This window comes from Zalophus californianus, chromosome X (genome assembly GCF_009762305.2).
Source record: "Zalophus californianus isolate mZalCal1 chromosome X, mZalCal1.pri.v2, whole genome shotgun sequence".
In the NCBI taxonomy this organism is placed as follows: domain Eukaryota; kingdom Metazoa; phylum Chordata; class Mammalia; order Carnivora; family Otariidae; genus Zalophus; species Zalophus californianus.
In genome coordinates this window covers 95,249,614-95,321,702 of record NC_045612.1, presented here as the reverse complement: position 1 = coordinate 95,321,702, position 72,089 = coordinate 95,249,614, and the positions used below count along the sequence as shown (strand labels likewise).

The window sequence follows — 72,089 nt, the reverse complement described above, 5'->3', positions numbered from 1 at the left end:
GGCTTTGCTTGCATTATGTTTGCCAATATCCCATTGGCCGAAGCAAGTCAAGTGACCAAGCTTGGAATTCAGTGGGTGGATAAAAGGACTCAATTTCTTGATGGGACAAGCTACAAAAAATTTGTGGCCATTTCTCGATAACCTATAGCACTGCGGATGATGACATGGGGAGCAAGCACAGGTTTTAGAGATGGCAGACACGGTCAAATCACAGCTCATCTTAATAGCTAGGCAACCTTAGGCAATCAGCTACCTCTTCTGAATCTCAGTTTCCTCATCTGAATATGGGGGAAATAACCACACCTACCTCACCGGATGAGATGAGATCTTTTATTGACTCTTTTTTTTTTTTTTTTTTTTTTCACAATAAGCACGAGCCTGTGTGCCAGGCCCAGGGCATGCCAGGCATGGGATATGGAGTAAATGTCATGGTCTTACCCTCATCATGATGCTAATACAATGGATATTATTTCTAAAAATATCTTGAAAACTACAAGTTGTGGTATACATTGTCAGTAGAGAGTGTCACATCCTGGCGACTGGTCTTCCCTTCCCCTCCTTTTTTCCTTCGTGACATTTCCTCTGCCACCACTCCTGGTACGCTATGGAACCGGAAGGGCCCACCTTGCCTGAGCAGGCCAGAGCCTGATATCACAAGGTTGTGGACAGGGTGTGGACTGGCTCCATACTGCTTCTGGGAGTTGATTCATCCATCATCATTGCGTAGGGGAGGTGACCGGTTTGTTGAGCCTGACTGGGGAGAGCCCATAGATCATTGAAAGTTGAGAAGACATGAGAGATGATGTAGTCTGGTTTGTTCATCTTATAGGTGAGGAAACTGAGGCCTCAAGAGGTGACATGATTTACACAAGGTCACCCAGCTAGTTGGTGCTCATACCGGGATTCTTAATGACATTGATCCCGGTGGCTTTCTGTTTGTGTCTGTGTCTCCCTCTTAAACTTCTGGCTGCTTTTCTTTTCCAAATCACCACTACACACACACTCACACTCACACACATACACACACACACACACAAACACACACACAGAGGCTTTTTAAAAAATTATTTTATTTTATTTTAGAGAGAGAGAGAGAGAGTGAGGGTGAGTGGGGGAAAGGAGAGAGGGAGAGAGAGAGACAAGCAGATTCCCCACTCAGCAGGAAGCCTGACGTGGGGCTCTATCCCATGATCCTGAGATCACAACCTGAGCTGAAATCAAGAATCAGATGCTCAACCCACTGCGCCACCCAGGCGCCCCCACACAGGCTCTTAGTAGAAAGGGATAATGAATGGAATCTGTTCTCTTTATCTTCCATGGGAATGAGAAAAATAGTTTTCATTTACCTCTCCACATCTGACCAACATAAAAGAAGTAAAACAAATATTAGTCAACCAAAATTTATATATGCCTTTGGCTTAGAGCTTGTGAATTTCTTTCATCTACTCTTCACTACAGGAGGAGGGTGGTGAGGGAGTTGGGCCAACTCTCTGAATGACGATGTAAAAGCTGTGGCAACCAAGGAAGGTCCAGAGAGGTTGAGTGAGTTGTGTGATGTCACAGGGTTGCCCTGGTGGTCCAGAGAGGGTCCAGGACTGTGTTCTCTCCACATCACAGTCCAGTTGAGGATAGGTGGCCACTCGCTACACAGCGGTTGCTTCTATATATTATGAGGGAGGTTTCTGGTGGCCAAAACAAACAAAAATTTGCTTAAGAATTGTACCGATTAGGTGAAATAATTCCGGAATGTGTGTGTGTGTGTGTGTGTGTGTGTGTGTGTGTGTGTGTGTGTGTGTGTGAACTGCTGTTGAAACCTGCCCAGATAAATTTAAATGATTCTAGACACACTGGTATATATAATTATAAACAGAAAAAAGAAAAGTGTTTAGGGTCACCGAAAGCTCCCTTTTTGTTTTTATTGGCTACACACCCTGGATCTGTGTCCCTTCTTATCTAAATTTATCATTGACATGTATTTTGAGAAAAACCCTGGTATTTTACAGAATTTTCCTCAATACTATGCAAAATAACTGAAGGTGCCAACTTTATGAGTTGCCCTCTAGAAAGAACAGGATGAAACAATACAGAGGAAAACAATCAAATCGACTCTGAATCATCTGGAAGAGAGAACTGCTCCTAAGGTCTTCTTCCGAAGTGAAGATATTTGTGCTTCCGTATTTGGTGGTTCATTTATGCAACTGGTTTTCTGACCTGGGCAAAGCTGGGGTCTCTAACATCCATTGTTTTTGTAACAACTTCTAAACGAATAGTTCATTCTGTCTTGAGATTTAGGCACACATAGCACATTCCAGGGCATCCAGAACAAATTGAGTCGAGATTATAAACCTGAGCTAGAATTGTCTATGACCACCCTTCGTAACAGTCAAGTTTGACTGCACTGAGTGTTAACCATGTGTTCACGGTATTGTTTCACAGGGGTTATTTTATTTAATCCTCATGACAGCTGTACAGGCTGTTCCCATTTTATGCGCATCCCCATCTCGCACAGGAAGAAACTGAGACTAAGACCGGCTAATGACTTGTCTGACGACATGGCCATGTGGGCTATGAAGTCAAATGAGGCCAACTCATTTCGGAGTCTTGTTCTTCACCTTTGTTGCTTTAGAGCCATGGAAAAGAGAAGTAGGAACCAATCAAATCTTTGTATATACCAAATTCATAAGCTCTTCCCTTTGGGAAATAATGATTTTTTTTTTTTTTTTTTTTTTTTTTTTTACGATAGCAAATGCTGACCACCCTAACCTAACACTTTGCCTTTGGGAATGGCAGATATCACTTCTAGATCACAGAGAGGAAGAATTTAGCTCAGCAGGTGCCTGCCTAACTTCAGCACCGGGAGGCAATGGTCTCTTGAAACAAAAGGCCACTGATGATGTGGGCTGAATGAGACCTTGATGCCCCACTAATCCAGCCTTTCTCAGGCTCTAATGTGTGACTATCCCCTGGGGGGGGGTGGGTCTTATTAAAACCGGAGCTCTGATTCAATGGTCCTGGGTGGAGCCCAGAATTCTGCATTTCTAGTAAGCTCCCAGGGGAGGCCAATGCTGCTGGTCAGTGGGCCACACTGGGCATTAGTAAACCTCTACATGCTTCAGTTAAACATATCTGTGCGTCAGTTTCCTCCTCTGTAAAGCAGAGGTAATAATAACATCTGTTTCAAAGGACTGTAGTGTATTAATGCAGGTGAAGCCCTTGAAACAGGCTTGGCATATGGTAAGCACTCCATAAATGCTAGTTACCGCTATCATTATTCTTTACACTCTCCCATTTGTCTTTCTGAATTTCATGCCGGCTTATCCCCACAGGCCATATATTAACAGTAACTCAGATTTCTAACTGGAACATCAGTGAAGCCGTGAATCAAGGCAGGCCCTCTGACCCTTCACCTCACTGCTCCCTCCCCACACCATGTGTTCGTGGAACTGGTGAACCTTAGAGTCAGAGTGGGTTTAGGGTGTCAGTTACTTCCACCTAATAGGAGGGTTTTCCTGCCATTCCTGAACTTAAGTCAGAGATCTGGGCAGAGGATGGAGTCCTCCACTGAGAGAGACACAGGATGGCTCAGAGCAATCCCCTCCCTGCTCTCTGCCCATTTCTGCGCACCATGCTGGGACATCTCCGGGAAATCACTGTGCCCCGGGAGCCCTTGCTTCCAGCCCAGCAAACTGCCTCCCCTCTGGGCAGCTCTCAGAGCTACGGGGCAGGGGTCTCCAGAGTGGGGCATAACAATGCCAGGGGATGCCAAGCCAATCCACTGGGGTGAAAGCAGAAAATAATGAAACTTACCGTGGTATATATTTCTTTACCTAAAACACACACACACACACACACACACACACACACACACAAAGAAATCAAGCAAATCAAATATCTAATACATATGTTGGCTTAAGGGCATATATATAGTTTCTGTATAAACCTACACCTAGAAGTGTAAGGGCCTAAAGTGTTTTATCATCCAAACAGTTTAGAGATGGTGTCTAGAGATGAGTTCGCCCCTTCATGGGTGAGAATAAAAAATCTCTCTGTGGCAGTGACAATTCCGGTGCTGACCAGCCTTTCGTTGTCTTCCCAGGTCCCCGGAAGAGCTTTGTGCCACCTCCTTTGCATTGATGAAGGGTCATGTAACTAGTTCTGGCCAGTACAATGTGGGGGAGGTGGTCCACTTGGCTCCCAAGCTTGGCCCCTCGAATAACTCGTGAGGTCCTTCCCTTGTTCCCAGTCTTCCTTGGTCAGCTGGTAGAGTGCAGACAGTCCCCCAAGGCTCCAGGGGAGGATGGAGCCAACAGTGGAAGGTGCCTGGATCTGACCTAGGTGGGAGGAGGGCTCCCAGGAAAGCAGCCCACCTAGGAACACCTGCGATGGACTTTCTGGGGGGCAGGAAGCAAGCATTCATTGTTTTAAGGCACTGAGATGTCAGGGGGGGTTTTGCTGTCATATGTCCTAGGCCACCCTGACCAATCCCATTTTCTTCATAGCTCACTCTCCTCCCACAGCTCTGTAGCTTGGGCATCTTATTGGCCCTGGCCAAAGGCCTTCTGGATCCTGAACATTTAATATTTAACTGCTTAATGTTAAGGAGCACGGAGTCGAAGTCATGAGATCAAATTCTAAAGCTTGAACTTGAACTTGGGTTCAAATCCCAGCTCTGGCCCTTATTATCGGCGTGATCTTTTGAGAAGGCATTTTGCCTCTTTCTCACTTTATTTCCTCATTTCAGATAAGAGATAATATTAGCGATTTTTATAGGGTTCCTGGAAGAATCAAATGAGAAAATCCTTGCCAAGCGAGTTAGCACTGCACTTGACATAGAGTAAATGCTTGATAAATGTTAACTTTTGGTATTTCTATTATTGCAACTGCGAGGTTCTTTTCCTTCTGCAACCATAAAGCCTTTCTCAAATGAAAAAGATGAATATGGATGCCCTCCTCCTGCTTGTGTCACCTTTGCGCCACTGACCCCCGCCCCTCGGGCTCCAGGAGTGTGGAGAGGTAGAACTGGTCTGGCAGGGGTGTCCCCCTCAAACGTCCCTGGCCCCCGATCCTGCAAGCCAGAGATCTGTGGGACACTTTTGAAGGGCTTTTGTTACTCCGGTCTCTTGTCTCCTGGCTGGATCAACAATATCATAATCGAGGCATAAAATCCCAGCAGAGGCCTGATGGGAGGTTCCCCTGCCTTTCCGGGATCTGTGGAGCTGTTGCGAACTTATGGAGGCAGCCTCCTCCATTACTGGGTAGACTCACAGAGGAATTTTCTGTGTATTCAATGGAAAACTGCCTCCTTCTCAACCCAGAATAGGCTTACCATTAGCCCAAGGCTTCTCAAACTATAGCATGCGTTGCAGTCCCCTGGAGGGCTCTTTAAAGCAGCCCCCGAGTCCCATCCTAGAACTTCTGGTTTGGTGGGTCTGCGAGGGGACCTGAGCAGCAGCGCGTCTACCGAGTTCCCAGCTGCTGCGGATGCTGCTGGTCTGTGGACCATACTTGGAGTAGCTTTATATTAGTGCATTTGACAGCCTTTCAGATATTTAAAGACAGCGAGTGGGTCCTCTCCACTTCTTTCCCCAGTTAACTCTTCTCCAGGTTAAACATGTTAGGACCCCCCCCCCCTTTTCCTTATCCTGTGTCAGACTTTGTCCCTAGTCGGGAGTATTCAAAGATGGAAAATACCTAAACCATGTCCTCTGGGAGCTTACAGTTATGTGGAAAGTAGAAAAGGAATCCGCTATAAGGTGACCGCAGTAAGGGCGGTCTGTGCCTTCTGTGTGTTGTAATTGTTCTCGAAGGCCGGCGATTCACCAGTGAGCAGGATGGCAGAGTCCCTACCTCCTAGAGTCCTCTGGTCAGTGGGAGAGACGGAGCAGGGAACAGGACATGACAGTCCAGCGTTACTGGAGTGTGGAGAGGAAAAGCCATGGGGCTGGAGTGTAGGGGAAGGCTTCCCGGGGGAAGAGATGGCTAAAAGACACAGCGAAATAGGAATGAAGCAGGTACAGGATGGGGTGGGTGATTCAGGCAGAGGGGAGGGACGCGCTGGAGCCTGGTGCAATTCAAGATTGGTGAGAAACTCTGTGTGGCCAAAAAGAGGCTGGGTGTGGGGCCCTGTGGGGTGAGGGTGGGCTGGACCAAGGATGCTGAGAAGTGGGGTGAAGCAGGCAGAGACTGCCACTTCCCAGGGGGAGAGAAGTGGAAAGAGAGAGAAGCAGTATTCCCAGAGGCAGAGCTGAAGATCTGTCTGTGATGATTAGGCAAATGAATACTTCACCAGGGTTTGACAATGAAAACATTTTTTTACAGGAAGTGATCCAAAAGGTCGGGAGAATCTGGTAGAGGGAAAGTAGAAGAAAGGTGGACATTCAGAGGAATGATTTTTGACAGAGAAAGTATCCCCCTTTACAGAACAAAGGGCAAAAGCTAAGATTCACCAATAGGAAGACAGCATCCTAAACCCTGTACTCGGCAAGAATGTAAAAGGATTTCTACTGTTATCTTTTGTAAACTAGACCTTGAAGATTGAGTATGGTACAACACATCGCAGACTGGAAGTAATGATGGGTGCATCATTTTGCAGTTTGAAATTACCTTCACTGACATCATTTGTTCATTCAACAAACATGTATCAAGTGCCCAGGTTGTGCCGGACACTCGTCATCCTCCCAGTACTTTACATTGACTCCCTTTGGGCATCTTCCTCGCCTTCTATTGATGTGAATAATCAGAAGTGATCGTAATTTCCTTTCCACTTCTGCCAGGCCCAGGGAAATTTCCATTCACATTTCTTCCCCTTTGGTGATGCCTGAGTGGTTAGCTGGCTGTGGTTAGTTAATCTTGTTGGTTAATGAACTAAGCAAAGGGGTTGAGGTCACAATTTTGATCCCCATGGGCTGATTTACCTCTGTACCTGCATAGACCGTCCTCTCTCTTTACCCCCATGTATAGGCTTCTTCCCACCTCGAGGCCTTCGTACAATTTTTTTACTCTACCAAGAGCGATGTCACTCCAGCCCCCTAGTTGTTGAGATTCAATGTCATTTCCTCCACAAAGCCTTACTTGCCTCTGAGTTGGTCAGGTGCCTCAGCTTACCTTCCCATGGTGCCCTGTACTTCTCTAGGGTGGCATTTATTCACATTTATTTTTTATACTGATTAATGTCTGACTCCTTATGCCAGTTAGGGTCGTGTTTAGCTGCAAGTAATAGAAAACTTGGCTGATGGTAGTTTAAAAACATGAGGGTTTATTTATCTCCCCAAATAAGATAGGCTATCCAGCACCAGTCTCGTGGCTCAATAATGCCACACGGAACTCAGACTCCTTTTCTCTTCTTTCTCTGTTATCTATAGCAAATATATTTTGTCCTCATGTTTACAAGATGACTGCTGTTACTCAGACATAGTATCTGTATTCCACCCAGAAAGAAGGGAGAAAGGGAAAAGTAAGTGTCCATTGACTACTGTTTATGTCTCACGGGCAGAACTGGGTCCCATGGCAACTTCTAGCTGCAAAGGGGTCCAAAGAGTTGAGTTGTTGTTGCTGTTGAGCTTTTACAACGTACGGAATAGAGGCAAACCAGAGAGAAAGGGTAAGCCGATTAAAGTGGGCTGACCTATCGTGCCTTCCACACTCCCTTACTGAGCTTCAAGAACAAAGAGGGCGGGGACTGTTTCTTTTGTTCACCATGGTAGGTCTACCTTGTACAATATCTGTTCCATTGGAGGCACCCAGTAAGCATTTTCTTAAATGTCAGTAAATGAATTCTTGCAGAGCGAATCTCCCATTTTAGGTCTTAAGAGGGAACAGAAGAAGATAGATGGATCAATGCCATCTTGCTTCTACGGGTAAAAGAATTTAAACCAGACCCCATCAGGGACCCCGCTTGCCTCTACACTGCCTTTGCGTGAATTAGGAAGAGGCACCCACCCCTTCCTCAAGACACATTACTGCCATCTACTGGAAAATTATCTCACTAAAATGATAAATTTACCACATCTACAAGGTAAACAGTGCCTCCACAGATGGGGTGAGGGCCACGCGTGGCCCTTTGCAGGAAACGCGAGCGTGCATCCCCAGTAGGGTGGATGGGGTCAGTGAAGAAGCCATCACACCTGTCTCCCGAAGCAGAGGAGGGGAGCCTTCCTGGGGAGCAGTGCTGCAGATTTTACCAGGGCTGATGGGAGCTTGCCATATGTAAACACTTACTATTCTGAAGCCTCAGGGGTATGGTGAGAAGAAGACCAGAAGGTGTGTTTGATTTCTGCTCTTCATTTTCCGCCTCTATAATATTGTGAGGACCACTTAATCCTCCTGTATTTCAGTTTCCTCATCTCTAAATTGGGGGCAAGCACTCCTGCCTCAAGAGATTGTTTGCATATCCAGTGAGATAATGTACATGAAAGGGTCTGGGAATCTGCTCAGCATCGGAACAACGTCCGCTATTGCTCGCCTGGAGAGCTGACAGGAAGTAAATATTGAGTGACTGTTCAAATCTCATTTCTACCACTCTTCAGCCACATGACCTTGGACATGTTACTTCGTTTCTCTGGGGCTCAGTCTTCTCATCTGTAAAATAGGTGTAATGATATTAGACCCTACTGCCCAGGAAAGTTGTGAGGATTAAAATTAGTAAGAAGTGTTCAATGAACGCTAACTACTAACTTGAAGGCAGTTGTGGCTTGCTTTATGCCCTGCATTTTGCATTTAGCATTTCACTGAAATTCCTAAATAAGTCACTTTTGACTTTTTGGGGAAAAAATGAAACAAAAGGGTTCCTAGGCCTTTTTGCAAAAAGATCTTAGCCTGCGGGCATGGAATGATTCAGCACATGTCTACGACTCTGGGTCTGTTGTGATGTCTCTGATGTGTGGAAAGGAAATCTCCTGTTCACAGACCTTCTCCTCCTCCACCCCATGCCACCCCTATTGCTCTTGGCCAAATCTGGATGCTGGCCCTACTAGATCGTGGCTGGAATTTCTCACGAAGTGGTCAGGGAGACTGATTTCATGTTGGTGATTTACAAAGCACAGAAGGAACTGAAGGTAGGGAAAGGCCAGGCAGGCAGGCAGGGTGGGTCACGTCAGCCAAGCAGAATCCTGGTTCCCATATGCTCTGGTTCTTCCCTCCACACCCCTTCTCCCTGCAGCTCCTTTGGGACAAGGCCCTGTGAAGGCTGAGAAAATCCACACAGACACTAGCGCAGTGAAACAAAAGGGCAGAGGGTTTTGAAATAGAAAGCCAGCAGCAACGTTGCTAATTGGACTGCTGTCTAATGGCTGACTCTCTTATATACAGCTTCCCAGAGCCGGATTGTCCTGTCCAGTAACAGTGTATTATTCTGTGCTGTTTTCCATTTGTCTTCCCTTCACCACTGCTGATGCCCCTCCCCCCCATCTCTTGAGGGCATAGAGTTTTGGAGGAAACAAGACGTTTTCCCTTCATTTCTCACGTCACATTTCACCGGAGTAAATAGTACTTCATTTTCCTTCCTTCTGCCCCACAGAAGGAAAACTGCTGTGCACCGGGTTCCCGGGCTTGGTTCCTATGTGACCTGAAGCTGACATCTTTTGTGCGCGTCATCGTTTATAGCAGAGTGGTTAAAAATCAGCTCCCATTCTAGTGACTAAATTTTATTGACTTTTGCAGGGCCTGTGGTGGGACTGACTTGTCCCCCATTTAATTACTTCCTCCTTTTTGACAGCAGATTGAGTTAACCAGAGGGCACGCAGGTGGCTCTGGGGCCAGGCAACTCAGAGTGGCCAGGGCGAGGCAACTGAGAGGGGCCGGGGCAAGCACGGGCGGGGGATGGAACAACCTGCTCTCAGTTGTGAGCTGTAGTTTTATGGTTGCGCTGGGGGCAATAACCAAACAGTGGGGCTTTTGGACTAATTTGAAGAATGCTTTGCATAAATCCCAGCTGCTAGCCATATGTCCGACCCTTGTAGAGGGGAGGGTGTGTTTCCCTTCGCTCTTGTTTCCTTCCCCACAAGTCAAGACTAACCAAGCCTCTAAATGCCCAGCCCGGCTCTTTAGGGGAGGATCGTCGGCCACAAAAGCTTGAGCTGATTTAATCACAACCTAAATTTATATTATGCTTTACCAAATTTTCCCTTCCAATAACATTGTGTCATTTTGTCCTCATAAAACCCCAAAATATAGGCCAGGTAGGAATCCTCCATTTACAGCTAAGAAGACTCAGGCCCAGGGAGACTGTGACCGGTAAGAGAGCAAACGTGTTGAAGCTTCCTAGGTGTCAGGCACTCTTCTGAACCCTTGAGAGCTATCAATTCATTTCACGCTTGTATCAATCCTCCAAGGCAGGTGCCATTATTATCCCTGCTTCATGGAGGAGGCAACTGAGCCCAGAGACGTTGCTTAACTTGCCCATGGTCACACAGCTAGGAAGTGGTGGATCTGGGATTTAAACCCAGGCAGTCCGGCCCCAGAGTGTGTATTTATGACCACCATCCATGCTGCCAGATGGCTTGGCAGCGACAGAGCTGGAATTCTCATGCAGGTATTCACACGCCAAGTTCAGGTTTTCCCTCATGCCATACCATCTTCCGAATTTTGCTCCTTAAAGATCCTTAATTCCTGGAAGCATCAGCGGCAGCAATTTAGATTTGGACTCTTTTCATCTGGTATCGCAAAGTCTTTCACTTAAATCAGTTTAATGAGTCCCTCCTACCCACTTACCATGACGTTGGAGGCATACCCAGTCCAAAGGAGCTGTAATGCCTTAGGAAATGACTCCCAAACCAAGGCTTTGGAAAAATACAGGTATCTAGGTGTTGGGAGTTGTAAAGCCTGGCAGCCCCATGCCTGGCAAAGTAGACCGCGCGCGCGGGTTCCCGGGAAGAATGGGCGAGGCTCTCACAGCAAGGGCTGGGTTTCTGAGCAGACGCGCTTCCAAGTGTCAGACACCCCGGGGAGAGCCGGCCTCGCCCACTGGGAAAAGGTCACTCCAGCCCGGACTTCCCTGACAATTAGGGTTTCTTGGCTAAGGTGTCTCCAACAGCCTGTGGTAAGTGTGAGCAATCCAGGTGAAGGGAGGGAGCCGTTTTAATGTGATAGGATCTCCAGTTGTCCAGGCTGACTTTCTCACAGGAGAAAACTAGTAAAACCTTTGCTCTGCATTCACTGGTGTCCCAGGAAAAACCCATGGGAGCGTGCAGATTTTTATATTTTGTAGCCCAGAACAAACATAGGCCAAACCCAAATCAGAATTCGTGATAATGGCCAAAACACAGGAGTGTGACTCCCACTTTCTGTTCCCCAGGGCAATTTTTCCCCCTCATTTCCAAGCTAACTCTACAGCCAGGCATTAGGTAACCTGAAACAAGTAAACGCAACTCAACTTGGGCTGAGAAACCACAAAAGGAGATGATTAGAAAGACAGGAACAAAATGATTTGGGTTGTAGTAATCATGAGTCATATTTACATCATTTTTTTAGCAACAGTCTATTTCTCTAGGTTGGATTTCCCCAGAAGCTGGCCTTGCAACAAGGATTTGGGTGCAGGTAGTTTATTTGGGAGGTGATTCCAGGAGGTGTCTGTAGGGAGTGGAGAAGCGAGACAGGGCAGAGAGGGAAGCCAATTCAGAGTCTCAAAACAGGTTACCACTGCGGGCAACTGAGCCCCGGCTCTATGGAAGATCTCAGGGAAGTGGTGTGGAATGTGCCTCACAGTCCTACCTGGGGAGCAGGGTAGCTGGTGTATTTATCTACCATCTCCTGTTGCTCACTGGCTTAGAACTGCCCCTATATGCGTTAACTCTCCTGGCCTCTCCCACTGGTGACCTGAGAGTATCTCATTTGCCTCGAGTAAGAGCTACATGAGGACAGCAAGTGCCAAGGGGACACGAGCAGGACCCTGACATCATCTGCTGCTCTCTGGAGGAAGAGCGTGTGAGGGAAGAGAATATATTGTAATTAGGAATTCTTCTGGTTGCAAGTGACAAAATCCCAATTCAACTTAGCTTAAGCCAAAAAAAAAAAAAATAGTAATATATCTCTAGGTGCACAAACAATGCAATCAGGGCCCTGTCTTCTGTCCATCCCTTGCTCGTGCTCTCTCCTACGTTGACCTTATTGTCTGGCTGGCTACGAAGAGAGTGAAAAAGATGGCGACTCTATGCTTACAGGATTCTTATTCCTCCTGATGGCAGAGAAGCGCATTTTCCCTCATAACTCTGGTTAAAGTCTTAAGGAAGGCTTTGATTGGCCTGTTGTGGGCCGCGAGCCCATCCCTGTACCAGATGATATGGAACACATGACCAGACTCAGGGCATGTGTTGGGTTGGGGAGGATTATGTCATCCTATTGTAACATCACGGATCAAGCAGCATTTCTAGGACCTGAGGGGTAGGTGGTTCTAGAAGTATGTTGCTAAGCCAGCTTTTAAACAAATGAACAAAGGCCCTGATTTGTAGCTGATTGCCATGGTATAGATACTCCCACCATGGCTAATTTTAAGCTACCAACATGATGCCACCAAACATGGAGTTGAGAAGAGATGCACACAGTCAGCCCTTGTGAGCCAGTGTGAGCTGGCTCCAGCATGCCACTGAGTGTTTCCCATACAGAGGGACCCTGAGCACACTGTAGCCATGAGAGCTGTCAACAAGAAAGCCACGGTCTAGCTTGTGGAGCCTCAGCAGCCACGAAGGCCCAAATTTAAGACCCGACAGGATAGCTTGCTTTGCTTGGCATGTGGATTGCCTGGGATGGACGGGTATTTTCAAATAAGTGTTCTTCTTCCCCCACAGTCTTCATCTTGCAAGCACCCAACCGATAGGGTCTAGAAGAGAGCTCAGGAAAACATGTAGGCATTGAGTGAGTGGCCGGCCCGTGGAGTTAGATGCATTCTCCCACACCGCAAATGTGCCCAGCTCATGAGTAACGAGCCCTGCCCTCGAGATACCTAAGCTCTGCAGACTTCACATTATATCTCTTGGCTGCCACCACAGGCCCTCTAGAGTTTCTCATCCCAGTCCTGGGAGGGACCACAGTTGGCCACCAATGCCCTCAGTGCCCTTGCCACCCCACTTGAAGTGCATGAGGAAAGTGCCAGTTTGGCTCTCTGTCCTGTAACCATTACTGTGTTCCCCTTGATCCTCGGCTGCTCTAAGTTGGCAGTGTCCTTGTTGTTTTAGGCCAGGAGGGACAGCTCTCCCTTCCTGCCTTGGGGCTTGGCCCTTCCCTGGCAGGGGCAGAGCACCATCGCTCCTCCTCATTGGGTCACGGGAGCCCACCAGGGCTCATCTGATTAGTCTCCTTACCCACTGGCACCGAGAACTTTCTGCCTTTGCAGTTCTTTTGTTTCAGAATAAAAACCATAGCGAGGAAGCTGCAAGGTTGGAAAGTTGTTCCGCATACACACACACATACACACACATGCACACGCACACTCACACACACACACACACACACACTCACACTAAACCAGATTTGCTGAGAACAGGAGAATGGGAAGGCCTGAAGCTCAGGGAGCGTTTCAAGGTCACAGGCAAGGAGGGGCCTGCGGTGGTGGGACACAACAGTCGAATGCATTATTTAGTGTGTTCCACATCGCAAAGCCAAGAATGGCTCCTTCGCACCAGAAGATTTGATGTATCAGGCTGGCTGTCTCCTCAGAGGACAACCTCCCCCACCCCCCCCCAGTCTCCTCTTGAGTTCATGGAGACATGGTTGTCTAGGTGACAACTGTCAGGCAAGAAGCTGCAAGCTGGAGAATAAAATCGCCTTAGCTAATAGACCGGCGTGCTATTATGTACCTGAAGGTTTAACTGCTATATTACCCTGAAAGAATCATTTGGAGGGGAGGAAGGAGCTCGCTTTTCCCTGGGCTACATCAGTGAATTCAATTTCTATTGAAGAGAGACTAGCATTTTAAAAACCACGGTGTGTGGAGCTTCGAGTCCTTTTCTTCTTTCGGTGAGAAATGATTTAATAATGAACTTACAACTGCAGGGCCTCCAGTCAGCCCCCTGGAGCCCTGGGAGAGGGAAGAGGTGGTGTAGAGGGGCTGCGGGCTGGCAGGCTCCGTCCTGTTCCGTCCCTGCTTGGGCCCAGGCTCTGTGACTGGGGTTACCCCAGAGCAACTTGCTTCAGACACGTGTAGAGTCGGAGCGATAATTTTCCTCCCTCACAAGATTGCCGGGTGCCTCTAATTAACGGTTGTGAATTCCTTAGATGGGGCTGTTATCAGATGGAAAGGGGCTAATTGTACCGGTCACAATAGTTAACCTCTTCCAGAAGGAAGGGTGAGTGTGTGCATGTGTGTGTGTGTTTGTGTGTGTGTGTGTGTGTGTGAGAGAGAGAGAGAGAGAGAGAGCGAGAGAGAGAGAGAGAGTCGGCCTTGGTTCTTTCTGCAAATGAGGCAGAAAAGCTTGAGAATCATCGAAATTCTTTGGCATCAAGATACCAACAAATGAAAGATTGTATTCACTAAGACTTTTTCACCATGCGAAGAGTGGTGGACATTTCCTGAGCTCTTTCTATGTGCCTCCCAGGGCACTAAGCGCTTTCCTGGCCTGATCGTGTTTAACCCTCAGCATGCCTGAGTCTCACATGTGGCTATTGTTAGCCTCAGTCTCTGGACGGGGAAACCAAGGCTTAGTGAGTTTAGGGGACTGGTCCAAGGCACCCCCTACGCTGGCAACAAGTGAGGGCTTTTTACATTCAGAAGATCCTGCCAAAAACAGAGAGCTCAGTAGGGGAACTTGAGCTTCCTTCATTAAAAAGGAAGTAGAACCTCTCAAGGATCTGGACAACCTGGCCAGGGCTGTCCCACCCTCCACACATCTGGACAAACTCTTGCCTTGCCTTCTGCCCCAGTGCCTGGCTCTGCCCTGTTTTCTTTGGCCCTTTTCCTGGACTACAAACAATATCCCTGTTCTATGCCCTTGTGGCTCAAGTATCTGGCCTTGAATTCGCCTATACCCTCTCACAGGCCACCCCACTAAAATACACATATATTGGTCTCTACCACATCCTGAGTGGTGCCTGGTAGCTGAAGAGGCAAAGATAAATGGTACCAAGGCACTGCCTTGAGGGAACTCACAGTCTGGAGAGAGAATGAGCTGTGAAACTACACAGTCAACACAGCACGAGCAGTGGAATTATAGTAGTAATGAAAGAATAATATTAACAACAAAGATGGCTGTTTTTTGAGGGTTTTTGATGTGCCCGGCCTTGTGCAGCTGTATGTCCAGAACACTAAAGACTCAGAGCAGATGTCGGGCCCCTGTTGTTGGTCTTATTGGCCTGTATCTAAGGTTTAAGACAAATCAGCCCAAAGCTTCATGGCTTAAAAATAACAATCATTGTTTATTATTTTGCATGGTTTCTGTGGGTCAGGGATTCAAGAGTGGCTCAGCCAGGTGGTTTCTGACTCAAGATCCCTCATGAGATTGCACTTATGTGTCAGCTGGGGCTGCTGCAGCCAACCAGTATGACGCCCTCACATGGCTGGTGAGTTGGTGCTGGCTGTTGGCCAGGGACCTAGGTTCTTCTCCATATGGGTCATTCCACCGGGCTGCCCGAGTGGCCTCGGGACATGGTGGCTGCCTTTCCTAGAACAAGGACTTCAGCAGACCAAGGGAGAAGCTGTAATGCCTTCATGACCTACGCAGAAGTCACTCACTGTCACGTCTGCTTATTCTCTGGGTCATGCACACCAGGTCCAATTCTGTGTGGGAGGGGACTACAAAGGGACACAAATATCAGAAGGCAGAGATCATTGGGAACGGTATCATAGTTCAGCAATCTGAGCTCAAAGTTCCCATATACTGAATGCAAACAAAACAAAACAAAACAAAAAAAACCTTGCCTTAGGTTTGCTATTCCAACCTAGGGGCCTTTAGGACAGAGGGGCCCAGTATTTTATAAGGAGGCTGTATGTTTGATATCTTGGAAGCCTTATGGTCCTAGACAAAATGGTGGCTTTGCTGAGTAAGAAGGCAATGAATGCAAGGCTGCTAGGGAAGCTGGGGAGTGGGAGTGGAACTAGGGACAGCTGTGGGTCCTTGGGAACTAAGCCAAGGTACCAGGCACACTGGGGCTCTACTATCATTTAGATCATTGGCTGGGCCCATGTTCCAGTCCAAGCCTCCCATGGGAATGAAATCGATTCAACTAGATTTTTCTGCTTCCAGGCTGGATGGGTGCTTGTTGACCACATGCAGAAGGAAGCCACCAGCAGTGTTTTTTGGGGGAGAACGTGGATCCTGCTTTCTTCTTCTACTTTGGTACTTTGCACATTCCCGGGGAATGTATATATGGGAGTATCGAAGCCATTGATGAATAAATAGATATTCAATGGTGAACTAAAATATTTAATTGGAAATGAGCATGGATTTAACAGACTCGGTACTTTATGGCATCCTACTGTGTGCCGGGCTAGATAGCATGCTAGATGCCGGCGTAAGGAAGGGAAGATGGTAAGCTAGAAAGACATGCTCCCTGCCCTTATGGGGTTTGTGAGAGACATAAGTTAATCAAGTAACAATATAGATAAATGTATCATTGTGAACGGGAGGTAAGCACCATAAAGGAGAGGATGTGGCCTGGGGAGATGAAAAATAGGAAACACTGAGGAAGTGGTGCTTGAGCTGAGATCTGAAAGATAAATAGGTTTTTAAGATGGGAGGAAGAGTATTCAAGTGGTGAGAACAGCCTATGCAAAATATTTCTGTAGAACTGAAAGGACCCTAGTGCGGCTGAAGCAGAGGGCGTGAAGAGCGACGTGATGTGAAATGAAGGTGGAGAGATGGTCAGGGACCAGATCAGGCAGGACCTTATGGTCACGCTAAGGACATTGGTCATTATCCTAAACAGTGGGTGGCCACTGAACGATTTTAAAGGAATACGGTGACATAATCAGATGTGTGCTTTGAAAATATCACTGCCATGTGAAGCCTGGATTAGAGAAAATAAGACTGTAGGCAGGAAGACTCGTTAAGGGGCTATGTCCAGAAGAGAGATGTTGGGGATTTGGCCCAGGATGTTGGTGATGGAGATAGTGAGGAGAGGGTGGGCTTGAAATATGTTTAGGATGCAGAACTGACAGGTCATTGTGACCTGGAAGGGCAAAGCCAGCATCAAATCTCAAGGGCCAGGGAAGAGTATGGGGCCTGGGGGGGTGAGAATTCAGAATGGAGGTGCTAAGAGGTAAGAGGAAGAAGGTGATGAATGAGAGACAGGTTGGGTAGAGCGAGCTTGAGCAGTAGACTTTGTTGCTCAGAGGCACTGACCATTCCTATATAGGGTTCTGGTGTGTACCTGTGGAACCGTAGGCAGCAAGTCTGTAATGATCAATATTACTCTTCTATCAGACAGCAGCCATGTCATGTCATCAAGTGTTGCCTGGAGGCCTTCATCAAATAGAGTAATTCTTCTAGTTGTTTTTTATTGTATAGCCTGTTAAACAGGACAGGTTGTATCAAAGATGGGTTTTCAGGTGGGGGCTTTAAGAGTGGCCAGTCCTTGAGAGTGATTTTAGACTGTGCATCTGAAATTAGAACTGCACTTACTTTAAAAATATAGGTAGCTTATAAATAGGAAGACCCAAGACAATGGAATGGATTAGAAAGTCTAGAGATGGAGCCAAATATATATACAAATTTAGTTATAAAGGTGACATCTCAAACTAGTGTGGGGAATGATGGAATGATTAATAAATAGTATTGGGATGGGGCACCTGGGTGGCTCAGTCGGTTGAGCGTCTGACTCAAAATTTTGGCTCAGGTCATGATCTCAGAGTTGTGAGATGGAGCCCTGCATTGGGCTCCATGCTGGGTGTGGAACCTGCTTGGGATTCTCTCTCCCCTTTCCCTCTGCCCCTCCCCCCTCTGTCTCTGTCTCTCTCCCTCTCTAAAAAAATGAAATAAAATAAAACAAAATAATAAATGGTATTGAGACAACTGGGTAGCTATCAAGTTAAAAATAAAAATGAATTCAGTCCTCATATCATATAATGGGAAAAATTCCAAATTTGATCCAAGATCCAAATGCAGAAAGATGAAATCTTAAAGATCATTAAAGAAGAAAGGAGGAAATTCTTGTATACCCTGGGAGTAAGCAAGGCCTTTGTAAGTATGATCTGCAATCCAAAAGCCATGAAAGAAAAGGTTGACAAGTTTAGTTACCTGAAAATCAGACTGAGCTGTCTGCATGGCAAAAAGTACAATACACGAACGAAAACCAATAAATAAAGACAAACTAGCAGGAAAGTTGCCACTCATATCACAAAGTATAGATCTCCTTGAAAAGAAATCAATGAGCACAACAAGCTAATAGAAACATAGACAAAGGGTATAAGCAGACAGTTCACAGAAAAGGAAATAGAAATGGCTCTAAAAGTTAGGAAAAGATGGCTAACCGCACTCATAGTATGAGAAATATAAAATAACACTATGCTAAGATCTCATTTCTTTTGACCTATCAGATTTGGAAAAAAAAAAATAACAGCAACAAAGTACCGTCTATTGGCAAAGCTGTGGGGAACAGGCAGGCTCATACCTTAGTTATGGGAGGGCAAATTTAGCGTGACCCCCCATGGTAGATAATTTGGTAACGTTCATCAGAATTACAAATGCCTATTCTGCTTTCCCCAGCTATCCAACTTTCATACTTAAAATTTATTTATTTTTGAGAGAGAGAGAGAACGAGTGGGGGGAGAGGCAGAGGGAGAAGCAGGCTCTCCACTGAGCAGGGATCCCCGATGCAGAACTCGATCCCAGGACCTTGGGATCATGACCTGAGCCGAAGGCAGATGCTTAACCAACTGAACTACCCAGGCGCCCTCAAATTTCACACTTTGATCCTATAGCAATCCTTGCCTCTTGTGCGATGACGCACACGGAAGGCTATTCGTTACAGCGTTATTTGAAAGAGCACGAGGTTGGACACGACCCATATTTCCAACGATAGAGAACTGATTAGACGCATTATATCACATCCATTCAATAGAATAGCATGCAGCCATAAAAATGGATGAGGGTGATCTTTACATACTAATATGATCAGACCTCCGAGATGTACTTCAAAGTGAAAAAAGCAACAAGGAGTCCATTAGGTACTCCGCTATCTTTAGGATGCAGAGCTGACATCTACACTCGTACCTGCTTATATATGCATAAAGGAACTGGGAAATGTGTACAAGGAGACCACCATATTTCAGGGATTCTAAGACATACCTTTTTTTCTCATTGTGATATCTGTGAACTAGGAAGGTATCTTCCATTATGTGGCATTTTAGAATTATACTCCACCATATTATTTTCTTTCTTAATAGTGCATAAAATGATGCATCCGAAAACCGATCGTGTCTTACATTTGCTACAGTGCAGTAATAACATGCAGAAGAGGGGAGACTGGGGAAAGGAAGGAAGTGGAGTTCTTAAATAGCTTTTGTTTGGACCATGTGAGTTTGTTGTCTACTCAAATAGAAATGGAATAAATAATATTGTTAAAAATTACATATATGTATATATTATATTATATATAATATGTTTAGAATAATATTATTTCTTTTAAGATTTTATTTATTTGAGAGAAAGAGCATGAGTGGGGGGAGTGGGAGAGGGAGAAGGAGACTCCCCGCTGAGCAGGGAGCCCGAGGCAGGGCTCGATCCCGGGACCCTGGGATCATGACCCGAGCCGAAGGCCGACGCTTAACCGACTGAGCCACCCAGGCGCCCCTATGATAATATTATTAAAATTATATATGCATATACACATATACACACACATTAGGTTAATTTCTGAGGTTTCTATCCTCCTGTAGTGATGGTCTAAGTAAGACATCAGGTTCTAAGATATTAAAATGGGATACAAACTGACCCACACTTGGAACATGCCACTTGATGAGAAGACAACAGCTGTGTGCCGTGCTGACGTGCGTCCACCTGGAAAGCCCTTGACTCCTCAGCATCACACCTGGCTTGGCCAGTAGACAAGACATGTGATTTTTCTCGATGCGTCCAATACACCTTTAGTTTGGGAATCAGGAAGACATTGCCTCATCATAAAGCTTTATGAGAGGTGGAGACGCGCAGTTAAGCCTCCTACTCTGACCCAGTAGACATTTTCAGAGCTCTGAGACAAAAATCAATGCTTGGGCGAGCACACACCGAAAACAGGATCTTGTTTTTACTTTTTTCTCCCTTCAAAAGACTAGATAAGCTCTGAATTAAATCGGTTTTTCTTTTGGCATTTATTTTAGTGATGAAAGCCATTCCTTCTCTTCCCCTCCTCTCCACTTCCACAAACCTTTACCAGCCTCTTCTGGGTTAAAGGCAGCTTCCAGGTAAGACACTGACAAGAAGCAGGGTGACAAATGCCACCAGAAGAGCCAGGCATAGAGCATCCGGAGTTGCGTTCCAAATAAACATTTCTAATGAAAAATAGAACTGGGAGGAATCCCAGCAGGTCTTTCTTTTGGTGACGGGAAAGGTTCATAACTTTGTGGAAAGCAAACCAATGGATGCTTTCTGGAAATTCTTTTAGTGGTCCTTTCCCTCAGTTTTCTGCCCTGGAGAGTAGAGGTGGGAGTACCTCTCCTGCTTTCCTTCCAGGTCTGTAGCAAGAAGAGATGAGATAATGTTTGCAAAGACACTTAAACGTACGTCGATCAGAGCACCGCACATTGAGGTAAGGTTCTAGTTGCCATTATGTGACAGGGAAGCGGGATTTGTGCGAAGAGGTCATTTGACAGACACTCGTCATGTCTCAGCTACAGATTCTTCTTTCCCATCTTTCTCCGTGCGACAGTTAGGAAACATCCCCGAACAATGACAGCTGGGAGGAAGGAGGGGCTCGGCCTGTCACCACCTGATGACGTAACAACGGTACTAACTAAATTGTCCTTCCCAAAGTACTTCCACACCCTTTCTGTTACCCCATCCTCCCAGAAGTCCTGTAAAGTAGGCAGCAGCATTACTCTTCCTCTATTACAGATGAAGAACTCAAGTTGTGAGCCAAGCTGGAATTTGGACCCAGGTTTCTCTAGCTCCAAAATTCGTGCTCCTTTCCTAATACCGTCCTGCCCCCCTCCTTCTCTCTGCTCTGAACTGATCTCAGCAACACGTTGCAGAAAGCACAGAAAGCTGGGGCCTGGGCTGCCCTGGGGACCAGAGATGGAAGCAGGGAGGGGAAATGGAAACTTTTTCTACTTTTAACACAGGCAATAAGCACACGTGTGCTAGGACATATGGAGGCCATCTGGAACTGGAGTCACCGAGGTCACTGCTGAAATTCAGCCTAAGAACAATGTACTCAGTTTGGATAGCACAGCAGTGCCCTTGTCCCCTAAAATGTTGCCTTCAGGGAGAATGCCCTTGGCAAATGGTGGTCAAGAAGAGCCATAATCTGTTGATACGCAAAATAAAATGTGAGTCAATGTATAGGACCAGGGTACTAGTTGACCTTAAATGTCTTCAGGCAGATTGTGTCCTAACCTAACCATGTATGTCACCATTAATGATTCAGCCACGCAAGATTATACAAACAAAAGGGACACCCACAAAGGGATCCGACTTAGTTCCCAAACCCAGGTGCCTCCCTCTACTGAAGAGCTAGATAACCAGTTCCAGCTAGTGATGGGGAGTGCTGGGCTAGGGGTAGACCACTGACAGCCCTCAGGCCAAATCTGGGCCCTGAGTTGTTTCTGTAAATACAGTTTTATTAGAATAGAGCCACACTTACTTGTTAATGTATGGTTTGCTTTGTGCTGCAATGGCAAAGTTGAATAGTTGAGTGGTTGACAGAGACTATATGGGCCTGAAACACCAAACATATTCACTGTCTAGCTCTTTACAGAAAAAGGCTGCCAACTTCTGTTCTAGACGATGAATATGCAGATGAGTTCAGACTGAGTGTGGCCCATATCCGGGCCATGTTCCCTGCCGAAGAAACACAGGAAGAGAAAGGTAATAGGAATCTCTGGATAACCATGCCCAGAGAGACACTCCAAGGGGCCGAGCTTCTGCTGAAAGAGGCAATGGTCCTGTGGATTCAAATACCTGGACGCCATTAAACACATATATAGAAGATATCTGTTTTAGTTGGAGTCTGAAGAACATCAGAGACCTGGCTGGCCACTCTGTCGCCCTCTCTATCCACCTCTATGAAGTTTGAATTAAACTGAAACAGAGTGAGCCCTTGTTAGAAGGCTACTGTGAGTGCTGTCCCTGGGATGCTGGAGGCCTCTGTTGGACAGTTAAGTGACTTGGCAGTCAGCCTTCAAAGGATAGTAGAGAATGCAGTGGCAGCAGTGAATCAGGTGCTCACAGTCCTGGAGGAACCTCTTGAATCAGGAACCTGAGCTAGTAGACCTGGAGGGAACCCCAGAGACGATCTAGGCCATAAGGATGGAATGGCTTGTTCAAGGCCTCACCTCAAGTTACATGGTGACATCTTCTAACCATTCAGGGTATTTCCCACCATTCTATGCACTGTCACTAACATCAAGCCGCAGGACATTGTCTCGGGTACCCAGTGGGTTGAAGGAGTGTTTACAGGTTCAATTTGGCCTGTCCCCTGTGATCTGGACCTGCTAGGAAGAGGTGATCAAGGGAAGTCACAAACCCATGGTCATCCCTGAAGCTCAGTTTCTTATAGGGTTAAAAGAATGGGGAGGGTTTTGAGAAAGCCTTTGTGGACATGCGGGGGAGGGGGGGGAAGAAAGAAGGAGCTATCTGAGATGACTGATGTATGGCTTCTTAAAGGGCCGGAAGAGTAAACCTGGGTCAGAGCCAACGGGGCAGGAGTGAGGACGAGTAGCCAAGAAATTGGGAAGGAAGGAAGCACATCCCAAGAACACTGCCAGGGTCTACGCCCTTGGATAAGAAATCAGTCGGATCAGAATCAGAATCCAAAGTCAAAGTCACTAAGTAGAAATAAGGACAATCCAGGGAAGGGAAGGCGTTCCATTCTAAATATTGGGACGGTGTAGAGAGGCTGAGGTCAACAACACTTGGCAACAATGTGAAGTGTGTTAGAGTTTCCACATACTGATAACATACCAACTCCCCTTTAATAATGACTGCAGTGTGGGTTCCCGGGGTTCCAGAATGCCAGTGTTGTTTTGTAGGTGACCTTGTAAAAGCCTAGAGAAAAATGTGTGTAAAGTCAGTCCACACGATGACCACTATTGCTACAAATCTATAAAAGGAGAGCCAGTTATAAACACAGAGTCCCCAGTCAGGGAACCTCTCTGTCCCCACGAGCTGCTTAGGAGTCGGGATGGTTGCAGATGTTGGCCGCATTCTGTTCAGCAAGAACTGAGCACCCACAAATGGACACAAGGCCAGGTCAGTGGGAGACCCCAGCAACATGGTGACCAAAAGGTAAGGAAGTAGACTAAGGAAGACCTTGAGAAATGGGGTCTGGAGCTTCCCCACTGAATGTGGAGCTCTGACCCACACTCTCTAGAGGGCTGTCCCTGTAGAATATGGGCCTTTGAGTCAAAGAGAAAGAACACGTGTACTTGGAAGTGAAATCCGAAAGAAACCATCAAGCTGGAAATCAGTCTAGATTGCCTTTGGCGTCTGTTCCAAGCTGGTTGAACAAATTTTGTGGGGTACCTGTGGACACTGTATTCTGTGATAGGTACCGGGGCATGAGTACGAATTGCCATAGCTACTTCCCTCTGGGCCCTTCTTGCTTAATAAGGGAAATACACACATAAACAGATAATGCTGATATAATTTGGTAAGGGCCAGATTGTTAAGGGGGCCTGGAGGAGAGTTCTATAGCTCAGCATTGGGGGATACGGACACTTCTGGAAAGAGAGGACACTTGGTTCCCCAGCGGGGTCAGTAGTGGGAGAGACTGTGAGGCAGGAGGAGAAGCAGGAAAGACAGAGACCAGGGGAATGGAGAGATTCAGGACATCATAACAGGGCAACAGTGCAGCATCCAGACGATGAGGAGGGGAAAGGTTTCCCCGGATTTGGAAACAGGGAGGTAACTGGTGATCTTAAAGATCGCATGTTTCAGTGAAGCGAGGGTGAGAGGCCAGAGCCAGGGTCCAAGGGCTGAATGGAATGGAAGAAATGGGTCGAGCCAGCAAAGACCACCCTCTGAAGGATTGTGGCTGAGAACGGAAGGTGGGCAATGGGCTGCAGGAGGTTAAAGGGAGGAGTGAGTGTGTGTTGTGCGGTGTTGTGTTTTTGTTGAGTTTGGTTTTGGGGATTGGAGGGATGTTTGTCGTGCCGGGAGCTGAGAAGTAAGTGAAGAGCCGGGACCCGGTGACAGATAGAGGAAGGGAGGGGTGGCGTGTGGAGCAGTGAGGGAGAGGCAGGCCTTGAGCAAGAAGGCTAACTCCTCCTCTGAGATGAGGGGCGGGACTGAGGAGGAGAGGGCGCCATGGAGTTAAGTCAGTAGGTGGGGAAAGGTGACAGAGGGGGCAGCCCCAGTGGCTTGTTTCCTCGGTCTGTGGGAACACCAGCATCCCCAGGGGGTCCGGGCTGTGGAGGCTGGGCAGGAGGCTGGGCAGGAGGCCAGAAGAAGGGACCGCGGGCCCGAGGGGGCCCTGAGAGGAGTGGACGAAGCACGGAGTGGGGACCGGCTACTCGAAGGTCACACTTCCTGGGATCTCAGGCACCGCGCTGCTGTGGACGTGATCATGCCCATCATGCTTCCCTTTCTCCCTGTGACAAATATCTGCCTTTTTTTGGTGATAGATTTGACTTGACAATTGTAAGCCCTGTGTCTCCCTGTGGAAGGAGAGCACTCCTAAGGCCTCGGCGTAACCAAGAGTCTGGCCGGCAGGGCAGAGGGTGGAGTTGGAGGAATATCTGGCATATTCCTTTGATCAAGGCTGGGCACCTGATGCATCCTGCCGGGCCTCAGATTGGCTCTGCCCCTCCTCGACAAGGACTTATTCTGGACCACGCTGCAAGCCAAGGGAGGAGTCCTGCACAGAGTAGAAACCTCTGCTGTAGCCACGGTCCCCAGCTATGGCTCAACCGTACCCCTCCCTCCCAGTTTCATAGCCACCTTGACCCGCCCCCCATCTTCCCTGCCCCCCCCGAATGCCATCCCCCGTGACCTCAGGCTCACAGATCTCTTGACCACCCTCTGCCCTCCTACCTCACTCCTGTTACGATGCACTGCCCTTCTGTTCCAGCCAACGACAATCTCTTTCTTTGGTTTTACCACTACCTTGGCATTTGCTATCTGTGCTTTGTGTCCAGTTTGCTTTTGTTCCAGTTTTAGGACCAGATCCAAACCCCCGCCACCACCCTCCCCCCCCCGCCGACACACACACGAAACAGGGACCTTCTTGAGGGCAGGGATGGAATCTTGCACATTTGGTTTTGGCATTCCCCAGCACCAACTCCATAATTGTTACTAAATAAATATTGCTGGGTTATTTGGCTGGACTGCTGGATAAAGCTGGCAAGGGCCGTGCTCTGCCTAGGGGCAGGCGGGTTCTTCTCCCACCCATGGAACACCAGGGTTTAAAGAGCAGCCTCCCTCCTCGGGTGGAGCCAGGGGGAACGTTGCCAAGAAACGTGACTTTCTTAGTGATAAGCGTGTGGATGGTGCCTGTTAGTGCTCCCTGATTGAGACATGCCGCAGCACGAGTGCGCTTGGAAAGGATGTGGAGTGGAAGCCTGTACCTTCCGTGGCTCCCATGTCTCCTGCAAGCCCCCAGCCACCTGCTCATCTGCCACCCTGCCCTCATTCCCGGGCTTGCTCATTCCTGTGGGCAAGGCCTGCCAGGCACACAAATGACCCCCCAAAGCAGAGGGCATGATCCCCCAGCACTCCTGCTCACATGTGGTTCTGTCCTGTTCTGTGGGCCAAACAAGATTTTCTTTCTTTCTTTTTTTTTTCATCTGATTTATGGAATAGGAAAAAATGTGTAAATAAGAACCACAGAGATAGCTGCTATTTCTTCTCAGGCTCTGTTGGAGAGATTTCAAGGTCTGTGTTTGGTGATCTTGGGCTGTGCCTGCTGAAGCCAGTTGCACCTGCTTCCAGGGCTGACCCATGGAATGGTGGGAGGCTGAACTCTGTTTAAATGTCAGTCCAAAGAAAGCCCTTCTTGGGATTTTCAGAGAAGGAATAGTACTGGGTGCGTAATGGTCTTGAGCATCCTTATTAGATAAGAGGTTTGGATTTGGTCCTAAAACTGGAACAAATCAAAAGACCATTTCATTGCTTCTTATGGTTAGATGTGAATTAAAATCATGGATTTTCTGATTCATTCAAGGCCAGACTATCCTTCATTGTAAGCCTTGATGTTTTCCCATTTATCTTGGTTTCTTGGGTTGTTTCTCACACTAAAAAGGACAATGTAACACTTGGGCAGTGCAAAAAACAAACAAACAAAAGAGGTTTCAAGGCATTTCATTATAAAACTTAAAATTCCCTTTGTTCATCCTCACTCCATTCCAGACGACACGCCAGGTGCCCTTCACAGTACAGGTGGAACAGGTGTCTTTTGCCCCCGCTCCTTCTAAAATAGCACCAGCTGCCCCCAGGGTAGAGCATGGGGTCATGTACTAAAGATAATAATGAGGGAACAGCTAAAGGTCAAGACAGCTGATGCGGGCGCCTGGGTGGCTCAGTTGGTTAAGCGACTGCCTTCGGCTCAGGTCATGATTCTGGAGTCCCGGGATCGAGTCCCGCATCGGGCTCCCTGCTCAGCGGGGAGTCTGCTTCTCCCTCTGACCCTCTTCCCTCTCATGCTCTCTATCTCTCATTCTCTCTCTCTCAAATAAATAAATAAAATCTTTAAAAAACAAAACAAACAAACAAACAAACAAAAAGACAGCTGATGCGTTCATCGTTCATCTTAACGACCCTAAATCGCTCCGGTCTCTAACGTTGGTGTGGTGGGTTCCAGAGCATTGGATCGTTGGATTCTAAGGATCAAACTTGCATTCCTATTCTCTCAGACATTACCAGGTTCTGAGACACAAGTTCTGTTTACTTCAGGCTAAACCCAGCTGCTTGATTCAGCATGGAATCACTTGGTTAGCAATTGTCGGTCTTTCTGGAACCACAAGAACCAGTTTTGCAGAAGGGACGGTCTTAATGCCAAAGATCTTATCCTATTGTCTTCATAAATATGCTCATACTTGTTGGGTCATGTGTCCCATATTTGGATTGATGGCATAAGACCAGAAGAAAACAACATTTTTTGGTCAACTCTAGTGTACAACACTGATTCTCAAGTTCTTTTTTTTAAGATTTTATTTATTTACTTGAGAGAGAGAGAGAGAGAGAGAGAGCATGAACGGGAGGGGAGCAGCTGGCAGAGGGAGAGGGAGAAGCAGGCTCCCCGCCGAGCAGGGAGCCCGATGTGGGGCTTGATCCCAAGACCCCAGGATCATGACCTGAGCCGAAGGCAGATGCTTAACCGACTGAGCCATCCAAGCACCCGTGATTCTCAAATTCTAATGCACTTGTGAACTCCCTGGGGCTCTAGTTAAAATGAAGATTCTGGTTCAGTAAGTCTGGGAGGGACTTGAGACTCTGCATTTCTAACAAGCGCTCACAGGATGCCACACGGAGAACCTGTCTCCTTTAAGGTAAGTACATGTTTAAAACCAAAGATTCCAAACACATATTACATATTCGCTGGAACGAAACCATCTGAAGGCATTTGGGTTCTGATTTAGTCCCATGGCCCTTTCTCCTCAACTCTTAGTTTACCTGCTTCTGATCCTAGAGGACTAGAGTTATTTGGCTTTTAATTCCAAGAGACAGGAACCTTTGGGATCTGCCTATTATTAGTGCTTGATGAATGCTGTTTGTTCTTATTGGAACTGATTATGAGTGTCCTTTGAATGTTAGGTTCTAAATCAACCTTGCAAACATAGTGGCACCTAACTAATTTTGGACCTGGCTCATCTCCATTTTATTTGGCCCCCAAAGCCTCTCATCAGACCACGCTATTTACTTGGCGTCAGATATAACTGGTATCTGTATACGCCAAAACTTCACTCTGTAATCCACCTGCTTCCTGAATTCAGACAGGCTTTACCTAATGAGCCCAAGGTGGAATCCCAGCATATCAAGACCAAAAGGGACTCGGGAGGCCAGGGCCTTGGAGACCATTCTTGAACTGCTTTTGAACTTCCTAAGGTGAGTGGGAGTGCTCCTGCCTCACAGGGTAGCCTGTTCTGTAGTTGGGATGTTCCGAGACAGGGTTCTTATGTATCTTCAGCTACACATTACCCTTCTGTAATTCTGCTGTGGCACCACCTTCTAAAACTAACTCCTCATCTACAGTATGGCTCCCCAACCAATTTAAAGCTATTCTTGTTGACTCCTTATTTCTGATCTCCAGGCACAAATGTCCCATTTCTTCAATTATTTCTTATATATTGAAGTTTCCAAATCCCTCACCTTCCTGGTCATCAGGCTCTGACACGCTCTATTTAGCAGTGTCCTCCTTTCCCTAGCCTTCTCTGATATGGCCTGCCCAAGCCCAGTTCTGAATGTCTGTATTGGCATCCATGTTTTGCTGGTTTTGCTGGATTCATAGTGAACCAAAAATTTCCCAGGGGATTTTTCAAAGGGAGCCGAGGTTCCTGAACTGGGGCCGTTGACCATTTGAATCCAGTGCAGATGGTTACATTTATCTTTATTGAATTTCATCTTGTTTCTTTTACCCATTCTGCCCATCCAGTTGAGATCTTGAGTCCTGAGCCTGTCATCTAGTACATTATGGCTCCTTCCCAGCTTTGGTCACCACAAATTTGCTAGATACTGCCCTTTTATCTTCATCGTTGGGGATAATACTTGGAATAGAGGTGACCGAATGCTGATCCTTGTGGCCTTTTGCTAAATCCATTTACCCATTCATTTACTCATTCATTCACTTGCTCATCCTTCCAATAAACTCTGGTTAAGGGCTACTGTGTTCCGGACGCTGGGCTTGCTGCTAGAGACACCGAAGCAAATAAGACATGGTTTCTGTTCCTGAAGAGCTCAGTGTCCAGCAGGATGACAATCCACTTTCAAACCCTCATCTGTGATAGCCTCCTTGTTATTAGGATGCTCACATCCTGTTGGATCATTGTGATTCTATCACCTGCCAGGCCAGTCTCCTATTTCCCTACCACCTACTTTCCTTATAAAGTGAGGACCAAGATCCTGGGATTTGGAGGTGGAGGACGCAGAGACTGAGAATATCAACATGCAGTAGGCTTTACAGAGAGCAGTGAAAAGAGAACAGGAGAGAGAGGGAGAGAGAAAGAGGGAAAGACAGAGAGAGTGGGGGCAGGGGCGGGGGGAGGGAGAGAAGTGGAAAGGGGAAGGAGCGCCAGGAGGCTGGGAGGGAAGGAAACCCTTTGACCTCTTGGTTGGTTGGGTTGTCCAGTGTGGCTGGCTGGATGTGACTGAATGTATGTGTGAGGTGAACATGCATCAATCAGGACATGCCTGTGTAACCAGTGGGCAGATAAGCATAGCTTCTGCCGTGAACAAAGCAGCACTGGATTGTTTGACTTGATTCAGGGAGGGTAATCTTCTCTAAAACCTGGATGCAAACTAAGCAGGTCTTATTTCTGTTTATTGTGAGGTAATAGATTGTTATGGTCACTTCAGCTCACAATTGAGCAATTCGAAGGTCCCATCTAAGATGTGGAAAGTCAAAACTCCAAGCTTGGCTTGGCATTCAGTTTTTTCCCTGCATGCCTCAGGCCCCCTTTAGGCAGAGAGGCTGCAACGGGGAGGTTGAGTGGGGAGTGGCACGTCTCCTTTGTCGCTGCTCACCACCTCCATTTATTGGGGGCCATTTTGCCCCAGCCACCATTGGCACGGGGAGAGGGAGGAGAGGCCGGGAAGCAGACAGCTCCAACTTGGCGGCTCCATTGCCCTTCCTGGGTCTCATTTTCAGGTGGTTAGAGCTGGGGCCCTGGAGTGGCATGGAAGATGAATAAAGCCAGCTTTTCCCCTCCTGAGGTGTTCTCTTGGGCCCTTCAGAGGGTCTCATGGCTGGAGACCTCTCTCCAGTTCTCTTGACCTTGGGCTGATAGGTCACCGTGAAGGGCGGTGGTCTAGGCCTGCTCCTGAGCTAGCGAGCTGGCAAGATTATCTCTAGCCTCCTTCAGCTGGGATTACCTTGCACTACTGCTCAGGACCCAAGCTGGCTCCACATCAGCTCTCTCTCTTCTGTGGCTACTTCGAGTCTGTGGGTCACACACCTGCATCTCTTGTCCCAGTATACTCTGGGAGTCCAGGGTCACCCCACGTCTCTACTGACTTGGCCATGAAAGCACCTAATGGCCCTTCTGTCCCCCCTGCCCCACATGGCCTCTGGAGGCATGGTCTGAAAGCAAAACCCAACCCACAGTCTGTTTTAGCTTTCCCGGGCATAGGTGAGCTGCCCTGGGGCTCCCACCTGCAGGGAACATATTGCAAAACATCTTGAAGGCCCTCACCAGGCTTGGAGTTAAAGAGTAACCCCCAACCCCTGCCTTAAAAGGAAGAGAAGGGGGCATTCACTGGAGCTATGGTTCTTCACCAATCTCCTCACATACAATCCTCTCTTCCCATACTCTGACACCTTTTCTATTCTTAAAATAGGAGGTGGGGCTCAAGAATCGAGAGCTGTCATTTAAGAAAGCAGTTTGCTGTTACTCTCGTAAGTTGGGATTCACACACCTAGGTAAAGACCCAAGAGAAGCCTTGGCCTGTCCAATGGAAGACACGTAGAGAAATGTTCATAGCAGCTTCGTTTCCAAACTAGGTCTGCCAGATACAATACAGGATGGCCGGTTAAATCTGAATTTCAGACAAGCAATGAGTACTTTTTTGGTAATAAGCATGTCTCAAATATTTCATGGACATACTTATCCTTAAAAAATGGTCTTAAAATCAAATTTAACTGGGTGTCCTATATTTTTTACTTACTAAATCTGGCAACCCTATCCCAAGCCAAATGCCCACCAAAAGGTGAGTGGAGGAATAAATTATGGAAAATCACACAGGAGACTAAGTGAGTGACAGTGACATAGAAAAACAGGCATACATCTTAGCCATGCAAAATCTGAAAAAATAAACTCCGAAAGATTACATGCAGAATGTTCCTTTTTGTTGAAGTTAGAAACAACTAAAATAAGGTATTTTAATTTTAAAAGAATGTATGTAGCTGCAGTGAAACTATATAAAAAGGAAAGAATTAGGATGATGAATACATGGTTCAAAAGTATGATAAAGCCTGTCAAGCGGGGAGTCAAAGGCATGGATTAATGGGTGTGGGGGACGATGCGTAGGCTATGATCACGGTCCTGCCTGGCTTTCGTTTTGGGGAATGGCTCTGCTAGTGCTTATGGAGTGTGCATGAGCCAGTGATGAGAGTAAGTCATTCACCAGTAATTTTAAGTAATCCAGTGATTGCCCTTGATATCCAAAAATTAAATTAAATTAGAAAGATGAAAAAAGAAAAAAAAATAGAAGTAAGGAGGATCCCATCATGAAAGCCTACTTGTAGTGCTTTCCCACGTAGGAGGGGGAAGAGTATTGGCAGAAAAGATGCTGGCAAGAGCTGAAATGGACCTTGAAGGATGCCTAGAAGTTCACCAGATGGAGGAGGAAGGAGAAGCATTCCAGGAACGGCACGTTGGAGAGCCACTCAGCACCACAGAGCCTGGCCCGCTTCCGGAACAGCAGTGAAGCCCAGGGTGGTCCCAACCAGAGGTGGGTGGCAGTGATGAGAGGAGAAGGGGGGAGGGGAGTCAGGGTGTGGAAGAGCTTACATCCCCCGCCACGGAGCGTGGAGCCTACCCTTGGGCTTCAGGGCAAGAAACAGCAAAAGGGTTACTCGGGAGGCTGTCCTTGTGAGCCTCTAGAAAATCCTCGTAGTGAAGTGGGGAGTCTCTTGACTTCACCTATGCAAACTACTGATTATAAGGCTGTTGCGGATGGTGGAGGGTAGTGACGGTTGGCAAGACAGAGTCTAAAAAGACAGAGCCTCCTGAGCTTCGTGGATGCTGAGCAAAACGTGGTCAAGGGATGGATTATAACTAGGGTTTAAAATCGTAAATACAGGTTGACTGACAGCTCTGAGAATAGAGATGGTTATCGATTTGGTGGAAGAGGGAGCGAGTAGCTGTAAAGTTTGGCTAATTCTCCAAAGGCGATCCTAAGAAGAATTTAAAACCATTAACGAAGAAATATAGTAGAATCCCTTGGTGGTGCCTCTGGATTTCTTGCATCTTGCCTGCATCAGCCACTCCTGCCCTGCCAAACCCACAGCATTTGCTCTTTGAATTCGTTCTATTCTATTAGCAAAGCACACTGACTACCCCATGTCAGGTAGTGGGTTGAGTGCTAGAAAGACCAAAATGAGTAAGTTATAGCTCGTGCCCTCGTCGAGGCTACAGCCAAACACAAACCATCTGCAACTGGTTATACTAATGTTTGGAAAGTACCAGAAGGGAGTGACATACAAGTTATTACAGGAATATAGAAGAGGGGGCGGTTGGTGTTTGTCTGACTTGGGGGTGTCAGAAACAAGGTCGCGTTTGAGCTAGAGGCTGAAGATCGAGCAGAAGTTGGACAAGCTCAGGATGGAAGGGGGTGGGCATGCAAAGCAGAGAGAAGGGCCAAGAGTTACAGGCCTGAAGGTGAGGCTGCCCGGGGTAGGTAGGCGGGCACCGGGTTGGAACAGGCCTTCCAGATCCTGCTGAAGAGGGTGAACTTTGTTCTACATGTCCCGGCTGTTCAACAGTGTGCTGCCAGGAGCAGATCTGGGTCTTTGGAGCAAGCCTCCTGGCCACGTGCAGAGGATGGAATGGAGGGGGCCGAGGTTAAGGTCACAGGGGACAGCTGGGAGGCAAACGCCAGAGTCCCCGTGAGTCCTGACACGCCGGCAGAGGGGCTGTGGGGATGGACAGCCGGTGACGCGGGGACCAGAAAAGGCCTTGGTTGTGAGCTAAGTCGCACCCCTCCCTGCCAGCCACATGGGTGGACTGCGTGTGAGGGACATCAGCCGGCGGGGGGCTGGAGCCCAGGCCGGGAGAGGCCGTGGACTGGGGAAGGGCTACAGCGACAGGAAGGGTGTTCCCTCTGTACACCTGCCAAAAGAAACCTGTGATTCAGTGGATGGCATTGTATGATTACCCAGAAGGCTTCAAGTCTCCACTTATCCTGACTCCTATCTACTTCCGTAATTCCACATGGCCTCGGAGGTGGGATGGCAGCCAAGGGGTGGGGTCCTCCACAGCGCCTTTTCTCGAATGTAAGTAATGTCTACCCTGGCCAGGAGCCCATTTCAGGGGAGCGCTCTGTCGAAGGCACAGACCACGGGAAGTTTGATAAAGAGCAAGGAAACCATCTGTTTTCATGACTGCAATTCTCCCCACCGGGTTGGCACGATCTTCTTTGTGCCAGAATTGTGTTATAGATATCAGTCATTGATAACATCAGGTGACCTCTTGTTTAGAAAGCGCCCACTATAGGCCGAGAGCTCGGTTAGCTGCATTATCTGATTTATTCTGCAGAACACCTCCCCGTGGTAAACATCACGAGCCCCAATATTACAGGTGGGGAAGTAAGGCCCAGAGAGTTCGAAATGCAGCACTCATCAGGATCTAGACGATCTAGAAATATTCTCCCTCTTTGAAGTGGTGATGGGATTGCTTACAATCCGACCTGTATCTTGTTTCTTTGCTAATGATCAGAACACTGGCCGTGTTTCCTGAGGAAAAAGCCTTCTCTCCCTCCCCACACAACAAAGTACTTCTTTACAGCAGTCATTCGCAGAGCCATGTTTATTTAGTTGCAGGGTCTTTAAAAATGCAGCCACCGTGGGAATCCCGTTGGTGCAGGGCTTGGGCTGCGATGGCATTCAGCAATGCCTGGTATTCTGTTTGCTTCAGATGATACTTAACAGTCCAGCAGTTGGGAGATGGAAAATAATTAGTCCGTCTAGCCGGGAGATTGGGTGATAAAAGGAAACGGGGCTGCTGATTAAATTGTTTATTTAAGCTCAAGTTTAGCTATGTTTTCGGCATAATGTGTTGTAGGAAGAAGATAGGGATCTGTCCTCACGGAGAGACACCCCCAGGGTGGCTGCCATCCCCACCCCTGCTCACTCACCAGAGCCTGCTGTGCCTTCCTTTCCTGCCTGGCTCCGGATTGTGAGGATTTGGGGATTGGGCAGAATGACAGAAGGGCAGAGAATGACCTGGAGTTGGAGTCCCTCGAGCTCTGGTCTCGAGTTCTCTGTTTGTCTTGCATTCCTCCGAGTGTGTGCCGCCCCCTGCAAGACCCGCTTTGCTCCCTTCCTCCTCCTCCTCCTGGCTCTTCTCTGCATTCTTCTCCCCCTGGCTTATGAAACAAAAATCAGCTTCCTTTCTTCTCTTGTGTCACTGTTTTCCTTAATTCCTCCTTCTCTGTGTTGAAACACGTATAATTTATATGTAACGCATAATTTCAACAATCAGTTTGCGCATACTTTGAGCATAGGCAAGCCCAACTTCCTAGAAACGTACTAGACCAGCAAATTACAGTCCTGAGGACAAGTCCAGCCTATGCTTGTTTTTGTAAATAAAGTTTTATTGGACACAACCATGCTACAGCGGCAGAGTAGTTGAAGAAGAGACCATATGGCCTGCAAAGCCTAAAATATCTACTATCTGGCCCTTTACAGAAAAAGTTTGCCAACCCCTGCACTAGACAAAGGTATTACAAACTAAATTATAATTTAGGTCATTCCTGCCCCTAGAGAGTCCTGGGCCTAACTTTCATGTCTGCAGAATAATGGGAGACCTGAGCCGTGTTTGCACTGAACCATCGAGAGGATTCAGGAAGAATGTTGTGATTCGCTAACCAAAGTACGATTTAGTTTCTAAACTTTCATTTTTGATATGCTATGATATGTTAAGGAACCTCAGATTCGGTTTCCTCTCCCACTTTTTAAAAAGACTCTAATTTTTTAGAGCAGTTTTATTTTATTTTATTTTTAAATTAAATTCAATTTAGGTAACATATAATGTATTATTAGTTTCAGGGGTAGAATTTAGTGATTCATCAGTTGCATATGACACCCAGTGCTCATTACTTCAAGTGCCCTCCTTGATGCCCATCACCCAGTTACCCCATCCCCTCCACCACCCCCCCTCCAGCAACCCTCAGTTTGTTTCCTACAGTTAAGAGTCTCTTATGGTTTGCTTCCCTCTCTGTTTTCATCTTATTTTATTTTTCCTTTCCTTCTCCTATGTTCATCTGTTTTGTTTCCTAAATTCCACATATGAGTGAAATCATATGGTATTTTTCTTTCTCTGACTGACTTACTTCACTCGGCATAATTCCCTCTAGTTTCATCCACATTGTTGCAAATGGCAAGATTTCTTTCTTTTTCATGGCCAAGTAGTATTCCACCATGTATATACATACCACATCTTCTTTATCCACTTTTCTCTCAATGGACATCTGGGCTCTTTCCACAGTTTGGCCTATTGTGGACATTGCTGATGTAAACATTGGGGTGCATGTGCCCCTTCAGATTACTATGTTTGTATCCTTTGGATAAATACCTAGTAGTGCCATTGTTGGGTCATGGGGTAGTTCTATTTTTAACTTTTTGAGGAACCTCCACACTGTTTTCCAGAGCGGCTGCACCAGCTTGCGTTCCCACCAACAGTGTAGGAGGGTTCCCCTTTCTCCGCCTCCCCGCCAACATCTGTCGTTTCCTGACTTGTTAATTTTAGCCATTCTGACGGGTGTGAGGTGGTATCTCATTGAGGCTTTGATTTGTATTTCCCTGATGCTGAGTGATGTTAAGCATTTTTTCATATGTTTGTTGGCCATTTGTATGTCTTTTTGGAGAAATGTCTGTTCATGTCTTCTGCCCATTTCTTAACTGGATTATTTGTTTTTTGGGCATTGAGTTGGATAAGTTCTTTATAGATTTTGGATAATAGCTCTTTAACTGATAAGTCATTTGCAAATATCTTCTCCCATTCTGTAGGTTGTCTTTTAGTTTTGTTAACTGTTTCCTTTGCTGTGCAGAAGGGTTTTATCCTGATGAAGTCCCGATAGTTCATTTTTGCTTTTGCTTCCCTTGCCTTTGGAGATGTATCTAACAAGAAGTTGCCGTGGCCGAGGTAAGAGAGGTGGCTGCCTGTGTTCTCTAGGTTTTAGATTCACAGAAAAAATGGAGGAGAAGGTACAGAGATTTCCCAAATACCCCCTCCCCCAGCACATGCACAGCCTCCCCCTTATCAACATCCCCACCGGAATGTACATTTGTTATAGTTGATGTACCTACACTGGTACGTCATTATCACCCAGAGTCCATAGGTTACATTAGGGTTCACCCTTGCTGTTGGACATTCTATGGATTTGGACAAATGTAATGATGTGTATCCGCCATTGTAATATCATACAGACTATTTTCACTGCCCTAAAAATCTTCTGTGCTTCACCTATGCTTCCCTCCCCTACCTCCCCAGCTGCCCACAACCACTCATCTATTTACTGTCTCCAGAGTTCCGCCTTTTCTAGAATGTCATACAATCGGAATCATGCCGTATGTAGCCTTTTTAGATTGGCTTCTTTCACTTAGTAACATGCATTTAAGGTTCCTCCTTGTCTTTTCGGGGTTTGATAGCTCATTTCTTTTTAGTGCTAAATCGTATTCCACTGTCTGGATGGACCACAGTTGATTGACCCATTCACCTGCTGAAGACATCTTGGTTGTTTCCAAGCTTTGGCGATTATGAATAAAGCTACTATAAATATCTGCATGCCAGGTTTTGTGTGGACATAAGTCCTTTCCCACTTTTAAGCCTTCAGTGTCTCTTCTTCCACAGGTCACACCCTTAGAGCTGTGCCGGCCCCTCCTGCTGACTGGCCTTTGCACCTTGGAGGCTCCCTGGCTGCGGTCTGAACCACCTCACTCCATGCAAGACATACACATGCTCCAGCTGAGCAGGAGCAGAATTTGTCACCCCAAAATACGCCTCTTTGGCATAAAGATTATTTTAGGCTGATTATTTTTAAGGAACAGCAGACTTGGGAAAAACTCTGAAAACCAAGTGCAAGTTAACCTTTTGTAAGAGAAAATTACATGTACGAGGGAACTCTCCATTTGTAAGGATGTCTCCCTCTCTGTACCAGGATGACTCAATCTCTAGAAACTCTGATCAGTGGAGAAGGTCATGACCTAAGTCTGCATAACACCTTTACTCTTGATTACTATGCTTTGCCCAGAAACCTCCCATAACCGGCCTCCCCTCCCCCAACATCTTCTCTGGTCTTTAGCTGCAGATGGTATTTAAGAGGGTGGCTTGGGCCAGTTTGGAGTTAGTCTGTTTTCCTGGGTGTTTCCCACGTACATGGAAGGTATGCATATTATTAAACATCTATTTGTTTTTCTCCTCTTAGTCTTTTATACGGGGGAGGGGGGTGTCTCAGCCAAGAACCTAGAAGGGTAGAGGGAAAGTGACTTTTCCTCCCCCACAGACAGACATGGTGCAAGGCACAAATCTAGAGGGTGTAACTTTAGGACCATAGTCTCATTCAGTGTTGCACCCACTCTGTCCCATAATAAAAGTTCTTTCTTTCATGAGGTATTCTGAACTAAGATATTCCTTCTGGCATTTTCCTTTCCTTCCTTTCTTTGCACCTCTCATGTGCTGACATGGGAGCCTCTAGCTTTAGATTTTGTTGATGATCTCTCAAACTCATGGAATTTCAAAGAAGATCCATCCAGCCTCCCTTCTCTTGAACAGCTGTGTTTTTATCCTTTTTCATTTCTTTGGTCATAAATCTTCCTATACAATTTCATTTTTTTTCCATTTCCTTTCTGCATTTCTACCTCTTTGTCTCCTCCCACCCCCTGCAGTACCTAAGAACAGAGTCTACAAAGAGCATATTTTGTCAAAAGCTCTTCATGGATTACAATGCTCACATTTATTTGCTGAGAAAGATTTTCATTAGGTTGTGTTAGAGTTTTCTGGAATCACCTGGAAGCTGAACTCCTAGAGACAATGTTTGGGTCCAGATTGTTAATTGAACTGTGTGCTGCCTAAAAATCTTTCTGCAACCTTCTGGGACTTCTCAGCCTGAGCACTAGAGATGGAGCATGGGCTTCATCACCTGCTGCCACCACCTCAGCAGGTAACTGGTGTGAGTCCAACAACATGCTGGATTTGAGGTTTACTCCTGGGGAAGACTGATGGATAATGTCTCACTCCTGCAGACCTATGATAAGGTGGGAAATGAGGCCGTGTGTGTGCCCACAGAACATGGAGTTCCTCTGAGGATCAAGGCTGAGACTCTGGACTCAGTCCAGCCAGCGGAGACTCCCAATGTTGCAATGGCATCTGGGCTCTCCTGGCACCTCTGTGCGTGAGGCAAGTTGACATGGCATGATGTGCTGCCCTCGCTGGCTTGCCAGTGAGGGGGAAAAATAAATTGTTACTGTAACATGGATGCTCCCAACGGTTTCCTTCAGGCCAGCCCCTAGATGTTGGGGGTGAGGAAGCTGAGGCCTGAGGTCAAAGTCATAGGGGTGGATTTGTACCGTAGTAGTTAAGCAGGAACTATGTTTCACAAAATTCTTGTCTTTTCCCTCCATGGTCAGAGTTGGCCAGAAGAGAAATTTTTGTGAGATTTGGAAGGTGGAAGTGAAGAAGCAGCATTTCTGTGGTTCGACCGTCAGAGGAGGGCAGGCACTGTCCCAGCTCACACGTGTCACCCATCCACCCTCTCATCTCATTGGCGCGGGTGGCAGTTGGGCCCGCAGCCCCTCCAGCACCACCGGCCCCCTTCCCTGGGCTTCTCTGAGCTCCGGGGCTGCCGGGTGTGCGGCTGAGTGCTGGAGGGCCCCTCACCTGCCTTGTAGGTCACCTGCGTCCGTGAAGTCGGAGGCTGTGAGAAACTGGGAAGGCTCCCATCTGTCCAGCTGGCCTCCAGTCTGTCCTTGCTCTCTCCCCTTCACGTCCATCTCTCCCTCCTGACTGCCTGTGCTGCTGTCTTCGGGCTCGACACAGCAGACCCACACAGACTGCTCGATAGGTCCCACAGCTGTGGAGGGTTCTGCCCTATCACAGGGCCCTTACTCCATAGCCGCAGACCTTCTGACCTGCTTCTGGCCAAACCCCAACGTGCAGGCACATAGCCTTGCTGCAGAACCCAGGTCCCTGGGCTTCCAGAGTGAGCTCCCTGCTTCCGGGGTCACCCTGCTTCGAGGCTCTGTCTGCATGTCACAATGCCTATGTTGATAAATGCTGAAAAGCAAGCAGGGAGGTTCTGACCAAGGAAATCCTCAGGGCCTTGAGCCAAGAATTTGTCATAAAAGTGCTTGGGCTAGCCCTGAGCTGCAGCTTCCTCGGTGTAGGGTAGACCTTGCTTGCATCACTCTTTGAGCCAGGGCAAAGTATATCAGTGTGATGGACACTGGGTCTTGTGCAAGGGATTCTGACCAAATCAGATGAGCCCAGGACACAACTAAGTCTCTCCAGAGGCTTCTCCATGCTTCCTGGGGGAAAGGTGGTGGGGAAGGGTCAACCGAACTTTTATTGAATCACTCAGTGTATGGTGACACCTTTTGTAGGGGACCCAGGGGGCGGGGGGTGGTGAGGGACACTTTCAAATCCTCCCCCCTCTTCCTCCACGTCTGTCTCCAGGATGCCTCCATCCGCAAGTTGAAGCATTGGGAGCTTTGACGTCCAGGAAGTCAGGGGGTGGGGCTTCCCCTCTAGTTCTTTAGGAACTAAACAGGACCCTATTCAGGGACTAGGTGGTAGTTAATGGAGAACCAGGGAGTCCCATAGGCCCCTAGAGGTGGCCCTTGAGATGACAGCCCAACAGAACAGACTGATGAGGTGACTTGGGGCACTGGCTCTGATGTTCTGTGACTCTGTACTGCACTCAGGATCTGCAGAGACCCTTTGTGTTTCCATTTCAACTCCACTGGCTCCCATGGTGCCCTTTGCCTCTGCCAGGCCTGCTTCAACCTCAGGACATTGGCACTTACTGTTCCCTCTACTTGGGTCCTTCTTCCCTCAGAGCACCTCCTAGAAGGGCTCACTCCTTCACCTTTGCTCAAAAGTCACTTCATCTCAGTGAGGCCTTCCCTGACCACCCCACTATAAGCCACAGTCTTCCCCTGTTCTCCACCCCTCTCCCGGATGGATCCTTTTTTTAAAAAAAGATTTTATTTATTTATTTATTTGAGGGGGGAGGGGCAAAGGGAGAGAGAGAGAGAGAGAGAGAGAATCTCAAGCAGACTCCCCGCTGAGCGTGGAGCCCGACTCCCACGACCCTGAGATCATGACCTGAGCTGAAATCAAGAGTTGGATGCTTAACTGATGGAGCCACCCAGGCGCCCCTCTCCTGGATGTATTCTTGCTCAGTCATGTATCACCTACTCACATGCTGCTTAATTTACTGATTAGAATGGAAGCTTGGGCAGGGACCTGCTCTGTTTGGACAGTGCTGTATCCCAAATGGTGGCTCATAGTGGGCGCTCCTTAGGGCATTTGTATTGGCCATTGACTCCTCTGGAAACACAACTCCATGGACACCCATGGGACTAGGGCCCCCCCAGGCATGCACAGCTCAGCGGTACAGGGCCCCGTGTTTGTTGAAAGGAGGCCACAGGTGGCCTCCTCTCCCTGCTTACCTCCGAGACCCACTGGCCTCTCTCAGATCATTCCAGCGGCCTCGAATTCTGCAGCTCTATTTCAACCTTCCCTGTGTCAGGATGGGGGAACTGGCATGAGGAACAGGGCTGATTTTGTTTGTTCATGGTTTATGTTCAAACTTTGACATCTTATTTCAGAGCGATGTGAGAAAGGCACTTGATAAAGCTGCCTGCAGCCGTTTCTCCTAAGGGGTCTGCCAAAAACTGTGTGGGATTTCAGGGTCTGGTTTTTTTCGCCTTCTCCAGGTACGCTTGTTTATAAGGAGGAAACATTCGTGCCGCTCAGCAGGTTTGAGAGACCCGGTGGGAATGGCTGTTTATTTGTCTTTTGATCACAAAGCCTGGGGTTTGGCTCCAAGGCTGAAAGATCTTGAGGCCTCTCTATCTCCTCCCCTGGGGACTTGAATCTCTCCTCTGACATTCCTTGGGCCCCTCGAGTGGCTGGGGACTGCGGGAGGGGCTCTTGGAGGTGGACAAAGATCCCCCTGGCATAGCTGTCCTTGGTCTGACCTCCCACGAGGGACTGTGGTTCCTTGGAGCCTAACCTCTCCCTCCCCTTTACCTTACAAACAACCAAACGGAAGGGAAAACAAAGCTACCCACCCTCCCCCAAACCCCAGGCAACATTTATTCAGGGTGGGTGGGGGGCAAGCCTTTTGTGTTTTATGCCACATCTTCGCCCTTGCCTTCTACAGGATCTGGGGAAGGGTCGCAGCCCGCAATTCACGCACTCCTCTGACACGTGAGCCGGCCAGGCCGCAGGGGCTGGGGGGTCCTGTCCGCAAAGGTGGCCGGACAGGCCTTGGGATCCCTCAGTCCATGCTCGGGGCGCCCCCACCGCCCGGCGCAAGGCGAGCTACCCACCACGAGCCTTCAACCCCAGCGGAGCAGAGACCGTTTTCCTTGAATCAGCATGCAGCACCACGCAGCGTTCCCCACAGGGGCACATATTGAGAAAATGAAATTCAAATCACCCCTCTGGTACGCTTTTCATTCCCTCTGCTGATAACGCACAGAGAGAAGCCGATTCTCTAGGCGAGCAGGCAGGTGCTTAGGGGGCCTTTCTCGTGTCCCCGGGTGCTTCCGACGGGAGTGACGGCCGGTAGCCTGGGCCAAGATCACAGTCCCCTCCAGGACCTTGCTCCTTGCCTTGCGGCTTGCTTGCTTCCCCAAGGAGCCAGACCACATTTTAGGGTCCGTGGCTGCACCCACCTCCCGCCCCCCCTCCCTTGGCACGAAGCTTAAGCGAACACCTGCATGTTTGGCAACCCCGAGATCGCGCCCCGATTTTGAACTTGCTTTCTCAAGTCATTCCACTTCACAGGGGATTGCCTTACATCTTTCTTTTAAAATAAATTAATTAATTAATTAATTAATTAATTAAAAAAATAAATGAAAAGTCCTTAGCTTGGCGCCATGGTTTTACTGATGCAGAAAAATGTAAAGGTAAAGACGAACTTCCAAGAGCAAACCTTTGTGCTCTCTGGTTCTCCTGGGAAAAGAGAGCAGGCAGGGCTCGTGCGCACGAGGCAGGAGCTGCTTTTGCAGAAATGGAAATGCTTCCCCGGTCTTTCCTTGCACACGAAGTTGCTTCATTATATTTTCAGGCGAGCGAGTCATGGGTTCCTGGTGCGCGGTGCTGTCTTTTTCAATTAATGCTTTTCACAGAAGTTCAGGTTTTAAACATCTCCCCCTCTCTTCTCAGGTCTGTTACATTTCCCAGAATGGTTCCCAGCGCTGGAGATAATTCCTTTTCGGAGAACCTACATTTCTCACCTGCTGATTGCAATTAGCCGCTGCCAGCTGGGGCCTGGTGTGCAGCTGAAAAGCTAACAAGAAGTGGAGACCACGCGGAACCCAGACGGGGCAGAGGATGTGAATAAATAAGGAAGAGTGCTCGTGTGTATGAGCCACTCCCGTGAATCCGAGGCTTCCCGACCCTCTGGACGGCCCTCCCTCTTCGGGCTCTGTGCTCCCCACCCCCCCCCACTATTTTTTGTTTGTTTGTTTGTTGTTTCTGGCTTTGTAGCCTACACTTAACATCACAGTCACGACTTTGCCACTAAGTGCATTTTGTTAGGCAATAAACAGCCTCGAAAGAAAAATGAAATCGGACTAGGGCTTCTGTTCCAATCATGTTTGTGAGCTGTGGTGGAATCCGGTGGGCCCTGCGTGCACGCCTTGGCGCTAACCTTGAATATGAGGACTGGCAGGGCCTGGAGAGGCCTTGGGGACCACCAGATCCGAACCCCTCATTTTATGGTTGAGGACATGGAATCCCAGAGTGGGGAGCATGACTCATCCAAAGTCTTGCAGGAGGTCACAGGGCTGGCTGAAGTCCACGTCTCCTGACCTCCAGCCCAGGGCTCTAACCAGGGAACAGCCTTGCCTTTGTCCAACCTCTAGAGTTTGCGAGGAAAGCACCAAGGAGATCGCCAAGGGTTGAAAGGTAAGCCTCTGTTGGGCAATGTGATCTCCAACCCAAGGGGACACTTCTTTCCTTTCCTCATGGGCCGGGCCTGGCCCCAGGACCAAGGTTATGCCCCCCGCCAGCATCATCCACGGTGGTACGTACCCACATTCCCATGGCTCACAGCTGCTGACCCTGATCCCCCGCCTGGTCCCTAAGGAGAGAGTGCTGGGCCTTTGGGGTTGTTTTGTCTTCGTACTGCGGGCAACGGTAGGGAACAGCCAATCAGCCAGGGGGAAATGAGCAGCTGTCTCAGCTAGCTCCACAGTGGAGGGAAGCTGGCCCGGTGGGGTCTGCGGCTCCTATATCTGCTTGGTGGGAGCAGGCTGCGTCCCTCCCAGCCCTCCCCCCGCAACTTGCACTTTAGAGGCTCAGACATTCTCTGCCCAGCTCACTTTCCACTGGGAGAGGCCGCCTTGTACGGTCAGAGAGTGGATAGGTTTCCGGGCAGCCGGCAGTAACCAAACATGCCTGGACTGCGGACTCCAACCCCAACCACGTTCTGTGGTAGGCATGTCTCTCGGCCTGTCTCATCATCTGAAACTTGGAGACTCCTAATGCATGGCTCATTGGCCTAGCCGAGAGGACAAAGGAAGGTAACATATGTAAAAGTAGGTTCTCCGTAAGTGTTCATTTTCCTTTGCTCTAGTCCTGTCTCCATTTTACAGGGGAGGAAACCTGAAGTCAAGGAAGGCAAAGCCACTCTCCAAGGCCGCAGGCTCTTCCCTTGCCCCCAGCCACCGACTTTGTCTCCTGGGAGGCACTCGGGGAAGAAACCATGAATTTGCCTAACAGAAAGTCTGTTCTCCAAAGAGAAGCAATTCTGTACTGGTCAATGTTCAACAACTAGCTGGGGGTGGGGGAAGGGAGAAGGAAGGGGGAGGGAGAAAGTTCTGACTTGCAGGGTTGCTGACTTTTACTTGGAGATAATCGTAGATTCACACACAGTTGTAAGAAATAATATGGAAAGATTCCCCTGTACCTTTTATCCAGTTTCCCCCAATGATAACATCTCGAAACACTGCCGGGCAATCTCACAACCAGGATAGTGACATGATATCATCCACCAGTCTTTGTGTTTTCTCAGTTTGACTTGCACTCATTTGCCTGTGTGTGTCCTTGGACATCTTTACTCCCTCCTGCTCTACCCCATCCTTAGCCCCTGACAACGTCTAATCTGTCCTCCATTCCGAAACTTTTGTCAGTTCCAAATCTCCTCTAAATGGTATCATACAGTATGTAACCTTCGGGATTGGCTTTTTTTCCCCACTCGGCATAATCCTATCAAATTTGATTCCAGTTTTTACATGTATCCGTAGTTCATTCTGTTTTATCGCTGAGTAGTAGTCCACGGTATGGATGTATGACAGTTTGTTCAACAGTCACCTGTTGAGGAACATCTAGGTCATTTAGGACATCATTTTGGCTATGACGCATAAAGCTACTATAAATATTCATGCACAAGTGTTTGTGTGAATGTCAGGTTTCCATGTCTTTGGAAATTCTGCCCTCTGCCCAGGAGTGTGATTGTTGGCTCGTATGGTAGTTGCATGTTTCCTTTGATAAGAAACGACTGAATTGGGGCACCAGGGTGGCTCAGTCGTTAAGTGGTTGCCTTCGGCTCAGGTCATGATCCCAGGGTCCTGGGATCGAGCCCCGCATCGGGCTCCCTGCTCAGCGGAAGCCTGCTTCTCCCTCTCCCACTCCCCCTGCTTGTGTTCCCTCTCTCGCTGTGTCTCTCTCTGTCAAATAAATAAATAAAATCTTAAAAAAAAAAAAAAACTGACCAAATTGTTTTCCAGAGTAACCGTACCATTTTACATTCTCACCAGGACTATATGAGTGATTCTTTGCGTTGCCTCCTGGGTAGCTTTTGGTATTGTCACTCTTCTTTATTTCAGCCATCCTGATAGGCATGTCATCATATTTCATTGTGGTTTTTTTTCTTTGCCGTTCCCTAATGGCTAATGAAGCTGAACATCTCTTCATGTGCTTATTTGCCATCTGCATATCCTCTGCAGTGAAATAGCTCTTCATGTCTTTTGCTCATTTTCTAATTGGACTGTTATGTTTTGTTACTGTTGAGCTTTGTGAGTTCTTTGTATATGCCACATACTTGTCCTTTGTACCAGATACGTGTTTTGCAAACATATTTCCCCAGTAGATACCTTGTCTTGTCATCCTCTTAACAGGGTGTTTTGCAGAGCAAACATTTTTAATTTTGGTGAAGTCCAATTTACCAATTTTCTCTTTTTCTGAGTGTGCATTTGGTGTCAAGTCTAAAATCTCTGCCTAGCTCAAGATCAAAAAGATTTTTCTTCTTTTTTTTACCCTAAATGTTTCACAGTTGTATGTTTTACATTTAAGCCCATGATCCATTTTGAGTTAATTTTTCTATAAGTTATAAGCAAACCTTATAACTTATAGAAGTTTCTTTTCTTTTCTTTCTTTTTCTCCTGTGGATGTCTAATTGTTCTGGCAGTATTTGTTGAAAAAGCCATTTTTCTCCATTGAATTACTTTTGCACCTTTGTCAAAAATTACTTGGACATATTTGTGGGGCGCTATCTCTAGTCTATTCTGTTCCATTAACCCATGTGTCTGTTTATCCACCAATACCACTGCCTTGATTACTGTAACTAAGTAACAAACTTTAATATTGGGTAGAATGATTCTTCCCTTATCCTTCTTTTTCTAGATTATTTGGCTACTCAAGTGTTTGTGCTTTTCCATATACATTTTAGAATAGATTTGTCTGTGTCCACAAACAACCTTGCTGGGATTTTTTTTTTTTAAAGATTTTATTTAGTTATTTGACAGAGAGAGAGATAGCAAGAGCATTAATACAAGCAGGGGGAGTGGGAGAGGGAGAAACAGGCTTCCCGCTGAGCAGGGAGCCCAGTGCGGGGCTCGATCCCAGGACCCCGGGATCATGACCTGAGCCGAAGGCAGCCACTTAACGACTCACCCACCCAGGCGCCCCCCTTGCTGGGATTTTAATAGGAATTGCATTAAATATATATATCAAATTGGAGGGAATTGACATTCTTACTATGTTGTCTTCTAATCCATTTACTGGGATGTCTCTCCACGTATTAGAGGTCTTCTTTGACTTCTTTTTCCAGTTTTTTAAAATAATTTGCAGCATACAAATCTTGTATATGTTTTGTTAAGTGTATACCAAAATATTTCACTTTCTCTGGCATGAAGGTAAATTCTATCATGTCTTGTCATTTTAGTTTCCACATGCTCGTGAGTAGTATATAAAATGCAATTGATTTTTGTGTGTTGATTTTATAGTCCATAACCTTGCTGAACTCACTTATTGGTTCCAGGAATGTTGGGTGTTTTCTTTTGTTTTTTAAATAGATTCCTTGGGGTTTTTACATAGACAATCTGAAAATGGGCACAATTTTATTTCTTTGTTTCTTCTCTTTGTGTCTTCTATTTCTTTTTCTTGCCTATGGCACTGGCTAGAACTTCCTGTACTCTGGTGAGTATGAGTAGTAAGAATGACCATCCTCACTTGGTGCCTGATCTTAGGGCAGCGCATCCAGTTGCTCAATCATTAAGTATGATGCTGGTTCTGGGTTTCTCGTAAGTGCTCTTTATGAAGCGGAGGTAGTTCCCTTCTATTTCTAATTTGCTGAGAGTTTTTATCATGAAGAGTGCTGCATTTTCAAGTGTGTTTTTTTCTATTTCCATTGATATGATCATATGATTCTTCTTGTTTAACTTGTTGGTATGATGGGTTACATTGAATGATTTTTGAATGTTGAACCATCTTTGCATTCTTGGAATAAATCTCAGTTCATCATGGGATAGAATTATTTGTATAGGGGCACCTGGGTGGCTCAGTCGGTTAAGCGTCCAACTCTTGATATTTGGCTCAGGTCATGATCTCAGGGTTGTGAGACGGAGCCCTGTTTCAGGTCCCACACTGGACATGGAGTCTGCTTAAGATTCTTTCTCTCCCTCTCTCTCTGTCCCTCTGTCCCACTAAAAAAATATATAAGATAAAATCCTTAAAAAAAGAATTATTTGTATACATTGTTGGATTGTGTTTGGTAATATTTTGTTGAGGATTTTTGTTTTTAAAATCCCAAGAGATATTGGATCCGTTGTTTTCTTTCTTTCTTTCTTTCTTTCTTTTCTTTCTTTTTTTTTTTTTTTTGCACTGTCTTTTCCTGGTTTTGGTATCAATATACTACATGCCTCATAAAATGAGTTGGGAAGTGTTACCTCCTCTTCTATTTTCTGGAAGAGATTGGGTAAAATTGATGTTAATCTTCTTTAAATGTTTGCTAAAATTCTCCAGTGAATCCACTGGGGCCAGGGAACCTCTTTTGGAGTTTCAATTACAAATTCTATTTCTTTAATGGCTATAGTATCTATTTCATCTCCATTGAAGTTTGTTAGTTCAGGGTTTTTGAGAAACTGGTCTATTTCTTCTAAGTGGTCAAACTTATGAGAGTAAAGTTGTTTATTGTATTCCTTTATCATCCTTTTAATGGCTACAGGATCTAGAGCAATATCCCCTATTTTGTTCCCAATCTTGGTGATTTGTGTCTCCTCTCATTTTATATGTCACTTTTGCTGGAGCTTTATTGATTTTTTTTCAAAGAACCAGTTTTTTGTTTCATTGATTTTTTTTTTCTGTTTTCCTGTTTTCAGTTTCATTTATGTCTGCTCTTATTTTTATGATTTCCTTCCATCTGACTGCTTTGGCTCTACTTTGCTCTTCTTTTTCTAGCCTTTTGGAGTAGGAACTTGAATTATTGATTTGAGATCTTTCTTCTTTTTTAATGGAAAGACTGAGTGCTATACATTTCCCTCTCAGTAATGCTTTAGCTGAATCCTACAAACTGTGATAGATTGTATTTTAATTTGATTTATCTCTATGTATTTTTAAATCTTTTGGAGACTTCCTTTTGGGCCCATGGGTTGCTCAGTAGTGTGTTGTTTAATTTCCATTGTTTTATTTTCGTCCTTCTGTTACTGATGTCTACTGTGATTCCCTTATGGTTTGAGAACATATTCTGTAGTGAGGTTTTGTTTCATGGCCCTTTAGCCATTCTTTAAGATTTTATTTATTTATTTATTTATTTGAGAGACAGAGAGAGAGAGAGAGAGAAACAGCATGAGAGGGGAGAGGGGCAGAGGGAGAAGCAGGCTCCCTGCTGACCCGGGAGTCCGATGTGGGACTCGATCCCATGACTCCGGGATCATGACCTGAGCCGAAGGCAGTCGCTTAACCAACTGAGCCACCCAGGCACCCTAGCCATTCTTTAAATGTAGGTTTACTAGCAGCACATTCTCTTAGTTTCCCCTTGTCTAAGAAATGTCTTTATTTCCCCTTCATTCCTAATGGATAGTTTCACCAGACAGAATTCATGGTTGACAGTCTTTACACTTCTGCACTTGAAAAATGTGCCCCTTCCTTTAGGCCGCCATTGTTTCTGATGAGAAATCCGCTATCCTTTAAATTGTCATTCTCTCCAGTTCATTTGTCATTTTTCCCTGGTTGCTTAAAAAAATTGTTTTCTTCATCTTGAGTTTTCCTATGCTTAGTTATTATTTGTCTTTGCATGGATTTCTTTGTGTTTACTGAGTTGGGGTTCACTAGGCTTCTCGATTCTGTAGGTTTAGGTCTTCTGCCAATTTGAGAATTTTTCAGCCATTATTTCTCCAAATACATTTTCAGCCCCACATTCTTTTCTCCTTCTGAGACTCCGATGAGACAAATGTAAGATTTTTTTTTATTGTCCATATTGTCCCGGAAATTCTGTTATTTTTTTTTTTTTAGTCTGTTTTTACTCTGTTGGTCAGACTGAGTAAATGTTATTGAGCTTTTATCAAGTTCACTGATTCTGTCTTCTGTCATCTCCACTCTACCATGAGCCCATCTAGTAAGTTTTTTGTTCAGTTACTGTATTTTTCAGTTCTATAATTTCTATTTAGTACTTTTAAAAATTTTTCTCTTTCTTTGCTGTGGTTTTATTTTTTTATTTGTTTTAAGAGAATTCGTAATTATTTGTGGGAGCAATTTTATGGTGGCTGCTTTAGAATCTTTGTCTGATATTCCAAAATCCAATTCACCTTATTATTAGTATCAATTGATTATCTTTTTTTAAAGATTTTACTTATCTATTTATTTTATGGGGGGGGGGACAGAGGGAGAAGAAGAGGGAAAAAGTCCCAAGCAGGCTCCACACTGAGCATGGAACCTGACGTGGGCCCGATCACACAACCCTGAGATCACGACCTGAGGCAAAATCAAGAGTCAGGTGTCCAACCAACTGAGCCATCCAGGTACCCTAAGTTGAAAATCTTTCTAATCCAAGTTGTAATTTTCCTTGTTATTAGAATGATGAGTAATTTTTTAAATTGTATTTTGGACACTTCAGGTTTTATTTAGAAGACTCTGTATTTGCATCTTTTATTTTAGCTGGCATTTGCTCTGTTTAGATTTTGCTTGTGGGTTCTGTCCCACTTTTTTGGCTTTCAGGTCCAATGACAATTTAGTTTCCTGAGCCCTTGCAATGATATTCTGGTCTGTTTCATTCATGTGGCTCTGCTTGATCTTTTGTTAGATCCCTGCTAGTGCCATTTGTGAGGATGAACAGTGTTTCCCTGGGCCCCTCAGTATTCTTAAGTAGGATGTGAGGAATTCCAGAACTATGAGAAGGAGAGCACTACCCTTGGCCTGTTCACTGGCCACCTGTGTCATTTGACTTCCTGTTCTATTTTTGTAGGTGCCTCTGGAGGAGTGAAGAGCCTACTAGAGCTGCCTTCTGCCACTGAGTGGAGGATCAGGAGCCATGCATCTGGGTGACTCTTTACCCTTAGGTGGAGGGTTGAGTGACATTAGCCTTGGGTCACTTGCTGCCACTGAGTGGGTGGCTAGAAAACATGGAGCATGCTAGCGCCATTGATGCCTGTATAAATGTTGCTGGTTGATGTAGGGGGTGGGGTAGATGGGTCCACTCTGGACCCACTCTTGCCCTTGCTGTGGACAGATTGAGTCTGCTGTTCTTGTTGGATGTGGACAGGGGGTGGGCAGCCTCCTGAGCTCTGCTGGTACCACTGCTGTGAGTAGATTGGCCTGTCACTGCCCCTGGGTGTGGGTCTCCCAGTTAAACGGGCTTCCCTTTTCTTGGAAAAACAATGAAACCCCAAGGATTTACGACAGTATTGCTCTTCAAGTCCTGAGGTCCCTAACTAGTCTGTCTTCTTCTACCCAACATTCCGAGTTCTTTTATCATTGTCTGTTGAATTATTTCTAGGGTATTTAGTTGTTCTTAGAGGAAAAAGAGGAAATATTGAGTCTATGCTATCTTATCCCAGAAACAGAAACCAATTTTTAACAAATTAAAATTACTGCTCAGAAAAGGGGTCTATTCAGTGTGGTGGGTATGCAAGTGTTTGTTTTCTTTTATTATTTATACATTCCTGTAGGTTTGAAATATCAAACCCATAGGATTGTATGGTGGTACCAGGTATAAGGTAATCTCTCATTGACATTGCACTGTGTCTCCTATTGTGGTTTATTATATTTAGTTTGATGAACAAAATACTTGTTTGGTCAAGACACATTAGCTAGAAATGATTTTAGTTGCATCCAAAATGCTAGTTTTGGATGACCATCTGACAGAAGAGAGTTTAAAATGAGGCAAATAAGTTTAATGCAAATGTAGTCATCATGCATGGGAGCATGGCTTCACAATTGCAAGAGTTAGATCTTGATGTAACCAAGACTTTTAAGGATCACTTTTAAGTGGTTACCTTCGGAGATAGTAAACATAAACCTATAGGGTGAATTAAAAAAAAAAAAAACAACTGTCCTAATACGAGGATGGAAATTTGATGCTTCAGATATTTACAGTGACACCATTATATGTAGACTAAGGAGGGCTGTATTTCAACTTTGAGGGAAGTGAGGATAATGTGTGACCTCAAGAACTGCATTAGATGCCTCGAACATATCCCTAAGTGCTTTCTAAGAAAATCACTGACATCAAAAATGCATGATTAGTTTAAATACAATTGTTTCACAAGGCAAAAGGACAGTGTTTCCAATTAATACTTCTTTTATGTAAAACATGTTTATAAATATGAATATATAATTTTATTAGAAAATTAAATAATGTAAGTAAACCTTTCACTATTCCATCTGTATCTTTGAAAGTTTGTGTATTCAAGGTGATCAAAAAAAAAAATTTTTTTTTAGAGAAAGAGAGAGCATGAGCAGTGGGGGAGGGGCAGACAGAGAGAGAGAGAATCCCAAACAGGCTCCACGCCCAGCATGGAGCCCAACACAGGGCTTGATCTCACAACTCCGAGATAATGACCTCAGCCAAAATCAAGAGTCGGACGCTCAACCGACTGAACCATCAAGGTGATCAAAAAATTTTCTTAAAAGATCTTTTCATTTGGAAATTTGGACGTTACATTGCATTTGGTATAGACTTATATGTAGTTATTTTAGTGTTTCAAATGCTCAGAAAACTACAGTTGTGAGTCTACTACCCAGATTATGAAATATTAACCTCTGGTCATATTTACCACATAATTTTTAAAAAGAAAGAAAGTCTGCAGTGAAAGTCCTCTGTGTACCCTACTTCCATCCCATTCCCTCCTTCCTTCCCCCAGAGATGGGTATTCATTTACATGACTGTGTAATATGATTGCACACAGGTATATATCCGAAAACAACACTTGAATTGTTTTATGAATTTTAAAACATTACATAGATGAAGTCATGCTGCATATATTCTGTAATACTGATATATTCAAAATTATTTTTATTTTCTTACTTTGTGTTTTCTGCTTACCACACTTTTGTTCTCCTTTCCAACTGTCTAATAGACCAGAAAAAAATTAATTCTCCTTTTTATTCATTGCCGGTTTGGAAACTGTGTGTTGTATTTCTATCTAATTTTACTAGTTAGTCTTACATTCTAAACATGGATATTTAATTATGAATGTTTTTCTCAAAGTCTAAAGCTATTTAATGTCTCTGTTCTCCTACTCTGACCTTTGACTAGCTCCAATTGCCTCCTCAATTTCTTTGTTATTTTGTCTAGAATCTTAATCTCATCCATTTAAAAACACAATTTATGGGGGTATTTGGGGGGTTCAGTAGGTTAAGTGTGTAACTCTTGCTTTCAGCTCCGGTCACAATCTCGGGGTCTTGAGATCAAGCCCTGTGTCGAGCTCCATGCCAGGCGTGGAGCCTGCGTTAAGAGTCTCTCTCTCCCTCTTCCTCTAAAAGGAAAAGAAGACACAATTTATGGCTCTATTTTTTTATTGGTCAGTAGTTAAATTTACTATTCTATATTATTATTATATATATATTTCTTCATCATAGTTTCTGGTAGCCTACTTCTTCTGGGTTCACTTTTCTGCTTACTCAAGTATATCCTTTAATTGTTCACTTAATTAATATCTGTGGGTCTTTATTTTTTTAAAATGTCTTTATTTGTCCTCACCTTTAAATGATATTTTTGCTGAAAATGAAGAGCTAGGTTGACAATTATTTTTCCTTAACAGTTGGAAGATGCCATTGTTTTCTGTCATCTGTTGCTGTAAGTTTAGTACTTTTTCTTTTGACTGTAATCTGTCTTCTCATTCTTGTAGCTTTTGACATTTTCTCTTTGCCCTTGATATGCTGCAGTTTCAATATGAGTTTAGATTTCTTTTTATTCATACTCTTTAGAATTTGGTGCGACTTTGAATCTGAGTCCTATCTTTCTCTAACCAGCATGATTCCGGACAATTATGTTCCCCCATTTTGAACTCCAATTAGATGTATATTAGAGCCCCCCTCAGTCTCTCAACTGCTCTTTCATTATATCCTTTCATCTTTTTGTAGTACATCTTATGTATATAAATTATGCAAGACTATCTTCCAGTTCACTGATTTTCTCTTTGATTAAGTTCATAATTCACTCAACAAACATTTGTTGGGTGCTTTATTATGTGTCAGGTACTATAGCAGGCACTGCACTCTCACGGATGAATGAGTTAGGGCCCTACTTTTGATGAACTCCATGTGTTGTCAGGAAGAGATGCAAGGTAAGAAGCAATCTCACACAATGTCTGAAGTGTTATGGCGAAACCGTGGTGTTCCGAGTACCGAGGTTAGCTACCTAGAAATCAGAAGGGATGGCCTTAGGAAAAAGCTATCCACGCTGAACCTGACAGGCCAGGTAGACTTTTGCCAGGTGCATAAGGAGGCAGAAGCACGTGGCTGTCAAAGAGAACAACCGTACAAAGAGGAGCAGGAACCGCTGTGCCAGAGAAGAGGCAGGAGGAGGTCTAGGGGAGGGGTGCGAGATGACACTGGGGAGGTAGGCAGGGAGCAGGTCACAAAGGGAGCTCGTGCACTCCGTTCTTGAGTGTGATTTTTTCCAAAGCGGGAGGGAGTAATTTCGACATGCTAAGCAGAGGAGTGGCATGGTTAGATGTGGATTTCAGGTTAGATGTGGATTTCTGCATCATTCCAAATTGCAGGACCTCGGGGCTAGATGCAGGACATGATGAGGATATGAGTTCTGGCAGCAACAAGAAATGGTAGACAGGATGGCATGGTGGGGAGAGGTGTTTGGGAGGCAGATGTGATTGAGCTTGGTGATGGAGAGGCTGAGGGGTCTGAGGAAAGGTAGGAGGCAAGCACAACAAACAAGTGTGGGAATCTGTGATTTGTCGGTTGAGACATGTTGAATTCTAGGAGCTTGTGAATTTCACAGAAGAAGATGTGAACAGTAGGTAGATGTGAAGGTCTGAAACTCACAAGAGAGCTGTTACAGGGCAGGGAGGAGGCTGTTGATAATCCGGGCTCTTTGCCTATATATGAGTGGTTAGAATCACCTCATCGATAAAGGCAAATGTAAAATGTTTGTCTGTTTTCCATGTATCATCCTTCTCACAAAGAAAGGCCCTAGATTGCCACCATTACTGAGAAAATAAGGTGATAGGACCTGGAATCATTGTTTCAAGGAAGAAAACACTCGGGATGGTCTTCCTATCTCTCTTGGAATGCAGTGCAATTCCATTATTCCCCTGTCCCTATCTATGGCTGTGCCAGGCCCCTCCTCATTCAAGCTACCACGTGTAGCAAAATGCCTGCCATCAGCCTGGGTAACTCATAACACAGGGCTCTGACCTATTCCCCAAGAACTTCCTACTGCATGCGAAAACACAGAGAATGGTAACCAGTGTGTTCTAAGTACGGAAATGGTTTACCTCAAGTGTCAGGGAATCTCCTCCTGCCAATGCTCCCAAGAAGAGAACAAACATTTGTTTTATTGGAAAAATTTTAAGATAGCTTAGTAAAATCATCAGCATTGTTCAGTGGCTCTTTCACTGCCTCCAGCATGAAACAAAATCTTGGCCTGGCTCACACAGCCCATCACGATCTCTTCCCTGCTTGACTCTCACCTCCTACTTCCCTCCAGCTCCAAACATGTTGAGTTTTCACTCTTTCCAAACGTCCGCGCTCTCTCCCACTGGGGCCTCTCTCTATCTCTTCCTCCTGCCCTTGTCCCTCTGTTGCCTCTGATTCATCCTTTGAGTCTCATCCCAGATGCTTCTTCCTTCAGGAAACCTTTACTGATCTTCTAAATTGTAACTGTCCCTCCCGTGTGCTCATATTTGTTAATTAAATCATTCAATATATGTTTTTAAGGGTCTATCAGAGGTCAGACAATGTGCTAAATTATGACAAAATAAGCCTGCCCCAATAGAATCTACTGGGGGAAAGGGAGAATAAACAAGTCAACCGACTGTATTAATTAGTGTGAAAAGTGAATTGCTGTACCAAAATATCCAGCAATAATATAGCGTGAAGAACAAAGACATGCATTCTCTTTCAACAGTTGGAGGTGAGCGTTCCAGGTCAATGAGAAGCTCAGCTTCAAGCGGTTGTGCGGGAACCCAGACCGTGAATGGCTCTGCCGTCTTCACTGCATGGCTTCCAAAGTCACTCTAGTCCCCTATGCTCCAATAGAATATTCTATGATGATGGAAAGCTTCAATCAGTATCTGTGTTGTCCAATATAGTAACCCCTAGCCACATGTGGCTACTGAATACTTGAATTGTGGCTAATGCAACCAAGGAACAGAATTTTACATTTTAATTAATTAAAATTTGAATTTAAGGAACAACATGCTGCTAATTAGCTAATTAATTGGGCAGTGTGGCCTCGTTGCCACTCCAGCCAGGGGGATGGGAGAAAAAGTGGAATTCTGGGACCTGGGGTCTCCTCTTAAGCACGAGAGGCCAGAGTTGTACCCACAGCTTCGGCTCACATTCCGTTGGACCTACCGTGTTTCATTGCTTCTAAGTTGACATCACTTGTAAGATGGATCATGGTCTTATGTGTCGTTAAGGAAGAAAAACAATGCTGCCAATTAAGCTGTTATAATGCATTTTTAAAATCACATCCGCTTGTAATTTTATACGTTTTGAAATGGCCTTTCAGATGTACTAAGTACGCACACAGGAATATACAAGTAAAATAAGTTCCTAAAGACTTCTTTGCATGGAGAGTCTAACTCTCCTGAAATACTTTTCAACTCAGACTTGCTGAAGCGTGTGCTTTTCCACAGACGATTTTTCTCCATGCCCCCAAAACATCAGTGATGCAGCATTTCTTCCAAGTGTGTTCTACTCTTGGACCCAGGATTTCCTTCCAAGAAACTGACACCCATTTGGCATCTTTTGATTCTGGTGCTTTACCTTTTGATCAAATGAACAGTATTATTTTCCCTTGGTTGAAACAAATGTTGCCAGAAGTTGACCAGTTTGGAGCAAATGGATATTCATTGTCTTAACAATGATCTTGCTCAACATGCGAATTGGTCACATCCGCCTCTTGCCGCTTTGAAATTTCTTTTGTCTGTTCTGAAGGATTTGGCAATTTCTCCTGCTTTCAGCTGCATTTCTCGACAGGAGATAGGCCAACCTTTTGCTTGTATCTCGGAAGCGAAATGTAACACAGCTTCATCTACTTGTAGAGGTCTTGTAAATACTTCGCTAGTTGCTTTGCCAAAAAAATATATATATATATATATATATATGAAATTGCTACCATTCCTCCAATGATGAATATTTGCTTCGCTAATGTCAAATGTATGCCCCACTGCTCTGTTTACACGCCTTTCTGTGTACACGATACCTTTTCATCTCAATGCGAAATCATAGTATAATCTTTCTGAAGACATTTTAAGCAGCAATTCAATTTAGCATGTGTAACACCGGCAATGCACAGATCTCAGCAGGAGTGATGACAATGTGAATAGCTCTGAACGGCGTTGCATGTACCAGGGCAATGACAACCATTTCACAATTGCCATCCAGCCTACAGCAATGGTGACATCGATTGGTTGGGGAGGGCGGGGGGTGCCCAGGAGTCAGTGCTGGGACAAACCAAAGCCAAAGTCGAGCCAGTGATGGGTGAGCTAAGAGGATTCTGTCCTGTGGGGAAATAGAAGAAAAACCCACATATGGGCAGAGAGGCAAAAATGAGAGCCTAGAGAAGAAGGGAGAGAGGGAGGGAAGACGAGAAGGAGAGTTATTTCCTAAAGACTCCTCGGCTTCAGGTCAGTGATATATACATCCGTGTGTGTGTATGGACATATACACACAGCCCTGCACCTAGACATGCGTACACACACATTTCTGTTTTCCTTCTTGCCCAAGCTAGCTCAAGTGGGTTTCTGTACTTGCAAACAAACAAAGACTAGAACACTGGCCTTTTAAGATCTGTTTCAGTTCAAGGGGTGACCTTCAGAAAAAGTCCAAAGAAGCTGATCTGACCACAAAGGGAACTGCATTGGTTGGGTCAGTTTGAGGGATTCTGACTAAAGAAGAAACATGAATTTCATGCAGCTTAATATGAGATGACGCCGAAGCACATCCCCTCTATAGGATTTCACCCGTGACTAACAAGCCTTTTAATCATGGCAAGAAGACACGGAGATTTTGCAAACATGCTTTTGCAGTACCCACATTTAGTGTTCCTGACCCTGTTTTCTTGCCAGATTGTGAGAAGCACCTGCTCCCTTTCAAGCAGTTGTCAGATCAATATTTAATCAATTGCCTTTTGATATTTGGTAGCGCTGAATAAATGGGATGCCGATATTTCTGCTCAGAGTGGCTCCGCTGGTGTACCTCATTCCGTGTCTGTGAAAGCCTTCAGGAACCTCTGAACACTAAGTGGCATGTCCTCCTAGTTGTCTGATATCCCCCTCCCATTGCTGCAGAGGGGCTCTGTGGCTCGAGGAGACGTGGGCTGCTGGTGCCAGGGCCACTCTTATTAAAGCAACGTCCAAACTGAGTCATGAAAGCAGGGGAGCAGAGCTGCATTCGGGACACTGGGGGGCTTTGCCAGGTGAGGGCTATTTAATAGACCAGCCACATTAAAGAAAAGCAATGATGTAGTGAAAGGAGCCTAATGAGCAGAAGTGAAGCTACCGTATCTAAAGAGAAAAAATAATGAGCTGCGAAATATCCCCCAAGGCGAGATTGCCAGTCTTCTGCAAGGAGGTCTCAGCCTATAGGTAAAAAAAGGCTCATGTGGTCCCTTTTCCTTGCATGGTAAACAGAAGTTCTGTGGGCAATTAGGGGCTGAGCTGAACGTGAGATTTGAAGACCGGGAATTATGTCACCAACTCTTTGGAGATTTCCACACCCAAGACCCCAGCTTTAATTCCCAAAGGAAACCGGGAACATATGCGACCTGTGAATAGAAATTAGGAACATCACATCATCAAAAACAACCCTCTCAGTGTCTGTGCAGCAGACGGACATCTGGATGTTAGTTCTAGAAATCTCAGGGACTGGCACTACAGAATCTTTCTAAAGCTGTCCTCGGGGGCCATGCCATGGGGCTGCCTTGAGGGCAAAGTCACTTTCTAATGAGGCCCTCTTGGTCTTTCAGTAATGACCCCTCCTGGAGTGGGATCCAAGCTGGGCATGCCGTACCCCATACAAGGTTCTGCTTTACAGTTTGTGCAGGAATGCCAGGCCGGATATTGGGACACGTGGGCGGGGAAAAACTATTAAGACAAAGAGTTACTACATCCCTAATGTGAAGGAAATCAAAGAAACAAAAGACCTGGTCACTGCCCTTAAGAAATGTACAAACGCCTGCCATATAGACAATGGGTCATTTACAGAGCAACTTTTCAAGTTTACACAGTGGGAAAGAGGTTGAAACCTGTGCTTTCCAGACGAGCGAGGAGACAGGATGATGAAAGATATATAATGAAAGTGGAAAGAAAATACAGGTTTATGATAACAAATCCTTACTACTTACAAATGCTTTCTTCAGCATTTTCTAAATAGGTGCTCACAGCAACCCTATGAGACAGGCGGGTTGAGGATTAATCTGCCGTCTTACATGTGGGAAACTGAAGCTTCCCAGGGATTGAGTCAGGAATTTCTAATCTTTTAACTACTGGGGTACAAGGACCAGTAGAGTTCCCAGGCATGATGCACTGTCAAGGTCATAGCCAAGTTTAGAAGAAATTCATGTTTCTAGGGTAAATAAAGAGTACTATAAACATTTTTTGGCGGTGGGGGAGGGGGCGCGAGGCAGAACTACGCATTGCATTCACAAAAATTTTGCAAATATGTGAATAATGAAACCAACATTTAAAAATACCAGATTTTAGCAAGAAAAACTCCAGAGAGACGGCCAATTGGGGCTCATATGAGTACTATATTATTTTGAATCCCCCAAGCAAGCCGTGGAACCATTCATGGATCAGTGACAATAGTGTATGTTCCGTTAAAGTTGTTATCTGACAAATTACCCCAAACTTAGTAGCTTGATACAACAGCAATTATCTTTCACTGTTTGTAGGGTGATTCTGGCTTGGGATCTCTCATGTGTTTGCAGAGAGTGGTGGGGGCTGGCGCAGCTGAAGTCTCTCTCTCTCTCCCTTCCTGTAATCTCAGGACTTCCCCATGTAGTCTCAGCCCGTGGGCTAGTCTGGGCTTCCTCATGGCGTGGCAGCTGGGGGTTCCAGCTTGAGTGTTCCAGCAAGCAAGGCAGAAGACCTAGCCTATTGTATGGTCACAGGCGAATCACAGGCTCCGCCTAGTTTCAAGGGGAGACGACAGACACCTCCCCCTCCTCTACGGGAGGAGTGTCCAGGTCACATTGCTGATGAACAAGTGAGAGGGAATGATTGCTCCAGCCATCTTCGGCAAATAAAATCTGGCAGAGCATATCTTGAACTAAGGGTGATGATGAATCTTATTTTGTGCCTTTGAGGTCTGTACAAGGAAAAAAAAATGTGCTTAAATTTTCCTAAAGGGAACTTATTTTTGAAAAAATGAATCTTGAATTTTTCCAGACTCCCATTCCATAGATAAATGTAATAAAGCAGTAAGCAGGCAAATTAAAAGGAAAATATAAATAATTCTTATTTTATTGTTGAATATCACAAAAGGTAGAATTTACAGAGACTTAACATCTTGTTATAAACATGAATAGTATTTATAATTTCACTTGTGTTCTCACTCTGTCTGCCTTTTATTTGGAAGGTGACTGTTGTATCATAGACAAAAATGTTCCTAAGACCCTTTTCAACCATGTGCAATATAGAAGCCCAAGCACTGCTTTTTCTTCTCTTGTCTTTCCTTGGCAGTTTTGTTATTAAAAATTTATCACAGGGTGAAATTTAAAGAGAAATGGAAGCAATTGTAGAATCACAATTCACGGGTACCATAACATCTATAATCATTATAACTAATACTGATGGAGCAATAACTGTCTGGTTTGGTGGAGGCATGGCTTAAGAGTTTCACAAACTTTCCACCTCAAGACCCATATCCACCAAGGAGAAAGAACATATAACCCTGAGTTCTTGGGGTACATAACCCCAATCAGCCCTAAGTCTATGGGTGATCTTGAAAATTCATGCACATTTCACTTTCTCTTTCAAAAGGCATTGGTGGTTTTATTTTCATATATAAAAGATGTTTTAGATACCATCAGTTAACGTCAAATGGCCATATCTCTCACGTGGCTTCAAGCTCCTCGGCGCACCCCCTATCAATTCAACAGGCAATGGAATGCCCAGTCCCCATGGTATGCTGGCGATAATTTCCCCAACTCTTTCTCCCTCCTTTGAGGAAACACATAATAATGCAGGTAAATCAGAGTGATGGAATTATTGGCATTACTTTGAATTCACTTTAATTTATGTACGTTAAGTTGCTTTCAAGTCTCAGGACTTGGCTATTATTAGAAGCTAATTACTTGAGGCACACCTTGCAGTGATAATAATACCCTCGAATGTTCGAGACACTTCTGCTAAGAATTCCTAGGATTAGTGACCAACCCAAGGTCATGTGGTTAATTAATAACAATGCTGGTATTCAGACTCTATCTTTGGACTCCTTATCTGTGTGTTCTATGCTACATTTCAGAGTCATAAAGACTACTAACAGAAATTCACATTCCTAAAGAAGTCTGGGGACACCAGGTAGGTGAAAAATAACGTTTTGCAAAGAAAGTCAACTTAGTAACTTAGGCTATGTTATTTATACATTCAATTACTTATTTCTTCTGAGAGAATTAGAGATGAAACATGTGGTCTATTTTTAAACCAAGGCAGACATCCCTAGCTTTGTCCCCCTCAGTTTTAGAGCAGTGTTGCTCCGTGCTGGCCCCCACCCCGACCCTATGCCTAAGGGGCTATTATGCATGTGCCGGGGAAGCTGGGACGCCACGGAGCCTTGAGATGATGTAGAAATGCCACATCATGGGTCTTGCAAAGTAAAGAGTGAAATGACCAGTTGGAGTGAGGGTCCCACGGCAAGGTTGCTTGAGCCACAGAGCGCTCTAGAGTTGAATGTTATAGTTGTTTCAGTAGGCCAGGGCAGGGGGTGGGGGGCATTCACATCCACAGGGTGGCAGGATCCTACCACCATTCGCCATCATGTTTTATCCAGAAACCACCCTTTGCCTCAGAGATTTAGGTACTGTTATTGAACGGTCTTCGCTTCTTTCCTTATGGGGATTTCCCTCCCAGGGGCTCTGTTTCTTTCCATGAGATCATGTTTCTATCAGGGACCTTCTAGATAAATATCAGATATATCCATGTGTCTGCACCCCAAGATTCTTTTTACCCAGGAAACTTCTTAACTCCTATTAAAACAGTGGAGATGTATAAAATATATGTATGTGTGTGTGTACATATATATATATATATATATAGTAGTGGGGAGGGGGGATGTCACCTGACTTCGTTCACTATAAGCATTATGTACTCTAATAGAGCTTGTTGCACTGGCTGTAGGAAGATCGTTGGTGAAGGGTCTGAGAGAGAGAGAGAGAGAGACTGGTGCTAGCACAGAATTGTTAAAGTAGCTCATCGCATGCACTTGAATCCATCACAAAATACTGAACAAAAAAAATGTGGAATGCATGCCACTAGGGTATCATAGTTGCTGTTTTTCTTTCTTTCTTTCTTTCTTTCTTTCTTCTTTCTTTTTTCTTCTTTCTTTCTTTCTTTCTCTTTCTTTTTTTCTTTTTTCTTTCTTCTTTTTCTTTTCTTTTTCTCTTTCTTTCTTTCTTTTCTTTCTTTTTTCTTCTTTCTTCTTCTTTCTTTTTTCTTTTTTCTTTCTTTCTTTCTTTCTTTCTTTCTTTCTTTCTTTCTTTCTTCTTTCTTTCTTTCTTTTTCTTTCTTTCTTTCTTTCTTCTATCTTTCTTTCTTTCTTTCATCTTCTTTTTGGGCTTGAGATGCTAGAAAAATCTGGGAAGCCAGCAAGCCTGGATTTCAATCCTCATTCTCCTTCACTGATCTGGCTAATGGCTCCCCCTTCCCGAGACTCGGTCTGTTGTGTTTCCCAGAGGGTTAGACGAGGTGGTCTCAAACTTTGCAGTACTAACACGCCATGCTTCCATGAACTTGTGAATTATGCAAAGCGATCAGAGTTGTGAGGTACCAGCACAATCACGCCCCCGCCCCCGCACAGTCTCCTGTGAACTTCCCCAGAGGGCAGTTGGCAAATTGTTAAACGGACTCATGCGGAAAGTGCAGAAAGTTCTGAGTGTCTAATGGGGGACCCTGCAGCATCCTGGAACTTGGACACATTGGTTGTATGCCCCTCCGTAAGTCTTAATAGATAAAACCAGAAAGAAACACCTGGGCTTGTGCTACCTTTAAAGAAATCTGAAGCAAAGAGAATGCAGGCAATCTGTAAGGAGGAGGCAAGAGCTTGTATTCCAGAATCAAAAGTCCCTGCAAGTGTGAATAAAAGAGTGGTTGATTTGAACCTTCTGTGGCTAATAGCCTGAGTGGCATAGGTTTTATTGAAACTGCCAGCAAGACCAGAGAGGAATGCAGTGAATTGCTACCGAGAAGACCTGAATGAGACGAGTGGCCACTCACCTTGCACCTGGATCCCAAGTCCCCAGAGGGGAAGGGCCAGCAAGTGGAGGTGAAGGACAAAGGGTCCATTCTGGTGTTGAGTGATCCAATTCTGGGTTTACAAGTCTTCAGAAACAGTCTCGGAGTACAATCCAGGGATCAGCTCTTTCCTCAGGAAGTCCAGGGTTTTACATCAGGAAAGGGTCTTGCTCAAGAAAAGATCTCAAGTCCCTAACTAGCACCAACACCATCCAGGTCTTCCGGGTCCCACATTAAAAAAATTTTTTTTTTATTTGGGGCGCCTGATTGGCTCAGTTGGTTAAGCATCTGCCTTTGGCTCAGGTCGTGACCTCAGGGTCCTGGGATCCAGCCCCAAGTCGGGCTCCCTGCTCAACAGGGAGTCTGCTTCTCCCTCTTCCTCTCCCCGTATCCCCCACTTGTGTGCTCTCTCTCTCGCTCTTAAATAAATAAAAATCTTTAAAAAATAAAAAAATTAAAAGTCCTCTGTGCATTCTTCTGCTGATCATTTCCCATTCATCCACCAATACCCAGCTCAATGGCCCACTCCCCTGATATTCCCCAGGGCCATAGACAAGAGGAGGAATTCCATGAGGTAGTCTTTTTTCCCCCCGAGGACCAAAATCTTGCCATAACCCATCCCTCTGTTACAGGACAGATCAGGTTATGTCCTAAGGATTTGCTCCCATTTTTGTATCAGTTAGGATGTTTTGATTACAAGTATCCAAAAACAAAACAAAATAAAAAACCGGCTTCAACCAAGATGAGCATTTATTGGTTCGTGTCACGGAAAAACCCACCTTCCATCGCAGCTGAATTCAGTTGCCTGACAAGGTCTCCAGGATCTATCTGGGTGAACTCCATTCTCAGATCTCCTATGTTCTCTGGCTTTATATGTTGTTCCTCCGGAACTGCGAATTTAAATAACCTCAGATGAGACACAGACTTCTTTTCCCTGAAGCTACAGTAAAAATCTGAGACGTGAGTCTTCTTGTTGCTGATTGGCCTGGCTTGGATCGTGTGCCCATCTCTCACCAGTCACAGTGGTCTGGAGGACAGAAGTCTCTAATTGGTTTAAGAGAGGTCACATGTCCTACCCTTAGCGTCCAGTAGTGGAGGCCAACTTCTTGAGCCTTGTAGGCTGAGTGGCAGAGGGGTAGTTTTTATGACAGGTGAAGGATTCCCTCTGACTGGATTATGAAACTAGCAAGTGTCCATCCCTGTACTGTGAGCTCCTCAAGGCATAGCACTGTGTCTCACATACAGTAGGCGCTTAACAAATGCTGACTGGGTTCCTGAATGAGGAAGAGAATGAATACAGCCTGTTCCTACTTCCTTCTCTCCCCTCCGCACTCATCCGTTGCCCACCATGGCCATGGCAAGCCATCAGCCTTCTGGGGACTGGGGCTTAAACAGTTGGCGTCTCCCTCCACTTTTCTTCCTCTTAAGCTCTAGCCAACATAACTTTGATGGGTCACGATTGAATTGTTTTTGTTCAAGAAGCCACAGAAAGAAATTATTTCTTGCTAATATTCTTGAAGGATTTTTCCACAATGTGATTAGATTATTGCTAATCTAATAAGACACCAGACTAATGGTGGTGTTGATAATATTATGTGATTTTTGCAGCAATCACATTGCTCACTGAATAAAAACTTTGGAAAATTTTCTTTCTGAAAGGTCTTGGACCACCGAGGTATGGAGACAGTTAGTTGTGTTGCTCTGAGGCCACCTTATAGCACATCCATAAAACCAAGCAAACAAATAACAACTTTATATTCCTATCAAGTAGTGGAATTATGAATGTTTTATTTCCTTCTTTATGCCCATGTGTATTCTCACTTTCTCCACAATGAGCAGTCTTTGATTCATACTTCAGATGTTTTTTTATTGAGAGGGGGAACTTTATAGAAGTTTCCATTCTCATGTCCTTAATTATCACTTTGGGGCAGATTCCTCAAGACTGAGGTGGATTGGATTCAGGGGCTCTTTGGTGAGACTCAGAAGCACCATCCCCAGGCCCAGGCCCATCCCCAACATGTGTAAAACCCAGAGCACAAGTACAAATGAGGGCCTGCCCACCATATGTCTGACTATTTACAAAGTATGATTAAGCTTACAAATTGTTAAGTAAAATACATGCCTTCTCCTACCTTGACAAATATAACTTCATACTGATCTGGAAATTCAGCTTTGCTTTTAGGATCTTTGGACTCCTCAGCGTTGTTCACTGGAATGTGGTGGCAGGGAAGGGTGGGCCTCTGGCCCTTGGACCACCGTCCTTCTCTGCTCACCCCTGGCTCCAGCTCATGTTGTGGAGGCCCCGTGGTCCTCCATGTTCAACTTCTGTCACTCCACTTTGGAAATAGCCATTCCTTGGCCACTTTTGGGGGCGAGGGGGACACATCGGTGGTCATCCACCCTCAGGGGGAAGGCCCTGTGCAAGCCTTAGGTATATTTCCTTGCCCCTCAGAACTCCCCACCCCATGAGGAAGGCCACAGTGGGGTCCTGTGAAGCACAGGGCCCAGGGCAGGGCACCTCTTATCTGGGGCCAGGAGAGGGACTGCCAGTGACTGAGGGTGCTGGGTTACAGGTGAGATGGGGTGGCCTCTGTCACTATGACTGTTACTCCAGGGGTGCCCCCATCCACCACACACATACTATGGTCTATGTCTTGCAGATGATCTCTACAGTAAAAAGAAATCTCTTCTCACATGGAGCCATTGTTGAATGTAGAAGCTGTTTATCAGGAAGCCCCATGGATGTGGGTGCTTCCTGGTTCTGGGCCCCTAGCTCCTTAAGGGTGCCACTAAGGGGCCAGCCCACAGTCACGAAGACAAGCATCAACGGAGCCTTCAGAGCTGTTTTAACAGATGTTGTCACTACCCTGCCCAGATTCCTTCAACGCTTGCCATGTAGTCCTTGCCAACAATGTCATTTGTGAGCGACCCAAACTTGCCACCTGACAGAATTTCTTCCCTGGAGCATGGGCAGGCTGGAAGTGCCAAGGGGTTGATGCCTTCAGGAGCACTGCTCAGCCACTGATGGGGGAGCTGCAGGGTGAATACACCAGCTACCTCATCCCTCTAGCGGAATCATTCTGAGGCATTAGCTCTACAGTCTCTCCCAGAGGTGCCTGGCACGATGGCGTCTCAGTGGTCGGCAACGTTAGCCTGATCATTAATGCACCCTTTGTCAGCATCCTTCTGTTCTCTGGCACACTTCTCCACTCTATCCCTATTTCCTGGGATATTTACCTAGTGAACTCCTCGTACCTAAATCCTTCTCTTGGGGTCTGCTGCTGGGGCAGCTGACCTAAGACAGTTGTCTGTTTCTGGTTGCATCAATTTTGATTGCTTACGGCATGTCCAGCGCCGTTCTCTGCATTTGACCATTATCATCTCAGTTTAATAGATGAGGAAACCAATGCTCAGTGAAATCAAATCATCTCCCTGAGCACCCACAACTATGAAGCAACAGAGACAGGATTTGAACCAAGTGCTCAGACTCCAGAACCCAAATGGTTGATTACCGAGCTGTAATTGCATGGTATGTGGTGCAAATGCTCATGCTTCGCTTGGGCGTAGATTCAAACAGAAGAGCAGTACAGGGTTTTTGAGACGCCACCCTATCATTTTCTTGTTCTGACCCTTCACTCTCTTCCTTATATATTGGCCATAATAATAGTAGCTACTTTCCAGAGTCATTGGGGCAATTAAATGGCATGATACCTTCACAGCGCTTGGCACCCGTGCCAGGCACATGGGCTGCACCCTGCGTGTGTGGGAGTCGGCCTTCCTGTTGCCCCCTGCTCCTCTTCATCACGCCCGTTGGCTAGGCTGCCAGGAAGATGGGTAATGGTGGAGGAGAACGCAGCCTCAAAAGCCTGTTGTTTCCAGCAAGTATCTGGCTAATTTATTTCAAAAGGTTTTGTTTCTATGAAGTTTAATAGAGTTGATGAGTATTAAAGGAATCGTTTCATCTTCATTTGAATGTGAGCAGTAAATGTGTTTTGGAGATTATATTCATTCCCCAGTGACTCCAAGTACTTTCCCATTCCAAAGCTGATTTTCATCCATCAGAGCAAAGGGTTTTCAGCTCTGCGGAGTTGTCGGAATGAAAAGCGGGAGTTCCACGCGGAGGGTGCTGCTTGGCTCATCTGGAGCAAGGTGGCAGAGCTTCCTTCCAGGCACAGGGGTATGCCCGCCGGTGTGCAGACACGTGGCTCCATCCTGACCACTCCTTCCTCTCCGTCCTAAGCTGTTCCCAAATCTGTACGAGGCTTCGTATCTCCATAAAGCAGCCTTCAGAAGCCCGGGACTTCGAGACCGGTCTATCTTCCCTTCGCGGCCTGCTGGTTCTTGCACTTTACTGCACCTAATGGGAGGTCAGCCACATTCGCTAAAGGTGAAGCTGCTAAGATCTGTCTGGGGAGGCATTTCACCAAATGAATTTTAATAGCTCGGAATCAGGTTAAACTCACGAAGAAGGAAGGAAAGCAAGGCTTACTTGGTACTGAATGTGTAATACTACACTTTTACACCCTGTAAGCACTTGGGATGTGCATGTTGCTTCGAGGGCAGGAAGAATTTGTGCTTCCTGCCAAGGGCAATTCAGTCTTCAGCTAGGCCCGGCAGCACTGGAGGGAGGCCTTGGAGCTTAGGGTTTCCCCCGTGGGCAAGTGAAACATTCTCAAATCAGGAGCAAAACACTGATGGGCTGGTTATACAATTAAGTATGCCCTGAGTCCAACAGTGGGGTGTGAAGGGTGCGCTGATCGGGAGGGAAGGTGGCCGAATGTTTCCAAGGGGCTGGGGTGGGGGGCCTCGCGCCTTACTGCACTGCGTCTCTCATGGCCCCAGGACCCTCTCAAGGGTGGCCCAGGCACACACTGAGCCGTGTTTTCTCAAATGGGAACACTGGCCAAATTCCAACCCCAGTTGGGATCGGAACCCAAACCTTTCTCAGAGACGGCGCCACATGTGGACCGGGAGCGAGGCCTGCATTCAAGGTCAGCTCCACCACTCGTGTGTTCTCCACCAAGTCACTTACCCGGTTGGACACCCGTTCCGTTGGTAGGATGGGGATACTAATGCTGATTTCCATAAATTGTCAGATTGTCCCGAGGAGCAAACGCACGTGAAAGTGATTTAAAGGCAACTAAGTGCTATTCAAATAATTATTTGTCGCTTGTTGGTGGTGGTGATAATGGTGACTCCTGTGCTGGCGACCATCGTAGCGCCGGAGATGGCCAAAAGGTGAACACTTCAAGGAGGGGCACTCGAGAGCATGAAGGTCTCCAGGGAGAAAGCCACGGGACGTGGTCTTGGAGAGGCGGCCGCTAATCAAGTAGAGAGATGGAGCCAAATGCCGGCGAATCAAAGGCAGTGTGGAGCAGGGGGAAACAGACACGTTCGAGTATTCAGGTGGGGAATTCAGACCAAGAAGCCAGAAATAAGGCAGTAGCTGAGGGGTCAGCTAGGGCAGAGGCCAGCAAAGCAGCAAAGGAAGGGGCAGGGGGAGAAGCCTGGTGGGACGTGGGCCTTGAGCAGCAAGGAGATCTGAGCGTCTTTGTGAGCTGTCAGGTTTGGGTCATATTTTTGAACAGCGAGGAGGCAGCTTTATGCCGGAACCATCCGGGCCTGCTCTGGGACGAGCCCCCAGCTGCAAGAGTACACGGAGGTGGAGTCTTACAATATTTATGGACTTCAGATGCATGCCCTCTGGAGCTCCAGGAGGCAAAAGCATATTCTGGATGCATAAAGGCTGAGCCTCGGTGGGTGAAATGCCACGAGAGGCCCTGGGTAAGACAGTTTCTGCTGAGGCTGGGTGGTTGCGCGGGGTGGGGGGTGGGGGGTGGGAATGAGGCGTCCAGGGCCTCGGGCCAAGAGGCTTCGGGGCAGGCCTCCTCCGGGGTGACTCTTCATGTTGCTTTTTTGGCAGAAAGAGCACAGAGAGACCCCTTGAACGGACTCCTGTGGGAGTATGAGTGTAGCTGTCTGTTGGCTCTTTCTCTCCCTGGTTAAAAGTTGAACTCCTGAGGGTGACAGAAATAGGTTAGCCTTGTTTCCGAAGGTGCTAGAAGTAAATCCAGCCCTTCATCGGTGTCTGTGATACAAAAAGCAGCTTGTTCTCAGCGGCCGGGGCGGCGGCGGTGCCTTTGGCCCCAGGCCTCCATCTCCAAGCCCTTGGCAGAGGGTTCACAAAGGAGTGGCTCTCATGAAGCAGAGAAGGCCACAGGCTGCCGAAGGTGAAGGGGTAAAGGATAGGACCCTTTGTCTCTTCGGGGCCAGGAGGAGCCACCTGGGACTTCTCGGGTGTGGGTTCAAGCTGCCTGTGACCGTGATAAGGCATCCCTTTTCCGGATGCACGGTCTGTCACCGCACCACACTGGCGGGGCCGTGCGGGGCCGTGAGGGGGGACAGCCGGAGAGCAAAAATCAGGCATTTTGCCATTTGAGGCAACTTGGGCTTCTGGTGGACACACGGGGGATGAGAGCAGGGCACTGGGGTGGCCGGTTCACCACGAATGAGGTTCCTCTTCACCTCAGAAGTGGCCCAAACAGCCCAGGCAGCGCTTCTCAGAGAGGCAGTCCTAGCCAGGGCGAGGACAACCTTTTTCCATCCACTTGAGCTATTTGGAGCTCTCCATAGCGGGCCCCGAAGAAGAAACAGATGATACTTTGAAGGCTCGACACTGAAAATATTGTTCTGCAACCACAGAACTGAACAATGGTGATCTGAGGGGGCCCTTAAGGAGTCCTTGAGCTCAACGTCCATGTGTGACCGGCTTGGAGAGTGAGGGGCCCAGTTCTCAGCTTCTGGAATCCAGGCCATCTTTCCATTGCTCCCTTGTGTCTGCTCTACTTTGTAGGGCGTTTGTGAGGATACACATAGAAAACCAAACAGCAGCTGTGAGTTCAGTGTGTTCAGTGTGTTCAGTGTGTTCAGTGTTATTCATGGAATTCGTCCAATGGCCGCCACTCTGAGAAACTCTTGACAATGTTCTGCTGCTCAAGTTCAGGAACCAGTGCATATTTTTTTCTCGTGGGATCTGTTGCTCAGGTCCCATGGATACAATATGGAGCATCCTTCTAGTGAACAGATGAAACATGGCCCCTGTTCTCAAGGACCTTAGAGTTGAATGGGGAAGAGCTCCAAGTAGGAAGAAAGGAAGCGGTGGAGTTAGTAAGTGGGCACCAGAGAAGCACGGGAAGTGAAAGCAGCTGAGACTCCATGGAGTCGGGGAAGGCTTCCAGAAGAGAGTTTGCTTCAGTTAGCTCTGCTGGGCAAGCAGAGGTGGCTCAAGCAGAGAGAAGGGGCAAAGAGGCACTTCCTTTGGACCAGAAAGCATTGCATAAAGGCCCAAAGGTGGGCAGAAGCAGGGTGCACGCGAGGCACTGCCCTCGAGTTAGTGGGACATAGGCAGCCATGGAATGTGGTGGAAGGGGCAGCTGGAAAGGTCGGCAGGCCGCCACCAGACCAGGATGTCTACCGGTGATTAGCCAAAGGCGCTGAACGTTCCCCCAGAGCTGCCGCTAAAAAAATTGTCAACAGGGAATGCTTTGGCTGTGCTTGTATGTTAGAAAAGCTGCTCCAGCCCCAACTGCAGGCTGATTTGGGAGAGGCCTTGGTGCAGAGACCGGTCATCCAGGGAGCAAGGATAGGTGTGCGAACCGAGTCACTTTTCATGGGAATCCGGGTGCTAAGGCTCAGCCTGAGGAGAGAGACATTTAGAAGGCAGACTCTTCACAGTATATTCATCTAGATGGACAGAGGACAACAAAGAAAAAACCAGAAGACGGAGTCCCACTGCGCCCTTCCTTCTCTCTCGACGCCCACATCTAACTGGATCAGGTCATTTTTTTCTGATTAAACTCTTTCCATGATTTTCCTTAGCTTTCAAGAGAAGGTTTCAACCCTTAGGTTAATCAAATAAAGCTTTTTCTAATCTGGTCCCTGATAACCTTTGTGTTAGCAGGAGCAGGGACAAAGTTTGTTTGCTTGTTTCCCCGTGTTGTACTTTGGGAAAATTTGTAAACTGCAGGAAAGCTGCCCGAATGGTACAGGAACACCTCTCTGTGCTTCATCTAGATGCATCCGTCGTCAGCAGTGCACTGCATCTGCCTTCCCTCCCCCGCTCCCTCCCTCGCTGGTTTGCAATGTGTCCACTGTGACATGCAGAAACATGTTTTCACCAAACCATTTGTAAGATGCAAGCATCGTGATACCTTACAGCTCGATACATCAGCATGTATCTCCTAAGAGCAAAGACATTCTCCTACAAAACTGCAATTCTCAACAAATGTAACCTTGTTTACATCTAATCTAATACACAGTGCATATTTAAATCTCCCCAGATGTCCCCACGTATGTGCTTAATAGCTTTTTAAAAAATCTAGGACTCAAAGATCATGGATTGCATGTGGTGGTCCCATCTTTTTAGTCTCCTGTCATTTACCACAGTTCCTCTCTGTCGTTTTGTGTCTTTCATAACGTGACCTTTTCTCAGAGCCTAGGCTGGTTGCCTTGTAGAATGAGCCACAATCTGAGTATGGCTGATTATTTCCTCAGGATAAGATTCGGGTTGTGCATTGTGGGTGAGCCTTCTACATGAGTGATGTTATATTTTTCCTGCTGTGTCTCATCAGGAGACACATAATAGCTGTTTGACCCGTTATTAACGATGCTAAGTTGTTTTTTTTTTTTAATGATGCTAAGTTTGATCTCTCCCCCCAAAAAGCACCTTTCCCCCTTTGTAATCAATCAGTAATCTGTCGGGGTGAAGCTATGTGACTGTGTAAATATCTTGTTGTGAATGTCTCTCCAGTTATCATCCAGAAATGACCCTTGCCTCAATCAGTTGCTCCATTGTCAGTTATAAAATACTGATTTCCTAAAATTTCCATACCTTATACATTCATTAGCTGGCTTTCATCTGTAAAGAAGAGCTTTCCCTCTTCACTTCCCCCACCCCCTCACCATTTTTTAAAAGGTATTTCTATGGACTTCTGGATTCCTTTTTTTTTTTTAAGATTTTATTTTATTTATTTGAGAGAGAAAGAGCACAAGCAGGGGGAGGGGCAGAGGCAGAGTGACAAGCAGACTGAGCGGGGAGCCCGATGCAGTGCTCTATCCCAGGACCCTGAGCTCATGACCTGAGCCTAAGTCAGACACTTAACCGACTGAGCCACCCAGGCGCCCCTGGACTCCTGGATTCCTTAAATATATATATATATATTTATATAAATATAAAATATACATAATAAATTTAATATATATGTATAATAAAATTTATTTATTATGTATATATGTGCATGTATATTATATATATTACACATATATACCATATATTATATATACATTATATATAATATAATACACATTATATATTATGTATAATATGCATAATACATATTGTATTATATATAATATACATAATATACATAATATATGTTACATATATTACTACAGTCATTCTTTTTGATGTTCTATCTATTCCATCTGGCTAGTGGGATTCCCTTTAAGCCAACTATTGTGTCCTTTTGGCATATCCCCCGTAGCCTTTGAGC

General features: G+C 46.0%; 1 long non-coding RNA gene across 1 annotated transcript; it reads left to right on the top strand.

Annotated features, from left to right (window-relative positions):
* Nucleotides 1-23,236: 23,236 nt before the first annotated feature.
* Nucleotides 23,237-42,728, top strand: LOC113931465. The gene is made up of 3 exons (XR_003522730.2): nt 23,237-23,363; nt 41,334-41,619; nt 42,344-42,728. It is a non-coding gene; the product is annotated as an uncharacterized LOC113931465 (long non-coding RNA).
* The last annotated feature ends 29,361 nt before the right edge of the window (nt 42,729-72,089 follow it).